Below are 70273 nucleotides of genomic sequence, written 5' to 3'. Positions count from 1 at the left end.
CAGTGCAGCCAAATAAATTAATATTTTAAAAAATAGCTCCTTCATAGGGTTTGTTATAAGGCTGAATACCACTTGAAATAATGCTGAGCCATAGTATGCACTCAATAAATGCTAGTTTTGTTATTGTTCTCAACCCATACCAGGCAAGTAAAGGCCATTGGAAAGTGCTTTTCCAGAGGAAAGTGATTTTGTCCGGCAGCTGTTGTGTCCAGCTTGGTGAAGCAGGTACTATCATGCCCATTTTATAGATGAGGAAATTAAAGCTCAGCAAAATGAAGTAACTTGCACCAGGTCACACACCGAATGAGCAAAAAATAAATAAACACCAGATTTCTAAAGTTGGTCTCACTCCAGTTCCAGGGGTCTTCTTATCACCCCACAGCTGCCTCCTTGTTTGGCCTCGAAGCTTCTGGGTTGTGACACCTTGTCCTGTAAAGCCTGTTCAACACAGATATTTTGCTGCCTACATGTTTTTCTCTCATGTTGCCTCCTCACGAGAGAATGCGCAGGGATTCGCAGGTGGTCAGACTTTATGGGGAAAAAAGTAGACATTTTTCTTTGTGCAGAAAGAAATACAAGTGAGACAGTTGAGACAGTCAAGGGGAGCTCTTAGAGGAAAATGGGAGGTTCAAAAGGCAATTAATGCTGCTGCCTGAAACTGTAAACAGAGAGTTAGCGGCTCTGACACCACCAGCACACAGACAAGAGGCAGACAGAAACAGCGCACCGCAAGGAAGCTGGCATAGACCACGCCCAGGGTGGAGATTAAATGTTTTCCTGAAAGCAGAAAGGAAAGCCATGGTTAAAGACAAGCCATGACTCTAAGTCTGTGACTCCATGACGGGATAAGTTTAGGGAGTTAAAGGCCCATAATTTGTACGTAGGTGTTGTGAATCTTAAAGTCTTACTCGGCATTACCTCTTGACCTAAGTTTGTAAAACAAAAGTAATAATTAGAAGTGAGTCTTCAATGTACACTGTCATTTTAATTAAAGATATATATGCACAAATATATGTGTGTGCATATGTATATGTGTGTGTGTATATATATATATATATGTGTGTATATATATATATATATATATATATGTTTATTGTTGTTGTTTAGTTGCTAAATCCTGTCCAATTCTTTGCAACCCCATGGTCTATAGCCTGCCAGGCTTCTCTGTCCATGGGATTTCCCAGGCAAGAATACTGAAGTAGATTGCCATTTCCTGACCCAGGGATCAAACCCGAGTCTCTTGCATTGGCAGGAGAATTCTTTACTGCTGAGCCACCATATATATGTGTATAATATACAAACATAAGTATACATATGCATATATGTATATGCTTCCCAGGTGGCACTAGTGGTAAAGAACCTGCCTGCCAATGCAAGAGACATAAGAGATGTGGGTTCTGTCCCTGGGTGGGGAAGATCTCCTGGAGGAGGGCGTGGCAACCTACTCCAGTATTCTTGCCTGGAGAACCCCATGGACAGAGGAGCCTGGCAGGCTACAGTCCATAGGGTCTCAAAGACTCAGACATGACTGAAGCAGCTTAGCACATATATATGTACATATAGGTATACATATACGTAGAGAGAGAGAGGACATAATTGGTATATTTAGCCAGAATGCTTGGTTGTAAGCAATAGAAACTCAACTTAAACTGATGCAAACAAAAAAAGTAATAATTAATAATAATTATTATTTTGTGGCTCACAACTGGATCCAGGCATCCAAAGATTTCAATTTTCATGCCATGTCTTGGCTCTGGTTTCCTCAGCAGCTTGTTCTCTGGCAGATATGCTCATCCCCAGGGTGACAAGAAGGCCCTCAGAAGCCCCATGCTTGCTTTCTCCTCCTAGTGGAAAGGAAATTGCCTCTTCCTAGCCAAAATCTCAGGGCTGTCTCTGATCAGCTCTCGCTGGGCCACAGGTCCATCTTCCAACCAATCCTATGGCCAGGCTGGATCACAGGGCTGAAGTAAACCCCATCCAAGGTACACAGACTAATGTTGGCAGAGGGAGAGTTCCCCAGGGAAACTGGGGTGCTATTCCCTGAAGAAGACATATGTGTATCTGGTAGTTACCACTCCTCTGTTAACCAAGCTTAAGGAGAGGCTGTTATCAAGAATAATAATAATAAATAATTCTTACTGAGCACTCACCGTGTGCCAGGCATAATGTTAAATGCTTTTTAGGCATTATCATATTTACTCTTCATATTTTTTTCCTTGGCATCCTCTAACTTCACCAATGGGCAAACTGATGTATAGAGTGTTTAAGGCACTGGGCCAAGTTGGTACGGATAGTAAGGAGTGGAACTAGGTGGTCCTTTCTCAAATCCTGTGATCTTAGCTCCTCTGGGAACTACGTTTAGAGCTGGTCTGTCTCAGAATTGCCAACTCCATGCCACAGAGGAAGCCCTGAGTCTTCTAAAGGGTTACCTTGCAAAGGCTAACCACTGTGGGATGGCAGATAGCATCCTGAGGCTCATTTATGATTCTCAAAGGATTTCTCCTGCAGCAGAGCCATGGATCTGGTGCCTTGGATACTGAGAGGTGTGACAACAGGGAAGTCGGATCCAAGGATCATTGCAGGTTTAAGAGACAGGATTTCCTCAGCCATGCCTTCCCACCCAACCCTCCAGGAGTGGTGGAAAAGAGAGTGCCACAGAAGGATGTGCTGGGTTTGAGCCCATTCTGCCACTAGCCAGCTCTATGTGTCCTTGAATAAACTCCCTTAGTCTGCCCTCAGTTTCTGCATCCATAAAATGGGCATAATAACACATTCCTCAGAAAGTTGTGAAAATTGCATTGTGTGCAAAACAATGCCTGCTTGTCACCTAGCTGGTGCTAGTCTTCTCACATTATCTCCCTTCCCAACACCCCCAGAGATTTAGCAAGGGTGGCAAAGGACAAAAAGGGAATCACCTCCCTTTTCTTTCCAGCCTTCCCCCCACAGCCCCTGCCCCCTGGCCCTCTATTCAGCATCATTCTTGGGTTTGAATCCCAGCTCAGTGGTCCACTTCTTAGCATTGTGTCCTTGGGTAAGTCCTTGTCACCCTGCTCAGCTGGAGGACACACCTCCCTCATGGGATCCGATGAATATCTCCTTTGTAAATGAGCCTGGGATATAGCTTATTTAGTCTCTGGGTCTGAATCGAGAAAGGGGCAGAGATGGTGGGTTAGCTTGCTTTGGGAAGGGCCTGAGGTGTCTGGTCAGCAAAGCAGCCCTCTCAACACCACTTCTCATCTCCTGAATAATTCATGACAAGCAAAATGGCTGGCCCAGACTCGGCCCTCCTCCTCCCGGCTGGGGAAGGGAGAAAAGTTTCTAATTACAGGTCAGCAGCCCGACTCCCTGGGGCCCCTGGGTGCTGCACACAGGGGGTATTTATGGGAAGAGACGGGAGGGTGGGGAGGGCTCAGACCCAGCCCCTTTCCTGAAGGAACTCAACTCCTTTTGAAATTGTAGCCTGGACTTGCCAAGGCCCAGGGAGTGACTGGGGAAAGAAATTTAGAATCGACAGGAAGAGAAAACCTTGCCGAGGTTAGAAAGAAGGCAGGCCAGGGAGGGGCGCTCAGGAAGCCGTGGCAGGGGGAACACACAGGCTGGGGAGGGAAGAGACTTGCCCATCACACAGAGCGTGGCCACGCCAGGCTTGTCCTGACTCCAAAATTGCAGCCTCTCAGCCAACTCACCTGTAAAATTGGAAGAAACACTGAACTGACCTTACAGTGTGGTTGGGAAATTACACGAATTATTATACATGAAGGGCTCAGAATATTCCCTGGCATATAAACTCAAAAAATATATTAGTGGTAGTAAAGTTGTTCTTTTTTACATTATGTTGCCCCCATGTGTGTGTATGTGCTAAGCTGCTTCACTCATGTCCGACTCTTTGTGACCCAGTGGACGGTAGCCCACCAGGCTTCTCTGTCCATGGGATTTCCCAGGCAAGAATACTGCCATTTTGTTGGTAAAGATGAGGGTGACAAAATGGTTCAGGGAGATGGTGGGAGACGAGGAAAGTATCTGTGAGGCGGTTTTGTATACTGATTAACAGGAAAACCTCATAGCTTTCACTGCCGTGGCCTAGGTTGAATGGTTGGAGAACTGAGATCCCACAGGCCATGTGGCATAGCCCAAAATGAAAGAAAGAGAAAGAGTGAAGATCCCATATATTTCACAGCAGTTATAACAGCAATAGTAAACGATAAGAACCCCAAGACTAGACTGACTGAGTTCAGTCTCACTTCTGCCTCTTACTAGCTGTGTGATTTAACAGCAAGTTGCTATACCTCTCTGAATGTCTGGATTCACCATGTCTGGTAAGGTCCCTGCCCTCATGGAGCTTGCAGTCAAGCAGAAAGTTTATGCTAATCAGGAGCATTTACTGAATGCCTACTGTGTGCCGGTCCTGTGCCTACTGTGTCATGGAACTTGCCATCTATCAGAAATGCTATACAAATCTAGAACATTTATTATGTGCCTGCTATGTGTAGGTCCTGGACACTCTGCAGACAGTCTTTAAACAAGCCCTCCTAGCATCCCCTCCCATCTTACAGATGAAGAGACTGAAGCTCAAAGAGGTCAGGAGAGAGGAGATTTGAAACTAAGGGTCATTCAACAGCATGGTTGAATCTCCAAACTAGCATTTGAGCGAAAAAAGCCAGACACAAAAAAGTACACATTGGATGATTTCATTTATATGAAATTCTAGAAAATGCAAACTAACCTATAGTGACAGAAAGCAGATCAGTGGTTGCCTAGGAACCAGGGGTGGGGAGGGGAGGGTAGGCATTGACTGCAAAAGGGCACAGGGGAACTTTTGGGGAGATGGAAATGTTTTACATCTGACAGAGATGCTCGTTACATGGGTGTATGCATTTGCCAATGCTCACTGAACTGGACACTTAAGACGGGTGCATTTTATTGCCTGTAAATTGTATCTCAATAAAGTTGATTTTGTTTAAAGGGGGAAAAAATTGTTCACTAGACTCCCAAGTTCTGCAACCCTTCTTATATTCTTTGAGTGTCTGATTTCAAGGCCATCTGTGGGCAGAAACTGGATCAGATTCATCTTTAGGTTTTTCTCCCCCTTCTAACCCCTGGAGTCTAGCAAAATATTGTCAAACTCAATAGAGCAGACCAACAAACATACCTGGGTAATTCCCTGGTGGTCCAGTTTTTAGAACTCAGTGCTTCCATTGCAGGAGGTGTGGGTTCGATCCCTGGTTGGGAAACTATGATCCTGCAAGCTGCACGGTACAGCCAGATAAAACACACATACACACACACACAAATAAATATACTTTGAGCATCTTTATTTGTGCTGGGTGCTGAGGCAACAGACCTATCCATCTAGTCGGGAAAACAGAAGAAAATGAACAAATAGACACAACAAGACAGTGCGGTCAGTATTCTGATGGGGTAAGTGAGACATCAAGGGTGTGCCAGCTGGGTCACAGTAATGAATCATGTATAGAACCTGGAGCCTGCACTGTGTGGGGGATGTTCTGACTCTGGAATCTACTCTCTGGGTTCAAATCCTCACTCTGCTCCTTGCTAGGTGTGTGACCTTGTGTGACCGACCACCTTAACATACCAAGCTTCAGTTCCTACCTCCCAGAAGGGATCAAAGCTGCTTCAACCTAGAGGGCTGTTGTGAGGATGAAACAAGAGGGCAACCTTGCATGCTTAGCCCAGCAAGCATAATAAGAGTTCATGAGCGCGTGCTAAGTCACTTCAGTCACATCCAACTCTGCGATCCCATGGACTGTAGCCTGCCGGTTCCTCTGTCCATGAGGATTCTCCAGGCAAGAATACTGAAGTGCGTTGTCATGCCCTGCTCTAATCTTCCTGACCCAGGGATCAAACCCAAGTCTCTGACGTCTCCTGCATTGGCAGGCGGGTTCTTTACCACTAGGTCCATCTAGGAAGCCACAGAAAGTGTTCAATAATTGCTAACTGTTCCTACCATGCTAGAAGGTGGCACACTCAGAGAGAGGGGGAATCCTTGCCCAATCTGGGGGGCGGGGGGCGGTGGGAGAGGGGCCAGGGGTGCTTTCCCAGAGAGGTGAGACTTGGATGAGGAGTTAGCCTGTGTAAGTGGTCATGGGGGCAGGAGAGTCGGAACAGCTTGGAGCAAATGTTCAATAAATATTTGTTCAATTAAAAAAAAAAAAAAAAAGACTGCAAGGCCGGCCTGTAACCAGGGGGACAGAGAAACCTGACAGGGCAGACTGGAGGGTCCTCGGGAGGCCAGATCTCGGTGGCAGACTCCACTGGCAGGCTCTAGACCTTTCTGGGCTACAGGGTCCTCCTTGGCCTGGTCCGGCCCCACCCTGTGCCCCTGAAGGGAGCTGGACTCCCCCAGACTTGAATCCTGAAGCCCAAGGGAGGGGAACGGTGGGGCGGGCTGGCAGGGCGGAGGTCCTCCCAGGCCTTCTCCCCCTAATGAGAATGGGCCGAGTCCCCGCGAGGCGCCTCCCCGTGCCCGCGTTGTCCGAGCCACAAAGGGCCGGGATCAATGGAAGGCGGGAGCGGCTGAGGGGCCTCCTCTTTGTGCGGCTGTCTCAGGCCTGTTTGCGCCGCCGTCTCCGCGCCCCCATTGATCAGGCATGTGGAAAGATTCCGCCTCCCGGGCTCCCTTTGTGGCTGCGTTGCCAGGCTGCGCCCGGCGTGACTGCCCCGCGCGGGGCTCACCCGCCTGCGGTGGGCACCGGTCTGCGAGACCGGGTGGGGTCCTGAGAGGGTCCGGTTGCCAGATTTTAGCAAATAAAAATACAGGACGCCCAATTAAATGTGTGTTTCTGGTAAACAACACAGAAAAAGCGAAGCAAAAGGAAATTAGTGTTAAGTATGTCCCAACTATTGCATGGGACATACTCATACTTTAAAAGTATTTGTTTTTTTTAATCTGAAATTCAAATTTAACCAGGCTTCCTGTATGTTCATCTGGCACTCTGGGAGAAGAGGAAGCCGAATACAGTTTAGGCTTATACTTCTCCTAACTTTAGTCGCTGGAGTTGTTTTTTGTTTGTTTTGTTTTGCTTTTTTGTGTTTTTTTATTTTTTTCTCTTCTCTTGGTTTGGTTTGGTCATATCTGCATGTGCCCTGAACAACTACTATTTATTCACTATTTTTTAAAAAATGAACTCATTATTTAACTTAAATTATTAACAGTGGTTTACTGGTGCATACATTACACACATCAATTTGAATAAACATCAAATGTACCTCCAGATGCATTTTTACCTACGCAGACACCCATGTGATCGCACCCAATCAAGATACACTGTATTTCCATCACCCCAGAAGGTTCCCTTGGATCGCTTCCCTTTTGAGACCCTCCCCAGTCGGCAGCCACTAATCTGACTTCCGTCTGTTCTTGAACTTCATATACGTGGAATTGTATAGTATGTACTCTCTTGAGTCTGGCTTCTTTCATCCAATATTCTGTCTGTGAGATTTGTGCACGTTGCAGCTTGGATCAGTAAGTTTATTCCATTGTATAGCTGTACCACGGTTTGTTCATCCATTCTCTCCTTGATGGATGTCTCAGCTGTTCCTGGTTTTTGGCTACTATGAATAACACTGCTATGCTCAGACTTGTGTTAGTCTTTGTACGGACTTAAACACACTTAACCTAAGCAAGATTACTTGTGAATTCACAGGCTTGACATGCCAGTTTTATAAATATATAACTATTCTACATGTTTATGTGAGCATCCTATACTTTAAAAGTGTTTTTCTTGTTTTTGTACCAATCAAGCTCCCCTTTTGCAGGGTCGACGGCTACCTGCCAAGCTACAGGATAGAGGTTAAGAGAATAGGCTGGCTCAGGGTGGATCCTCGGTAAGTGAATTAGCTCCTTTGAGCCTCAGTTTCTTCACCTGTAAAATGGAAGTGGTAATGAAAATTGCCTCTCAGGACAGTTGAAAGGCAAAATCGGAGAATGCCATAAAAAAGGACTCAGCACCGGGTGCTATACTGTCAAGCATGGGATTAACAGTAGCGACTGATGAATTGGGCCTGTTAGATGCCAGCTCTCATTCTATTTGCATTTCAGTCTTCTGTAATAGGTACCATTATTATCAACCTGTTTTACTGATGAGGAAACAGGCTCTGGGAGGCAGTCACTTGCTCATGTTGGCGTAGTTAGTAAGTGCCCGAGCCCCAGTTACAAAAGATGGGGCAGGAAGGACCCAGGAAGGATGAGGCTCTACGGAGGATCTGGGTACCTTTTCCTCCTGCCTCTGTGTCCTTCACCAGCACCCACTCCAAAGGCAGGCAGGGGACAGTGGGACCCGTTTCTCTTTGGAGAGTGGAAGGAACAGGGCCGGACATTTCTAGGAGAGGCCAAGTATCGCAGCCACCAGGCAGGTTGGAGGACAGACAGGGCGGGTCTGATGGGGGAGGCAGAGGAAGCAGGAAGCAGGAGGAAAAAGCCGGCTCCTTGCAGCGCTGCAGCCACAGCCGCTGGGCATCGCTACCTGCCATCTGAAGGACACGGGGAACTGCTGATCTCAGGCGATTAGCATAACAATCCCTGATCCCACGTCCTCGGGGCCCAAAGCTGGGTCTGCACAATCCCATTTTGAGCCTGCTCTTTCTTTAGCTGGCTAATTATGGGGGGGGGGGGGGCGGGTGCAGAGAGGGAGGGGAACAGGATCTTCTTAAAGGGCCCCTGCACCCAGGGCCCACGCTGGGGCTGGGAGTGGGGAAAGGACCCCAACAATACCTTCAGCTCTAGCAAAGTGTGGGTGCCATCACCCCAGGCCATAGGGAAAAGGTTCATCCTCACTAGGGATTTCAAAGTGCTTCTTGTTTCAATCTTCTTTGGCTCCATTAATGCATAACTGGAGGGTATGAACTGTTCACAGCTGTATCCTGGGGCGAGGCACAGAGTTGGTGCTCTGATAAGTAGCTGAAGCATAGAGCCCATGGCTTCAGAATGTGGACTTGACCTACCTGTATATAATGAGGCCCCCGGACGTTGCTGATAGAGGACACTGAGGCAGCCTCATCTTTGCAGGTCCCTCAGGGTCTTCTTCCATCTGTCCATCCCCACCCTCAGCATCCTGAATCTCTCCTGGTCCCTCCAGCCTCCTGGCACTGGAAGGCAGAGAGAGACTTTGAGTGAGAATGGGCGGAGCACAGGGTTAGAGCAGGGTTCCAGTCCTAACTCTGCTGCTTATCACCTGTGTGATCTCGGATAAGTCTCCTAACCGCTCTGAGACTCAGTTTTCTCAGCTGTAAAATGGGGACAATCAAAACCTATTTCAGGGGACTTCCCTGGTGACTCAGTGGTAAAGAATCTTGCCTGCCAATGCAGGGGTGACTGGTACAATCCCTGACCCGGGAATATCCTACATGCCGTGGAGTAACTAAGCCCAAGCCCATGAGCCACAACTCCTGAGCCCACCTGCTGCAACTACAGAAGCCCACGAGCCCTACAGCCTACGCTCCGCAACAAGGGAAGCCACCACAATGAGAAGTCAATGCACCTCAACTAGAGAGTAGCCCCGGCTCTCTGCAACTGGAGAAAAGCCCATACACGGCAAAGGGGACCCACCACAGCCACAGATAAATACATAATAAATAAATTAAAAACAAAACAAAACTGTTTCAGTGGAATTCCCTATTGGTCCAGTGGTTACGACTCTGTGCTTTCACTGCCAGGAACTCAGGTTCAATCCTTGGTTGGGAAACTAAGATCCTACAAGCCGCAAGGTGTAGCCAGAAAATATATGTATTTCAAATATTATTTATATGCATTCACTAAAATGCCATATGGGAGTGCCTGTCACATGGTTGGGGACAAGCGAATAGGAATCCTCTCTTCACCTTCCATAGAAACATCTACTGTGTCATTGCCAACACGGCTATGGTTTATCAAGAAAGCAAAAGTGAAAGTTGCTCATTCGTGTCTGACTCTTTGTGACCCCATGGACAGTCCATGGAATTCTCCAGGCCAGAATACTGGAGTTGGTACCCTTTCCCTTCTCCAAGGGATCTTCCTGATCCAGGAATTGAACCAGGGTCTCCTGTGTTGCAGGCAGATTCTTTACCAGCTGAGCCACAAAGGAAACCCAAGAACACTAGAGTGGGTAGCCTGTTCCTTCTCCAGCAGATCTTCCTGACTCAGGAATCGAACTGGGGTCTCCTGCATTGCAGGAGGATTCTTTACCAACTGAGCTATAAAGGAAGCCCTGTGGTTTATCAGGTGCCCTTTATATGCCAATCTTTGCTCAGCACTTTAGATTCTCTCTTCAACTCTGAAAACACACCCTGCAAAGTGGGTTTTGTACTGTTTGAAGAAGAAAACAAAGGCAGAGAGTGACTTGCCCATGGCCACCCAACTAGAAGTTTCAAAGGGAGGCAGGAGGCCAGCTGACCCCTAAAAACAATGGCTCTGGGGTCCGGGAAGCGACAGCAGACAGTCCCCCTTCTCAACTGACAGCCAGCCAGCCTCAGGTGTCTTGATCATCCGTGTGTGTTAAGCTCTGTGCTGAGTGCCAGAGGGGGACAGAGATGGGCACAAGAAAGACATAGCCTGGAGTTGGAATCTGACCATAGGCAAGTAATTTCTGTGAGTGATAAGGACCTCGCAGACTAGAGTCGTGGTGGTGCTGGTGGGGCGGGCGGGCATCTGGGAAGTTGTCTCTTGATGAAGTGATACTTGAACTTCAGGATAGCTGTGGGAAGACTGGAGAGGGAGGCAGGTTGTGGAGAGAGCAAGTGCAAAGATCCTGGGGCAGGGGTGGAGCAGCCCTGGGCTTGCAGCACTGGGAGAGAGGATGGAGGGGGGCCGTCATGGGCAGAGGTTGGGGAGGGAGGAAGGACCTTAACCAGGTGGGCTTGTGGGATTTGGTAAGAAGTGAGCTCTTCTTTCCTTTCCTCCTCTCTCACTTCCTTCCTCCTTCCCGCCCTCTTTTCCTCCCTCCCTCCCTTCCTTCTTTCCCTTTCTTCCCCTCCTGCCTATTTCCCCGGGCACTGGGCCAGGGGCTGGGCCCTGTGAGTTTCTTCAGGCTTCTCAGCCCATCTCCCCTCCTGTCCCCTCCCCCTCCTCGTCCGAACTGCTGCCCCGCCCCCACTGGTCCAGTTCTCCCCCCCCAACCCCACCCCTCGGCCCTCGCCCAACGCCTCCCTTCCCCCTGACAATGAGAACGCGCGCCCTGAGCCCAGCTCTCCCTAGGCTTGTCCCTTTAAGGAATCCCGAAATCCGGACACCCCTCTCCTCCCCCACCTGAGAACCAATTAGGGTTCCCGAATTCAAGTAGAGGCTTTTGTGCGTCACGTGTTTGGGGAACAAAGCCCTCTCCGGCAGGAATAAAAGCGTCTATTCAGGAGCCAGTTTGTTCTCATTCTAATCGTCTCCACTTCAGCCTCGCCTCCTTCCCGGGTTCCCAGGGCCGCCCAGCCGGGCCTCACCTTCCCGCCTCAGCACCCCGTATTAGAGCCCTACCCAAAGGCAGGTGGCCACAGACCCAGGGCTCAGCCCATCTTCTCTTCCTGAAAGCTAGCCTCTGAGCTGGGCTCAGGACTTGACGTGCGTCCGCCCGGAGAGCTGTGACAATCCTCTGCGATCGAGGAAACTGAGGCTCAGAAGGGTTAGGGAACTTGCCTGAGGTCCCAGCTAGTAAGAGGAGTCTAGACTCTAGAGCCCAAGCATTACGCTTCAGTACCCTCGGCTGGTCCGGGAGTAGGGCAGGGTGAGGGAGAAGGGAGCTGTCATTTTCGCAAAGCCCACGGGCCAGGCACCTGCTGGGTATTAGGGACTCCTCACAATGCCTTCGAAGAAGCAACAACCGAGGTCAAAGTCACGGGTAAGCTGGAACTCTGGACTCGCAGGATGGAGAGACAGGAGAGTACTTTCATATGATGGAACCATTAAGAAGGATGTATTGAAATGGAACGATCACTGATACATTGCCAAGAGAAAAAAGGCAATACTGAGCATAATTCCATTTGTGTAAGAGAAAAGGTAAATATAGATACACACAGAAACTCACATGCACCCACTTCACAGTGCTATATGGGCAGAAAACATTTAAGACAAATACATAATAAATTGTATACGTGTTTATTCCCCCCTTTTGGGCTTCCCTGGTGGCTCAGTCGGTAAAAATCTGCCTGCAATGCAGGAGACCTGGGTTTGATCCCTGGGTCAGGGAGAGCCCTTGAAGAAGGGAATGGCAACCCACTCCAGTATTCTTGCCTGAAGAATCCCATGGACAGAGAAACCTGGTGTGCTACAGTCCATGGGGTTGCAAAGAGTTGGACACAACTGAGCGACTAACACTTTCTTTATTCCCTTTGGGGAGTGGAAATGGAGAGTAGGAAGAGACCTCAAGACCGTTCTGTCTGTTGGAAAAAATATTTTCTTACCACAAACATGTATTTCTTTTATAACATTTAATTTTGTTTTTTGAGGTTGACTTAACCATGTAAAGTGTAGAATTCTGCTGCCTTTGGTACGTTCACAGTGTTGCGTGACCATCACTTCTATCTAGTTCCAAAATATTTTCATCCCTCCAAAGGCAAACCCTATACTTGTTAAGCAGTTATTTCCATTCTGCCCTCCCTTGGCTGCTAGCAACTACAGCCTCCTTTCTGTCTCTATGGATTTGCCTTCTCTGGCTTTTTCATAGAAATGGAATCATAAAATATGTGACCCTTGTGGTCTGGCTTCTTTCACTTAGCATCAGGTTTTTGAAGTTCATTAGTTGAAGCAGGTATCAGTGCGTCATTCCTTTTCATGGCTGAATTATATTCCCTGGCATGGACACACCACTATTTGTTTATCCATCCATTCCTTGATGAACATTTGAGTTGTTTCCATCTTATGGCATTTGTAAGTAGTGCTTCTATAGTCTGTCTTCAAGTTTCATTTGAATACCTGTTTTCAATTCTTTGGGGTATATACATAGAAGCTGGGTCATATGGTAATTCTATACTTTTTGAAGAAATGCCAAAGTGTTTTTCACAACATTGCACTATTTAACATACTTACCACAGTGGAGAGTTTATGATTTCTCTGAATTCTTATCAATACTTGCAATTTCCTTCTTAAATTTTTTTTTTTTTTTTTACTGTAGCCATCCTAGTGGGTGTGAAGTGACATCTCATTGTGGCTTTTGCTTGCATTTGTGTTTGTGATGGTTAATGACGTTGATCATCTTTTAATGTGATTATTGGCCATTTGTGTATCTTCTCTACAGAAATGTCTATTCTAGTTCTTTGTGCATTTTTAATTGAGTTGTTTATCCTTTTATTATTGGGTTGTAAGAGTCCTGTGGGCTTCCCTGGTGGCTCAGTGGTAAAGAATCTACCTGCCGATGCAGGAGACTCAGATTCCATCTCTGGGTGGGGAAGATCCCCTGGAGAAGGAAATGTCAACCCACTCCAGTATTCTTGCCTGGGAGATCCCATGGACATGTAAGCCTGGCGAGCGACAGTCCATGGGATTGCAAAGAGTCGGACACAACTTAGCAACTAAATATCAACAACAGAGTTCTTGTGGTATATTCTGGAGACTGCTACGTGCTAAGGCGCTTCGGTCGTGTCCAACTCTTTGCAAATCCATGGGCTGCAGCCCACCAGGCTCCTCTGTCCATGGCATTCTCCAGGCAAGAATACTGGAGTGGGTTGCCATTTCCTTCTCCAGGGATCTTCCTGACCCAGGGATTGAACCTGAATCTCCTGAAGCTCCCATATTGCAGGCAGATTCTTTACTGCTAAGCCACCAGGGAAGCCCCCTCTGGAGACTAGACCCTTATATATAATTTGCAAGTATTTTCTCCCATATTGTCAGTTGTCTTTTCACCTTGATAGTGTCCTTTGCTGTACAAAAATTTTCAATTTTCATGAAGTCTATCCCTTTCTTTTATGTTTGTGCTTTTGGTGATATAACTGAGAATCCATTGCCAAATCCATGGTCATGAAGAGTCACTCCTAAGTTTCCTTCTGAGAGTTTTATAGTGTTAGGTCTTTGATCTATTTTGAGTAAGTTTTTAAATGTAGTGTGAGGTAGGGACCTACCTAACTTCATTCTTTTCCTTGTAGAGATTCTATCATAATTGTTTTCAATCCTTGTTCTTGCTATCTTAACCAATGATCTCCAAATTTTTATGATCAGACATCCCTAGAGGAAATCATCTTTGAGCCCATATCTCTACTATATGTAGATGTACTTATTTTATTTATTTTTTGGCCACACCTAGAGGCTTGCGGGATCTTAGCTCCTCAACCAGGGGTTGAACCCTTGGCCCCTGCAGTGGAGTCTTAACCACTGGACCACCAAGTAAGTTCTTATAGATGTACTTATTTATAAAGTATGTAAGTGTACAATTATAATATCTATGTTATGAAATGTATACAAAGGATCATTTTAAGAGACGAAATGGGAAATTCCCTGGCTGGACAGTGGTTATGACTCTGCAGTTTCACTGCCAAGGGCCCAGGGGTTTAATGCCTATTCAGGGAACTAAGATCCCACAATCAGCATCTCAGTGCTTAAAAAAAAAAAAAAAGGATTAGGACAAAATGTAGAAGGCCTGATCTTTTCTTGGTGGATCACATCTTGAGAGTTCCCAGGGCTCTCACCCTTCTCTGGAGCCTGCTGGTCCTGAGAACAGAGCAAAGTCAGCTGTCCTTCTCAAGGGACAGCTGGGGCTGCTGGTGGGAGGGTGAGCACTCCAGGTTGGATCTGATGTCCCTCTTCCGGGTTATAAAGTCTGGTGTCAAAGGGGCAGGTGTTTGAACCCTTGCTCTGTCTCCTAGTTGTGTAAACTCAGGTAAATGGCTTTGCTTTTCGAGCCTCGAAGAACATGAGTGAGTCAGTGAGTGAGTGAAAGTCGCTCAGTCATGTCTGACTCTTTTGTGACCTCATGGACTATACAATCAATGGAATTCTCCAGGCCGGAATACTGGAATGGGTAGCCGTTCCCTTCTCCAGGGGATCTTCCCAACCCAGGGATCAAACCCAGGTCTTCTGCATTGCAGGCAGATTCTTTACCAGCTGAGCCACAAGGGAAGCCCTCAGATAACATAGTCCTCACTTACTTCATGGGCTTCCCAGATGGCTCAAGTGGTGAAGAACCCACCAGCCAGTGCAGGAGATGTGGGTTCCATCCCTGAGTCAGGAAGATCCCCTGGGGGAGGAAATGGCAAGCCACTTCAGTATTCTTGGTTTTAAAATCCCATGGACAGAGGAGCCCAGGGGTTACAGAATCGGACACGACTTAGTGACTGAACACACACACACACACACACTACTTATAAACTTATAAACCACTTCATGGGGTGGTTTGTGATACAAATGAGTACAGGGCCTGGCACCTGATAATGTCTCAGTAAACCATAATGGCACTTCCCTGGTAGTCCAGGGGCAAAGACTCCATGCCCACAAGGCAGGGGGCCTGGGTTCAATCCCTGTCAGGGAACTGGATCCCACATGCTGCAACTAAGACTTGGCACAGCCAAATAATGAAAAAAAAAAAAAAACACAATGATCATTATTACTATACTTAAGGAGCCAAGTTCTGACAGACCTTCTGATCCTCTTCTTCTAGCAAAAAAATTCAAGGCAGGTACCCCTGGTTGGAGGAGCTGAAGGAAGGGATAGGGAAGGGAAGCAGGGAGAGGCCATCCTGGAATGAGCCAGCCCACACTCTGAGGAGCAGTGTGGTGTGATGGGTGAGACAGCGGTGTCTTGAGCGGAGAGGCCTGGGTGGCCTGTTCTTCCTCTTACCAGCCACGTGACCTTGGCCAGATGGTGACACTTCTCTGAACCTCAGCGTCCTCATCAGTCCGAGGGAGAGAATAATAATTGCACTTGTACCGTAGCATTATCTAATGAGCAAATGAAACAGCACGTGAAAGTGCTTGCCCTGCCAGAAGAGCTTGAAACACAGCAGTGATCATTATTACTACTTGACACCTAAAGAGGATACTGTATCTACCACCCGATTTACCCGTTTGTTCATTTTATCGAGACTTATACAGTGCCAACTACGTGCCAGCCATATGATGGGGAACAGGAGAAGACAGTCCCTACTTTCAAGAAGCTTACAACCTAGGGATACACAGGCATTAACCAAGCGTGTGAATCTTGTGAATCTTGCCTCATGTGAATCTTCACTGTGGCAGACGCAATGAGGGAAAAGGAGTGGGGAAAAGGCAAAGGAATAAAAGATCAGAGAAGTGATGTGGGGAAGTCCTGTGGAGAAGTGACATTTATCAGGAAACTCGAAAGATGGAAAGAAAGGAAGCAGGCACAGAAGGAAGGGATGTTCCCGGCTGGAGGCAGCATGGTCAGACCGGGGAAGGGTGTCCAGGCTCAGGCAAAGGTGCTGCAGGTTGAGTAAAGGGGGCTGCAGGCTGAGAGAAGAGGGAGAAGGGCAGGCATTCCAGGATGAAACACATGCTCCTGGCTGGAGGACGGTGGTTCCAAGGCCCTCTGTGGAGAAAGAGTTTGGTGATTCCAGGTTCTGAAAGGCCAGCTGATCAGAGAAAAGAGAGGAGGAGAAAAGATGTGGGGGAGATGAGGCTGGAGAGGCAGACAGATGCCAGTTTATCTAGAGTTTTCTGGGCCACTGTGTTTGGATTTTATTCTATCACTTCAGGAAGCTATTAGAGGGTTTTCAGCCGGGGCAGAGAGCCAGAGCAACCGCTGGAAACCAGGTGTGTTTTACAGATATCTTACTGACGACATGGTACCTGGACCTGGTGGTGGACGAGACAATGCATAGAAGTGATTGGATTCTAAAGTGGCTTAGAACCAGCCTGGGGACTTCCCTGGTGGTTCAGTGGCTAAGACTCCACTCCCAATGCAGGGAGCCAGGGTTCAGTCCCTAAGCAGGGAACCAGATTCTACATGCTGCAAGTAAAGATCCTGCATGTCGCAATGAAGATTGAACATCCTCCCTTGCCACAATTAGGACCCGGCACGGCCAAATAAATAAATATTTTAAAAAAAGAACCAACTTGTGTGAAAATCCCAGCTCCCTATTTCTTTGCCATGTGACCTTGGGATGTTATATATCGCTCTCAGTGTCTGGGTCTCCTCTTCTGCCAAGTGAAGTTGATAAATGCACCTACCTCAGTTGGGGAGGGAATATGATATGAGTCAATTAATATGTACTGCTTAGCCAAGCACCTGGCATATTGTAAGCTGTGACTGATGGTAATTATTGCACCTATTCTTCTTCTTATTGTTTTTCTGTTATGTCCAATAAAGCGAAGTGGGCCTGGTGATGGAATATTTGACTTAAATCCCAGGTAAACATTTAGCTCTATGGTTGGAACGTAACAGACATGTAGTAAGTATTTGCTGAATGAATGGATGGATGAATGAATGAGTACATCTTTCTCTGTTTCTGGTGAGAGAGTTCCATCCTGCATCCAGTCTAGCAACACTGCTTGAGCCTTAATGTAGACCCAGAACCATGTTGTGCAGTGGATGTAGGAAATGCATACACAGTTCAGTCAACACGGTTGCCCACGGCCTCTCATTCAGGGAGTGCCCACCCCTCTATTTCTGCTTTCTGATCCAGCTCAAATGCCAGTCTTCCTTTCTTCTCCAACCTGCTGTACCTTCCCTCTGCTGAGCCTGCAAAACTCTCTTAAGGTCTTATGATCATCCTACTTTACTTAATATACTGTAATTTGTCCCTTTACTGGAGTGTATAAGAAAAGGAGTACGTCAAAACTGTATATTGTCACCCTGCTTATTTAACTTACATGCAGAGTACATCATGAGAAACACTGGGCTGGAAGAAGCACGTGCTGGAATCAAGATTGCCAGGAGAAATATCAATAACCTCAGATATGCAGATGACACCACCCTTATGGCAGAAAGTGAAGAGGAACTAAAGAGCCTCTTGATGAAAGTGAAAGAGGAGAGTGAAAAAGTTGGCTTAAAGCTCAACATTCAGAAAACGAAGATCATGGCATCTGGTCCCATCACTTCATGGGAAATAGATGGGGAAACAGTGGAAACAGCGTCAGATTTTATTTTTTTGGGCTCCAAAGTCACTGCAGATGTTGATTGCAGCCATGAAATTAAAAGACGCTTACTCCTTGGAAGAAAAGTTATGACCAATCTAGATAGCATATTACCTTGCCAACAAAATTCCGTCTAGTCAAGGCTATGGTTTTTCCAGTGGTCATGTATGGATGTGAGAGTTGGACTGTGAAGAAAGCTGAGTGCCGAAGAATTGATGCTTTTGAACTGTGGTGTTGGAGAAGACTCTTGAGTGTCCCTTGAACTGCAAGGAGATCCAACCAGTCCATCCTGAAGGAGATCAGTCCTGGGTGGTCATAGGAAGGACTGATGCTGAAGCTGAAACTCCAATATTTTGCCCACCTCATGCGAAGAGTTGACTCATTGGAAAAGACCCTGATGCTGGGAGGGACTGAGGGCAGGAGGAGAAGGGGATGAAAGAGGATGAGATGGCTGGATGGCATCACTGACTCGATGGACATGAGTTTGAGTGAACTCTGGGAGTTGGTGATGGAAAGGGAGGCCTGGCGTGCTGCGATACATGGGGTCACAAAGAGTTGGACACGACTGAGCGACTGAACTGAACTGAACTGAACTTAAACTCCTTAAGCTATGGTTTTTCCAGTAGTCATGTATGGATGTGACAGCTGGACCATAAGAAGGTTAAGTGCTGAAGGATTGATGCTTTTGAATTGTGGTGCTGGAGAAGGCTCTTGAGAGTCCCTTGGACTGCAAGGCGATCAAAGCAGTCAATCCTAAAGGAAATCAACCCTGAATATTCACTGGAAGGACTGATGCTGAAGCTGAAGCTCCAATACTTTGGCCACCTGATACAATGAGCTGACTCATTGGAAAAGACCCTGCTGCTGGGAAAGACTGAAGGCAAAAGAGGGTGACAGAGGATGAAATGGTTGGATGGCATCATTGACTCACAGGACATGAGTTTGAGCAAACTCTGTGAGATAGTGAAGGACAAGGAAACCTGGCATGCTACAGTCTATGGGGTTACAAAGAGTCATACACAACTTATCAACTCAACAAAACAGCAATAAACTCCTCAAGAACTGGCAGCAAGTCTCATTCAGCTGTAGTCTTCTCCAAGGGAGCTGACTTGGTAGAAAATACATATTGGATTTATTCGGTAGGAAGAGAAGAGACAAAGATGGAACCACTGAGTACTTGGGCAAGAGTCTGCAATTTTTTGTTTTAATTTGGCTGTGCTGAGTCTTAGTTGTGGCACCCAGAATCTTCACTGTGGCATGCAGGATCCAGTTCCCTGATCAGGGATGGAATCCAAGTGTGCTGCATTGGGAGCTTAGAGTCTTAACCACTGGACCACAAGGGATGTCCCAACCCTTCTCTCTTTGGATCTCTGAGTTTTTCCATCTGTAAAGCAAGAAGGCTTCAGAGGTTCTTCATGGCAGCTATTCTCAACCTTTCTGAAATTGGGACACTCCTGATGGAATGACAATCCCATATGATGCATAATTCCATGGGCATTCAGATAAGATAGTCAGAAGCCCTGTATAACCCCAACTCTTCCTGGAAAGCACATCGGAGAGCACGTCTGAAGGGCAGGGAACAAGCGTGATGTTATTTATAGACATAACCTTGAGTCCACCATTCCTCATTTGTTATTTCTTTCTCTTCTTTTCTTTCTTTCATTTTTTTTGAAAGTAAGTAACGCATTTTCAAGCTTCAATAGAGGGAGCATTTAAGAATACCTGATCAGAGGCTTCCCTAGTGGTCCAGTGGTTAAGAATCTGCCTTGCAGTGTAAGGGATGCATGTTCGATCCTTGGTCAGGGAAGTAAGATCCCACATGGTTCGAAGCAACTAAGGCCGAGTGCTGTGGAACCCATGTGCCACAGTAAGAAAGCCCTTGAGCTGCAACAACAGATCCCACATGACGCAACAAAGATCCCGTTTGCCAAAATTAAATTAAAAAAAAAAAAAAAAGAACACCAGGTCAGAAGCCAGGAGGCCTGCATAGAAATCCCCTTTTCACCACTTCTGAGTTGAGTAACTTTGGACAACTTACTGAGACTGGGTTTTCTTTTTCTTTATAATTGTTATGATTATTAGTTTACTCTGAGCCTGGGTTTTCTGGTTTGCAAAATTGAAGGATCAGAGCAGAACCAACCTCAGAGGACTGTGGAGAGGATTCAGAAAGATCGTGCAGGAAAGTTCTTAGCATCATCCGGACCAGGTGTCAAGGGTTCAGAAAAACTGTCTATATCTACATGTACTGTGATTAGTTACATGCCCAGTGGCTTAGCGGTAAAGAATCCGCCTGCCAATGCAGGAGACTCGGGTTCAGTTCCTGGGCGGGGAAGATCCCCTGGAGAAGGGAATGGCAAGATACTCCAGTATTCTTGTCAGGATAATCCCATGGACCGAGCAGCCTAGCAGGCTACAGCCCATGGGGTCGCAACAGCCCGACACAACTGAGCACACACGAACACATAACACACCAGAAGAGTACGACACAAAGCTGAAGGCTGCAAACTACGCTTTTGCTTAGCTTCTCCAAAGTTAATCTTTTGTGGTTTTCTGACCCATTCTTGGGGATCCTGAGTACAGGTAGATTTCTCTGCTAAGATGCTAAGCAGATTTATGGATGTAGCTCATTCTTTCTTTTTTTTCTAATATGATTTTTAAATTTTAAAATATTTATTTGGCTGTGCCAAGTCTTAGTTGCAATACTCATGATCTTTAGTTGTGCACACAGAGTTTTTTTTTTAGCTGCAGCACGTGCAGTCTTAGTTGAGGTATGTAGGATCTTGTTCCCCAACCAGGGATCAAGGATGGGGATCTGTATTGGGAGTCTTAGCCAATGAACCAGGGAAGTCCCAGTAGCACATTCTTTCTTTGCCTAGTTACTCTTTTCCCCACTGTCTCTTCCTATCTTCCTTTTATTTATTTATTTTTAAAATTTTGCCTTTTTAGTAAAGCATGATGTTCTTTTTTATTGAGCTATAATTTAAAAAAAGTGAAATGTACATATTTTAAGTGCATAGCTTGATGAATTTTTATATATAACTACAACCCACAGAAAATAAGATGCAGACCTATGTGCATCTCACCACATGTGACTATGGGGCACTTGAAATGTGGCTGGTCCAACCTAGGAAGTGCTGTAAAGTATACATTGGATATCAACTAATGTAGAAGATATCTTTCAACAATTGTATTTGGTTGACAGCTCTGGTTTGCATCTTAGTTTTATTGGACAGTGCTGGTATAGAAGAACATTTTCATCCTCCAGAAAATTATTCCTTGCTTTCCAGGCAATATCTGCTCCCTTCTCCCCTCCCCTCAAACAAACACTATACCAATTCCTCTCCCCATGGATTCAGAAGTTTTGTTCCAGAACTTCACATAAATGGAATCACATGATATATATTTTTAAGGGTTCAACTTCTTTTGCTCAACATAATGTTTTTCAAATTCATCCATGTATCAGTCATTCATCCCTTCTTGTTTTTGTGTAGTATCCCATTGTGTGAATAGATCATACAGTAGTTTATTCATTCTCTTATTAATGGACATTTGAGTTGCTTCCAATTTCTGACTATTATGAATAACGTTCCTATGACCATTCTTGAAAAAGTCTTTCAATAGTCTCATCAATTATTTTTACTGTGTTTTTTCTAATTGTTAAGATGAATCCATACCCACAAACTTCCCAGGTGGTGGTGGTGGTAAAAAAAACCTGCCTGCCAACACAGGAGGCACGGGAGATATGGATTCAATCCCTGGGTCAAGAAGATCCCCTGGAGAAGGAAATAGCAACTCACTCCAGTATTTTAGCCTGGAGAATCCCATGGACAGAGGAGCCTGGAGGGCTATGATCCACAGGGTTGCAAAGAGTTAGACACGATTGAAGCAACTCAGCACACACTGACAGGAAAAATCTATTTGCATACTAACGCACAATGTGGGCCCTCACCCCTGTTTGATGTTAATGGTTTATGTTTGGAGTAAATCTTTTGAAACCTTTTCCTCTACATATGGAACCAAGTATTATTATTCCTGGCAATGGGAATAGCTACCCACTCCAGTACTCTTGCCTGGAGAATTCTATGGACAGGGGAGCCTGGAGGCCTACAGTCCATGGGGTCGAAAAGAGTCAGACTAACACACACACTCATTATCATTATTAATAAAATTCTCACTTTGCTTCTTCCTCTCTTGACTTCCTAACCTCTGGAGATGTCTGAGTGGCTCTTGATTCTTGCCCTGCTTGTTCTAAAGTCCCTAGAAGACCAAAACTGGAAAAGACATAGGGATGGTCCTGGGAAGGCAAATACATGGCACTTCTTCTATATTCCTTCATTACCTGTATCCATGTCAGACATCGCTAATCAATCACAGCTTTCTATCCTTGCCCTGCCCCAGCCACTACTAATCAATAGAAAAACTGAAACCAATTTCCCATGTCTGAAATAATCTGGCCACCTTCCATTTTGCTGATGAATAAACTAGGGCTCAGACAAGGGAAGAGCCTGCTTCAAGGTCAGAGATGGAGCCCCAAGCTCCTGACTTCCTGTCTAATGCTTTTTTCTACTATATTCACTGACTCCAGAAATGATTTCCCTGGGATACCTGAAAACCTGGTCTCTAGGGAAAGAGCAATTTATTCCCCAAACAGCACTCACAGATGGGACCCTCTCTTCTAGGCAGCCCCTCATCTTTATGCCTTGCCTGACGGTAACCGGAAGCCCCTGCCAACAGACTGGCATCCCTTCCCCCACAGACCGCAGGTTTCTGTGCTTCAGGTCTGCAGTTTCAGTTTCCCAAAATAAACGTTTAAAAAAATAAAAAATAAATAAAGGAGGCAGGCTCTTAGCATCTTTGTTTTCAGCCCCAGACTTGTGGAATTATTAACTGACCATGCTAAATCAAATTGTTAATTACAACAGAGAGGCGACTTCAGATGCTGAAACCGTGAAACTCCCCAAAGCATCTGCCTTTCACCAACACATCAAACTGACTCTGGCTGTCATTGGAAGCGACAGTGAGAAAGTGGGAGAGTCAGCAGGTCTGGACAGACTGTGGGTGTTCTCAGCTGGGCAAGCAGAATAGTTTATTTAATTCTCTCTCTGCCAGGGCAAGGGGGAAAAGTCAGAGAGAAAAAAATGGAGACAGAATGTAGCCTAATGTTTGAGTTGGGTTGAGTTGGGTTTAGACTGGCCCCACAACCTTGCTAGTCGTGTGACGCTGGGCATGTCATTTCTGGTATCTGAGTTCCAGTTTCTTCATCTGTAAAACAGGGATGTTAACAGAACCTACTTATTGGATTATTGATTGCAGTGATTTAAACGACTTGCTTAAAAAGTTGCAGTTTTATACTAGTAGTTTTATCTCTTGTAGTTAACTCTAGATTGTAAGCTCTGCAAGGGCAAGGAGAGCTGCCTGTCTCACTCATTGTCGCACCCTCCAGCGCTAGCACAGTGACGAGTTCTAGGCAGGGATTTACTGAACACCTAGTCTAAGCTATGGTCCTGAGGATGGAGATGATGGTGCACAAGATTGCGAAGCAGCTTAGCACAAATACCCTGCCCTTAAGTAGCTCTCCTACCAGCCTAAGAGTCCAGAACTTCTGTAATAATAAACGCTTTGTTATGCATGAAATAGGTAGATTATATAATATAGTAGTTCATGGTGGAGATTCTGGCATCAAACTTGCTACCATTCTGATCTTTATTAGCAAGTTTGCCTCTCGATGCTTCTGTTTCCAGATGGGTGAAATAGGAGCCTACCTAACAAAACTGTTGTGGGGACTGAATGAGTTTTGTGAAGCAAAGTGTCTGTGTGTATGTTCAGTCATTCAGCCTTGAACATACTAATTGCTCAATAAATCTTCGGGACCCCCATGGACTGTAGCCCATCAGGCTCCTCTGTCCATGGATTTTCCCAGGCAAGAATACTGGAGTGGTTGCCATTCCCTTCTCCAGGGGATCTTCCCAACCCAGAAGTCAACCCGAGTCTCCCGCACTGCAGGCAGATTCTGTACCCATCTGAGCCACTGGGGCAGCTCAATAAATCTTAGCTATTACTTTTCCCATTTACTATGTGACTTTGGACAAATTACTAAACTTCTCTAAGACTTTTTCCTGGTCAGTAAAATAAAAATACAAGCATTCCTACCTTGAAGAATTGCTGAAAGAATGAAATGGGAAGATCCCTGAAAAGTGCTTAGCACAGTGCTGGTGCGTGGAAAGTACTTAATAATTTCTAAATGATAGTAATAGTAATAATGATTAAAAAGAAAAGGTGCTACAGGAGAAAAGAGTAAATTTCATTTTGATGGATAGACACAGATCTAAGAAAAAAGGTTTATATCAGGTAAGTGATTTTTTTTCTAACAACTTTATTGAGATATAATTCACAGACTCAGTGGCTCAGTGGGTAAAGAATCTGCCGGCAGTGCAGGAGGTGTAGGAGACATGGGTTGAATCCCTAGGTCAGGAGGATACCCTGCAAGAGGAAATGGCAACCCACTTCAGTATGCTTGCCTGGGAAATCCCATGGACAGAGCAGCATGGTTGGGCTACAGTCCATGGGGTCACAAAGAGTCGGACACGGCTGAGCGTATAGATACACAATTCACATACAGTACAATTTACCCATTGAAAATTTATAATTCGATAGTTTTTAGTGTGTTCACAGAATTGTGCAACTATCACCATAATCAATTTTAGAATATGTCATCACTCCAAATAGAGACCTATATCCACTAGCAATCACTTTGCTTTCCCTAAATCTCCAGTTTTCCCACCGCCGAAACCCTAGACAACCACCAGTGCACTTCCTGTTTCTGTGGATTTCCTGATTCTGTGGACATCTCAGGTAAATGGAATCACACAGTTATGTGGCCTTTTGTTTCCAGCTCCTTTCACTTAGCATCACATCTTCAAGGTTCATCCACTTTGTAGCAGGTCTCAGTATTGAATCCTTTGTATGGCCAAATAATATTCCATTGTATAGATTTGATAGATATTTCAGTTGTTTCCACTTTTTAGCTATTATGAATAATGCTGCTATGAACTGACATGTATAAGTTTTTGTGCAGATTATGTTTCCTTTTTTCTCTGGGGGTGTATACCTAGGAGTGGAATTTCTGGATTATATGGTAACTCAAGTTTAACCTTTTGAGGACCTGCTTTTCTAGACTGTTTTCCACAGTGCTGTACTATTTTACATTCCCAACAGCAACACACAAAGGATCCAGTTTCTCCACATCCTTACCAACAGTTGGTATTATCTGTCTTTCTGATTATAGCCATCTTGGTGGGTGTGAAGTGGTATCTCATTGTGGCTTTGATTTGTACTTTCCTGATGGCTAATGACATTGGGGCATCTCTTCACGTGCTTATCAGCCACTTACATATCTTCTCTGAAGAAATGTCTATTCAGATCCTTTGCTGTTATTTATCTTTTCATTGTGGCTTCCCTGGTGGCTCATTGGTAAAGAATCTGCCTGTAATGAAGGATATGTGAGTTTGATCCCTGGGTTTGGAAGATCCCCTGCAGGAGGAAACAGCAACCCACTCCAGTATTCTTGCCTGGGAAGTCCCATGGACAGAAGAGCCTGGCAGGCTATTACTGAGCTGCACGACTTCTTTATGTATTCTATATAATACAAGTCCCTTAGCAAATACATGACTTGCAAAATTTTTCTCCTCTTCTTTGGGTTGTTTTTTTTCACTTTCTTTCTCATTTTTTTGGTTTTGCTGCAACATGTGGGATCTTAGTTCTCGGATCAGGGATCAGACCCCTGCATTGGAAGCTTGAAGTCTTAACCGTTGGACTGCCAGGGAAGTCCCATTGTTCTATTCACTTTCTTGATGGTGTCCTTTGAAGTGCAAAGGTTTCGATGTTAATGATGTCCAACTGGTCTATCTTTCTTTTTATAGTTTTAGGTCTTTGAACCATTTTGAGTTGATTTTTGTATATGGTGTGAAGAGATGACACTTAACTCTTTGGCATGTGGACATCCAGTTGAAGAGATTGTTCTTTTCCCACTGAATTGTGTTCATGCCCTTATCAGCAAATCAGTTGATCATAATGTGAGGTGTTATTTCTGAACTCTCAGTTTTGTTCTGTTGATCTCTATGTATACCCTTATGCCAGTTCCACACAGTCCTGAAGGGAACTGAATTTGAACTGGACGAAGTTAACTGGACCTGGGGATACACAGTCACAGAGGTTCCTCCGAAACGCTTCAGAGTATTTAAGGTGTTTTTGTATACATGATCTCACTTAAGTCTTGTAGCAATTCTGGGAGTAAATGCAAGTCCAGCAGTTCAATTCAGTTCAGTTCAGTTCAGTCGCTCAGTCGTGTCTGCCTCTTTGCGACCCCATGAACCGCAGCACGCCAGGCCTCCCTGTCCATCACCAGCTCCCGGAGTCCACCCAAACCCATGTCCATTGAGTTGGTGATGCCATCCAACCATCTCATCCTCTGTCATCCCCTCCTCCTCCTGCCCTCAATCTTTCCCAGTCCAGCAGGCTGAGTGGCAAATCCCTAGACCCATACAATCAGAAATAGTAGTAGTTCCAGGACCAACCTGTGGACCCCAGGACTCTTGATCAAGTGCTCTCATTACCCACAGCCGATTGCTTGCTGTCCAGAAATTTGGGGAAAGTAAAAAGTATAGAGAGAAATTAGGGTACAATTGTGGGCGGAGGGGAAGGATGTAAGACAGACTGATTATAAATGTTTGGCTCCTAATCAGCTTGTGATAAAATTTCCCTTCTCCTCCTGCATGGACAAGAAATGGGATGTTCTGGGTAATCCAGGGTTTTGCATTTTCAAAGAATGAGAACACAGTGAAATTCTCTCAACACTAAAACCGCACAGGCTGTAATTTAATCTTTAATTTTGTTGTTATTGTCATTCTAGAAGACTCTTTAGTATATTTTAAAGCAGTGTTTCTTGAAGAGTGGTCCAAGGAAAATCTCAGCTATCAGCATCACTGGATACTTGTCTAAAAATGCCATTTTCAGAGCCCCCGTCCACCCTGTGTCTACTGAAAATCACTGGGTGATTTTTTTTTTTTAATGCACGTTAAAGTTTGGGAACCACTGCTTTGGAGCAGTGAAAATCAAATTATGAATATCAGTTATCATTGCACTTTGGAGATGCGGGCATTCTGCTTAAATAAGAGTTTTGGATAACAGATTAATGGACCTCATTTCCTTCAAGTCTTGACTAAAGCATCACCCTCCCTGTGAGGACGTTCCTGATGTAAAATTGCTTATCACCTTCTCCCCCATGCCCCCTACTCTCATCATCCTCCTTCCTTCTCCCTGCCACTTACCATTAAGTAACTGACAAATCACCAATTTTATTTATCTATTTATTTATTGTCTGATTCCTGTCTCTATAAGCAAGTTTCGCCAAGGTAGCTGCTAGGAATATAGCAACTAAGACAGTGTCTGGTAGGTAGCAGGTGTTCAATAAGTATTTGTGGAATGAATGAATGTGCCAAGTTGCATCTTGGTACTTGGGTGGAATGTCATTGGCCCACTGTATTTCTCAAGAGGATTTTTTTTAAAAGTATAAACCAATTTATGCTTTAATTTTCTGAGTGGTTTTTCAGGGTGTGTCATACTAGAGAGAAAGAACTGAAACCGAATCCTCTAATCTCCTAATTCTGGGGCCTGGGCCAGTTGCTCTAAAGATCATTTTTTCCTTAATGCTGCTGAGATCTTCATTTTACTATGAGGACCACCCAATTTACAGCTGCATTGTCCTATGAAGGCTACCCCTCGAAGGACTCCTTGCCCCTACAGTGAAAGTGGAAGGAAGCAATGAGACTGAGACGAACCTGCAGTGGGAGGGGACTTTTGTAAATTCACCCCACACGTGACAGGTAGTGACAACAAGTAGACGCTTCCTCCTCTGAGGTCCTGCACAAGGACGATAATAAATGGATCTTCTCTCACCGGGCTTGGCCAGCTCTGCACAAATGATCCTTATCCATCTCCCACCCTCCAACAGCTAGTACCCAACAGCACTAGCACCAAAATCAATGCACATGGGCACTTGGGGCTCCCTCCTTCTATCTCCCAATTGGCCCCATTTTACACACGGGGAAACCTGAAATTTAGACCTAGGAATGGTCAGTTCCCTAACAGCGGAGATGTACCCTGCTGATCCCCTAGTCTGGGGGTGTCTGAGAAATTGTGGAACCAGTCAGATGATAAAAACAGGAAAAAGCAAGTTTGTTTCTAGTGTTATGCACACAGGGTGGCAGGATATACCTGCTGAGTGTTTCCAGAAAGTCCCCAAGGAAACCATTAACTTGAGTCTCTCACGTACTTCTACCAGAGGTGGCTGGGGTGGGGGGCGGGGAAAGTATACTGAGAGGAGGGGGATGGGCATCCTTCCAGAGGTCAGGTTTACGTTGCCCAGAGCTCCTGCACACATTAATAAAAGGTGGTTGACTTGAGGGTGGAGGTCAAGGTGAGCAAGGGGCTTGTCAGCGAGGATTGTCACCGGGTTAGGGAGAGTGGACTGAAGGGGGGTGGTGAGGGAAGGAGTGGAGGTGAGTTTGGTGGGGGGGCTTGTGTGGCGCTAAGACCGCCACCCCCCACCTCATCAGGGTTGGGGATTTGGGGAGGAGTGGCTGCTTAGCCTCCTGCTTTGACCCTTTCTTGACTGGTTTCTGCCAGGGAATTGACGACAGCCTGTGGATTTGGAGAGATGGGGTAGGGAGAGTGGCCTGAACCTGCCGGCGATCCAGGGTGGACTACCGGGGCTAGAGGGAGGGCGTTTAAGGGGTGGGCGAGATGGCTCCCAAGAGCCTAGGGCAAAGGCACTAGAGGGTCTCGGAGACCCAGAAGATGGGGATGTGGGGAGAAGGCGTTTGCCTCCATGGGGAGCCCTTTTAAGTTGAGACGGACCGAGAGAAGTTATCTTCAAACACACTGGGCAGGCATCTTAGGCTCTTCCAATCCGATGGGGTGGGGTTTAGAACTCTGCAAAAAAAAAGGGGGGGGGCAGTCATTCAAAGAGGAAGGTACACAGCTGAGCCAACGGGCTTCTAAACTGGAAGCGGGGTGTGGGGGGCCCTCTGGAGGCGCTGACCTTTCCCCCAGCCTCCATAGGGACTGGGCGGTGAGCCTCTGGGACCTGCTTTCCCGAATCCAGACGGAAGTTCGAGCAAGGCTGACCAGAGTTACCCGGGGAGTGAGGCAAACGGTGGCGATTCCTCACGTTGGGGAGGTGGGGGCAGTGGGTAACCGGCAAACCAAGAACGCGAGTTCGGAGCAGTAGGGTTTCCTCAAAATGACTATAGAGTCCACGGCTGTGGATGGAAGGGGTTGGGGGTGGGGGAACCCGAGAGGGAGTCTCAGAAAGGGTCGAGGGAAACTAACACGGTTTCTACCGGGGTGCTGATGGAGGCTCCCCGCTCGGGACGCGATGCACCGAGAGGGTTCCCCGAACTGGACTTGGGGGAGGGGGGCGGTATGGGACACTGGGAGTGGACCGAGGGCAGCCGAGGGGGGGAACTCTAAATTAGGTTTAGCGGGAACTGGGGGCTCGGAGGACGATTCTCGCTCCGACTGGGGGAATGGAGGGATCCTCACCAGTTGGAACGTGAGGGCACTGGGGGGCTATCTCCCACCCGACCCAGGGAGATTGGGGATTTCTTAGATTCTAGATACCGGGGAGCTGAGAGGGAGGACTAGGGATGGGGGGGTCCCCGATCCGGAACCAAGCTACCTTGAAGGAACCGGGAAGCGCTTCATTCCGGGAGGGCGTTCCCGCGGCCCGGCCCCCGTGCCGGGGTGGGTGGGGGGTGCGGCCGCGCCCAGGTCCCGGCCCGCCTCTGGTTTCGAGGGGGTCTCTCTCGCCCTCGGGGACCCGGGAGCCCGGCGGGAGCGGGGTCCGGGCGCCGCCGCCTCCGCGAGCGCCCGGGCGGGCGGGCTGGCGAGCGCTGGGCTTTATGCTCGCAGGGCGGCGGGGGGAGGAGCCGGCAGGTCGGCCCCCGGCGGGCCCTCCCCTCGGCCGTCCCCGCCCGCCCGCCCGAGCGGGGTCGGGGGAGGGGGCAGCATGGCCTGTCCGTCCGGCCCCCTTCGCCGCGCTCCTCATCTGCCCCGCGCCGAGCGCTGCCGCCGCCGCCGCCGCCGCCGCTCCGCTGCCCGCGCCGCCCGCGGCTCCCGATGGAGACTGACGCGCCCCAGCCCGGCCTCGCCTCCCCGGACTCGCCGCACGACCCCTGGTACGTCCCGGCCCGGCCCGGCCCGGCCTCGCTGGCCCGCGCCCGCCCCGGCCCCGCCAACATGGCCGATCCGGGTCGGGCCGGGCCTCCCCGGGGCCCGGGCCCGCGCCCCCTGCGCCCGGGCGCCCGGCGCTCACGCGGGCCCTTTGTGTCTCTCCTCCTCCGCAGCAAGATGTTCATCGGGGGACTCAGTTGGCAGACTACGCAGGGTGAGCGAGCCCGGGAGCGCCCGCCGGCCCGGCGGGGCACCCGGGACCCCCCGGCGCCCCGGAACCGGACACCCCAGCCCGGCCCTGCGCCCCGCTGACCCCGGGCGCCCCTGCGCCGTTTCGCGCCCCGCCCGGGGACCCCGAGAGCGCAGGGCGATCGACAAGCGCGCACGGCCCAGCGGGTGGAGGGAAGGAGATGAGGGGTTCAGGGGGCATCGGGGGTGGGGGGTGGGCTGGGCCCCGGGGACCCGCCGGCGGCAGCGCCAACTCCGCTCGCACCTGCGGCTCAAACTTTTGTGAGGCGGCTCCCGGAGCGGCGGGAACCCGGCCGGAGCCGTCCCCCCTCCAGCCCTGCTCGGCCCTCGGTTTCCTGGGGCCCCCGTGGGCGCCAGGAGGCTCCAGGGGAGCCGGGTGAAGACCGGGGGTGGGGGGGTAGCGCCGGAGAGCGTGCAGGCTGCTGGGCGCGGGGGCGGCCGGACCGCGCCGGGGTCACTGGGGGCAAAGGACGGGGGAAGGGGGGAAGGGCGCAGGGGCGCGGGCCGGTCCGAAGGCTGGTGTGTGGTTACAGAAGGGCTGCGCGAATACTTCGGCCAGTTCGGGGAGGTGAAGGAGTGTCTGGTGATGCGGGACCCCCTGACCAAGAGATCCAGGTGAGCCCCTCACCCCCTCCTCCGGCTCCCGGCTCGCCCCGCTCCGCCGCTCTCTGCCTTGTAACCATCTGCCTCTCCCTCACTACGGCGCGCAGGGGTTTCGGCTTCGTCACTTTCATGGACCAGGCGGGGGTGGATAAAGTCCTGGCGCAGTCGCGGCACGAGCTCGACTCCAAAACAGTGAGTGGCCCTCGGGGCTTCGGGGGTCTTTTGGGAGAAGGAGGTCGCTGGAGGAGAGGGGCAGGACTCTGTCCGGGGTTGCGGCGGGGGGGGGTGGGGGGGCAGTTGGATGGGATCCCGGGAGAAAGGAGGGAGTTTGCCGAGTAGAAGGGCTGCCACGCTCTGAAACTTTGTCAGTCGAGTTGAGGGGAGACGGAGCTGCAAAATCCCAAGCCTGCTAAGCGATGTTACATCCCCACCCCACCCCAGTCCCTCCAGGACTGGGGAGGGACGGTGAGGCTGCCTCCCCCTCCCTTCACATACTAATCTTGATGCCTCAGAGAGGAGCTTGGGGTGGGGCTAGGTCCCTCCCCTAGCCCAAGTGGGGTGAGTCAGGGCTGCAGTGACCCACCCGTGGCTTCTCTGAACTCCAACTAGTACTTGGCTCCCCCCCTCACCACTACCCCCTTGCAGACCAATGGCAAAGCATCATTGAATCCCCCCTCCTTCTCGCCCTCCCTCCCCTGACTTTTGGTCAATGAGCTCCTGGCTTTGTGTGGAAGATGTGAACCTGCTTTGCCCGTGGAGGAATTTATGAGGAGGGCCCTAGCTTGCCTGGAAACAACTCTTGCCGACTGGGTCTGGGGAGAAGCCGCTGGCTGGGCATTCAGACTCTGGGAATATTTTGCTGCTGTCCCGCAGCTCCCCAGTGTCTTGGGCCCTGCAGGGGGCGCTGGCCCAGGCCCCGGCTCCAGGGGAGAGGGGAGAGGAGAAACCCGAGGAAGGGCTCCTCTGTGATGGGGTGACTGTCTGCCAGGGACAGTGCGACCTCTCTCCACACTCCCCCACTCTCCTCCAGCGCTGGGCCTCCCTGCTTGGGTCAGTCACTGGCTCCTGCTTACCTGCAACAATAGCTGGTTGTGCCCAAGAATTTGTTAAACTACCGCCTGTCCCCAGCTCCTGTTATCTCTGCCCAGTGGCTCCCACTCTTGCCCGCGGTAATGAGCCAATGAGGCCAGGCCTCAACTTTGCCGGCTCTGAAAGGATCTTCTTGGCGCAGACGAGTGACCCAAGCTAGGAATGGAGAGACAGTGGCCTATTGTTTTTGGTGATTATCTGCCATCAAGCTGCCTGTTCTCCTACCATCCCCTGTCCTCAGAATGCACTGATGGCTTCTGCGGCACTCAGGAAGCCGAGATGTTGGGACTGGGGTTGGAGCTGGGGGGCAGGGGCATGGACGATGGACAAGAGGAAGAGAGAGGGGAGGAAGGAGCAAGAGATAGGCATCCTTCTGAGATGCAGGACTTTGAAAAGGGCAGAGGCTTTGTGTTTGGCGTTCTCCAGCCTGGGAAAGGGGTGGGGGTGGAAGGGAGGCTTATTGTGGGAAGACTATTTTGGGTTCTGACTTTCACCTTTTATTTACTTGTTGGGTTTTATGTTTCCAGCTGTGAGTCAGAGTGGAGGTAGGGTGTGTCAGCGACTGGTTGTGCGTGGGTCTGTGGGCCCTGGCTTAGGTGCCATCTCCCCTTCAGTGTCTGCACAGGAAGACTGTCAGAGGTGTGTTCTGGTGGCTTCCAGGAGAAATAGAAGGATGAACATGTCCATTGAGATACAAAATCAGTGGGCAGCTATAATTATCCCTGGAGCCCCATGGGATTTGGGGAGAGAGGAAGCATTGCCCAGTGTGGAGTTTGGAGGTTCCTTCTCTGTGGGTAGATTCCAGTGGGGGAAACAGGAGGGCTGTTCCCTGGTTCGTGCCATTCAGGCAGTGAGGAGACAGAGTCTGTTGCCTAGAACTAGGCTGAGTTTTGAACAGAAGGAACTGTGGGGAAAGACAGATGTTGCCTGCAATTGGCTGGTGAACTTCTGAGTGGTGTCCACCCACGTGAGTGGCAAGATACTCTGAAATGACTGGGCCTCAGAGGTCCTGTGTTGATCACAGTATCTCGAGCTCTGCCTTTTGATGTTTGTTAGTACGAATATAGTACCTGGGAGTACCCAGGTTCATCTTGCTTTTTCCCCTTTGGTTGTTCACGGCCAAGGGCAAAGGTGGCCCACTGGTAATAGCACCTTTGTTTGTGCAAAGAAGGGCAGTTCACAAAGGAACGCTTTCACCTGCGTTATCTCATTTGATTCCATGCAGCTGCCTCTGGGAAAAGTGGGTGCTAATTGTCCCCACTTTGCAGATGAGGGAACTGAGGCTCAGAGGGGTCAGGCAAGTTCCTAAGATCACAGACTTGGCCAGGGGCCCAAAGTTTCTGAGTCCAAATCCCATGCTCTTGCATGTCACCAAAGCCTGTGCTCTGTTTCACCCTAAGCCGACCTGTACTGTCAGGGAACTGTTTGCTTGCACCATCAGGAAGGACTGTTAGATGGCGGTGGTATTGGGAAAACAGAATGGAGTCTACCCTTGTGGTTTACGAACTCTTATCTCAAAGCCTTTTGCAGGCAAAGATTGTTTCCATTCCCAAGGCTCCTGCAATCTGGATTGCCTGCCTCACCTGGACAGGTATCTCTCAGGCAGGAAGGGCTTCAATATACCTGGTGCCGGAAGGAATAAGTCTATGCCTACTTTTTTTCTGGTTCTCGCTGAGGGCTAGACAATAAGTGCTTTGTAAGCATTACTTCAAATAATCTGCAGAGGATCCTTTGAGGTGGATGTCAGTATTGGCCCATTTTGCGGGTGAGCTCAAGCCTAAGGCTCAGAGAGGTTAAGTCATTTGTGCACAATCTCACAGCTGGGAAGCTGTGTTAAGTGGGATTTGAACCCAGCAGCCCAGCTCTAACCATTACATCTTCCTGCCAGAGGCCATGGTGGTTTCTGTCACTTCTGTGTCACCTCTGTGTCCTGGGATGAGAGTGGTCCTCAGATCTTCAGGCTGTGTTTAATAACCAAGGCTCCTCTACCTCTGTCTTCTCTTTCAGATTGATCCCAAGGTGGCCTTTCCTCGCCGAGCACAGCCTAAGGTAGGTATGTCTGTGTCTGGGAGCTCTGTACCACCAGTAGAGATTTTCCCATCATTCTCTTCTATGGAAGAGGCTTCTGGGTGGAGTGCTAATGGCATGCCATGGGGTGGGAGGAGGGAGGATTCCTGATGTCCTTGCTTTCTGGATTGCAGACACGATGCAATTTTCCATCTGTGCTCTGGGGTGGACTAGGGAGAGGGGCCTGTGTGTGTTGAGAGAAAGAGGAACCCCTTGGGGGATTCATTGCCCTGTATTTGAAGTCAGTACACTTTGGATTCTGGGCTTCCTTAGTGGCTCAGAGGGCAAAGAATCCGCCTGCAATGTGTGGGACACAGAGATGTGGGTTCAGTCCCTGGGTCGGGAAGATCCCCTGGAGGGGGTATGGCAACCACTCCAATATTCTTGCCTGGAGAATCCCCATGGACAGAGGAGCCTGGCGGGCCATGGTCCATAGGGTCACACAGAGTTGGACACAGCTGAAGTGCCAGCATGCACGCATGCAAATTTTGGACTCTAATTCTGTGACTTTGGAGATCACAACTTCTGTGCCTGCACCTCTGGGGTGGGAGGCACTCAAATACATCCCAGACTTACCAGCTGAAGCTGAACTAGAGACAGGTCAGGGAGCTACCTCTGACCCCCAGTGCCCCACCCACCCCAGCTCCCCTCACCTCTGGGATGAGGTACGTTGGGCTTGCAGAGAGGGAAGGGATCCTAGCATCTGTTACCTGTTATCTTTCAACTTGGGTGACTGTGGCTGCCTTCCTAAGTGTTCTTTGTCCCTGGTGCTGTGGCAGATTTTTCTAGGTGCCCACAAAACAGCTCTCTGAGCAGTGGAGCCATACAGAACTCAAAATTTTTGGTGCAGCACAGGGGCCTAACAGTGGTATTCCAGTTCCCAGGGCAACTAGCTACATCTTAATTTTTAAGCAGTTGAAAACAGGAGACAAGTGGTGGCCTGACTACAGTCCTGGGAGCAGGACCCCTGAGTCGGCTGATATATCATGTGTCCAGGGACTAGGTCCCTCTCCAGATCTCAGTTTCCCCCTTTGCAAGGGGTTGGTGGGAACTGGTAGCTTTGCGATTCTGAGTCATGGCGCCTAGCTCCGGCCACAGTGAAAGGAGAGGGGCAGGTCTGGGGAGACAGGAAAAGGGCATCCCTGCCAGGGTCCAGCAGAGGGCCTGAAAGCAATTATGGACCAGGTATTGGAAGGAAGCCGCACCAGGGAGCACATGGTCGGAATTGGGTTAATTCCATTAAGCAGTTTGGTGACAGAAGGTGCTTTAGTGCTAGGATGGGGCTGGGAATTGCCGTGGATTAGCCATGCGCTCCTGGGGTAATTAGGACCATGTGTTCTTCCTAAAACAGGGCTGGGGCCACGGGGCTGCCAGAGGTTGGGTTGGGAAGAGGTTGATGAGGAAAATGTCGGTGTTAAGTTCAGGGGGACCCTGGGATGGGTCTTGGCCTCTTCTAGGAGTGGCTGGTGGGGTCTTCGAGGTACGGCTGTAGGTCTGGGTCACTGAGCCAGCCACCCACTTCCTGACACAGACCCCAGGGAGTGAGCCAGGGTGTGGGGTGTACAGCTGCCTGTGACAGGCCCAGAGGTGAGAGTCCAAGGGGGGAGTTTGGGGTGGTAGGGGGGGAGTCTTCTGAGTAGCTGGGGCCACAGAGAGCTGTCAGCTGGCACCCCGGCAGGAGGGCTGGAGCCCCCGCTGGTGGCAGTAGGCCACAGGACTCAGATGCCCACTTTCTCATTCCCTCCCCGAACAGATGGTGACTCGAACGAAGAAGATCTTTGTTGGGGGCCTATCAGTAAACACCACGGTGGAGGATGTGAAGCAGTATTTTGAGCAGTTCGGGAAGGTGGGTCTGAATTAGGGAGCGCTGGCTGGGGGTCAGGGCGGGGGGAGGGGGGCCGGGCACGGGGTATGAAAGCCCTGTGGAATTTTGGTCAGTAGCAAGTGCGGAGTCCAGCCAGGTCATTCCAATTCCTGCAAGAGTCGCAAAGGGGGCTGGGTCCTTTTGTGGGTGAGGCTGGGCCAAACCCAGCGTTCAGGCTCCTGGCCTATCTGTGGGCTTCAGACTCTGTGTACACGTCCCCAGGGAGGGAAGCCATACAGTAGCTATCCCTGTTGTCGCCCTTCTCCTGCTTATCTTTCTTCTCTTGAGGGAGGCTGTGCTCCCGAAGCCAGTTCAATCCAGTCACCCCCTTGGCCTCCTGGGAGTCTGCACCTGTCCAGTCCACAGGGTGGTTGTACCTTCCCCCACTCCTTCCTGCTAAGGATGATAACGAGGCAATAAATATGACTCCCAGTTGTACTCAGAACCCTGCTTGTGCAGGTGGGAGCTGGGGTGGGGGGGCGTTGCAGATCTCTTAGCTTATCGGGGAGGGGCTGCAGAGACCACCCCAAATTCCTGATCAGTCCCAGAGAACTGGTTCTCAGCTCTGCAGTGCCTGGAACTTAAATTTCTGGGCCATTTAGTCCATGCAGAAGCAATGTAGTGACTGACATCAGACAATAGCATGTCCCCCCTTCCCCAGAAAGGGGAGCGTGTGAACATCAAGGTGCCATGGAGAGATGGCTAGGAGGGGACCAAGTTTTACTTAAGCCTCAGGGTGAAGTAGAGATTTCTGTGCTGAGTCCTGGGGTCCCTGGGCTTTTCAGACGTGAAACAGGCTGCCAGCTGGGTCTCACCTTCTCATCAAGGCCCTTTCGGTTCCCTATATAAGGTGCAAGGCACAGGAGAACCGTGGCTTGGGAATGGGACATGAGCTGGTGACTGGGTGGGTTTCCAGCCCCCTGCCTCTAGGGTAGAAGGCGAGCCGGTGGGAGGTCCCTGGCCAGCGTATGCTGGCGATGCCCGAGCCAGAGGCCTAGGCTCAAGGCACCTCCGCAGGGACCCGGGTACCGGATCCAGGGCAGGTCTGGCGGCCTGGGCCCCAGAGGGAAGGGCGCTCCTGGGAAGCAGCAGGCCCCGGTCGGGCTCCGGTGGGGTGTCTTTGTGTCTGAGCGCCGAGCATTAGAGCTCGCACTAATCTGATCCAGCAGCTGTGATTGGAGGCCGCCTGCCCCCGGGGCCGGCGTTGCCATGGCAACCGGGCCCCAGGAGAAGCCGTCAGCGGCCGCGTCTTTTGTTCGGGCCTAAATCGGCGTTGGCATGTGAAACCGGCCCGGGGAGGCCAGGGGGAGCCGGAGAATAGGCTGCCAGGGAGCGAGGGGGACAGCCGGGAATGCCAAGGGCCCCGCGGCGGGGGGCCCCCCGCCCGGATCGAGGGGCCGCCGCCGAGGGGGGAACAATGGTCAGCCGCCATGGCTGCCACTCAGGCTTAGCGGCCGCCGAACTTGGCGGCTCCCACTGGTCAGCAGGCCTCGGCCGCCTCCCCTACCCCCCACCGCCCAAGCCCCCCTGCCCCCGGGTTCCCATGGAGACCAAAGCCTATTAAGGACACTGGGCTGGGAGCCTCCCTCCCCTCTGCTGGCCCCAGGAGGGGACGCCAGTGGGGGGTCCAGCCCTGGACCCCCAACCACTTTTCCTTGCTCTATGCCCTGGCCTCAACCCCTCTTGCCTACTCCGGGTCTGTCCAGCCAAGGCCCAGGTTGAAAGGTCGGGGGTGGCCAGGGCTGGTGGAGCGACAGGGGTTGGTTGGAGGAAGGGCGGTGGATTTGGGCTGAATCAGGAACTCGGCGGCGGGATAGGGAAGGAGGGTGTGGCTGGGTTCATCTATTCATTTGTTCAAAAAGTAATCACGGAGCACAAGTCCCGTGATGGATGGGGTGGTCATGACTGACCTGGCGCTGCCTTCATAGCCAGTGGTGTGCAGTCGTTTACTCTCTAGCTTCGCCAGCCTGCCCCATGTGACTGTGGGCAAGCCCCTCTCTAGTAAAGGTACTAATAATAATAACAGCTGCTGTTTATTAAGCGCTTACTCTATCCCGGGTGCTGTGAGTTAGGAGTGTTGCATGCAGATCTCCTTTAACGCCTCCCTATAAGACACAGCTAACGCCCCATTTGACAGATAACGAACTTGAATCATAGAGACCTAAAGCTGCTGGCCAAGGTTACTTTCCAGCTCCAGCCGGTCCTACTCAAAGCCTATGCTTTTATCACAAGCTCCCCCTTTCCGGGTTTCTCTTTTCTCTGTGCCAAACATGAAGTGTCCATCCAGTTTGGACGGCTGAGCTGATTTGGGACTCAGAATGGGTCCATAAGGATGGGAGCAAGGGTGACACCGAGCTGTGCAGCCCTAGGTCAGGCGCCTCTTTGGGCAGAGAGATGTCATTTTCTCCTGAGATTCTCCAGGGACCCAGCTGCCTCCTGACTTACTGGTGTGGGGGGATCCTGGTTCTCCTTGGGGAAAGTCCGGGGCCTGATTGCTGCTTGGTGCCTAAGAGTTGGAGGACCACCCAGCTCAGAGGCCACCCTTTCCACTTTAACAAGGCGGATGACAGCCTGGAAAGAGAGCAAAGGCGAGTGGGGAAGAGGCTGTGCCCCAAGGCCTCAGGAAGTTTTGCTTGATCCCTTGGGTGTCTGACCATTTGGGGGAGGGTCAGCAGCTGGAGTGGGAGGTGGAATGGGGAGAGGCAGTGTCAGAGGCAGCCCTTGATTCCACCCAGGATGAATCCGACCTTAGCTTAACCCCGTGAGACAGCTGACATTGGCTGAAGAATTAAGAGGGCAAGGAGGAAGCAGCAGATGTAGGCAGAGGGAAGCTGGGACTGCGGAAGGGAAGAGAAGGCCTGTGGCTGTCCGTGCATCCAAGAGGATGCCTTGAGGGAGCAGCAAGAAGAGAAGACTTGGGGTCCAAGGGATGGGGGATAATGCAGAACCTCCCCCTTCCTCCACCCTTCTCCCCTCCCCCAGTCAGTGGGAGGCCAGCAGCCCAAGCACTGAACTCTACTTGCTTTAATTACAGCCTCTAGCAAAAGGAAACCTCAATTAGAGGAAAAGATCTGTACAAGGAGAGGGGAGTTGGGTCTGACTGGAGTGGCTGCTGGCCTCCTGGCCTTTTGCAAGTAGGAAAGAGGCTTTCACTTCCCCATCTCCTATCTTACTCCTCTATTTTCTCCTCTAGCACCCACTGTCTGCCTCCTCCTACTCCTCCCAGGCTTGATCTGGGATGTGCTGTGTGACCCTGGACAGGTGACTTTACCTCTCTGAGCCCATTTCCTCATCAACAGAATGAGGCTCTTACCATGCCAGGAGAAGACGGTGGGGCAAAGTGCCAGGCATATAGTGGGTGCTTAATATTTGTAGGAGAATCTGGTGGTTGAACAGGGGTGCTATGGCAGCCAATGGGGTTGCAGATGGAATGCTGTTCCCACCCAGGAAGCAGGTTGAAGATAAAGCCTGGACTGGGCAGGAGGGGAGTGGGTGTCGGAGCCCTCGCTCCTGGGTTGCGGTGGAGACCCCTGGGTCTGGTGGGTCCTCCACGGGAGCTCTCTTTTAGGTGGATGATGCCATGCTGATGTTTGACAAAACCACCAACCGGCACCGAGGTAAGTGTAGCCCCTCCCCCTTCCTAGGCTGGGCTGGGGGGCCTGTGGTCAGCCAGGGGGCTACAGGTCACAGCTGCCCTTTCATCTCGCCTCCTGACATCCTATCCCCGAGGATCTGCATCCTCTCCCGGGCCTGGCCTTACAGAAGGCTTTTGTCCCGCCGTTTCCTGTGCTAGAAACTTGCCGAATTGCAGACACCCGAGAGGAGAGGAACGGAGGAGTGGACCTCTCCTCCCCCTGCAACTGAGCCCTCCGCCCCCGCCCCAGCCGGTGTCTGCTGGGCTTACCTTGTCCCTGGTAACCAGAGCTGGGGCCCGGCCACCCCAGGGTCAGGCTGACTCTACAGTCTGCTCCTGCCACTGGCCCCCTTGCTCCACCCCTGGGCCGAGCCCAGCCCCCTTGCCCCTGGATCTGTGAGCATCTGGGCCACCGGGTGTGCACTGCCTGCTTGTTTTTTTCCCAAGGGCCTTGCCTTCTGAGAAATACCATTCCAGCCCCTGGGGCACACCCAGGAGGAGGCAGGGTTGTTTCTCCAGTGCCTTCAGAGCTTTGGGCCTTTTAGCCTGTTTGGGGAATGGGGTATGTGCTGGTGTGTGTGTGTATGTGTTTGTATCTATGCATGTGAGGGTATTTGATACTGAACAGTTGTGTAGACCTAGCATGTCAGGGTAACTCATATGCACACAGGGGCCTTTATGCCTTTGTGAGCACTAGTTAGAATGTTTCTGTGATGTATGGGTATCTAGGGGTGTGTATGTGTGTGTATATCTGTATACAGAAATATACTTGTCCATGTTCATGTACGTTTTTAGAAGTATTTGTGTGTGTATTTTTAAAGTATTTCTATTTCCCTCTCTGGAAAGCATCTGAAGAAGAGAAAAGGCATGTTGAATGTGATTTGCGTCACAGCCCTGCCTCTTTCTAATTTGCTATGTGATCTTGGGCCAGTCACTTCACTGAGCCTTGGTTTTCACCTCTATGATTTAGGAACTGAAATCTTATCTCATCACGTAATTGAGAGGTTGCCAGGGTGCAGGCAAAGCCTCTCATTTATTCTTAGACACTTGCCTGTAAGAAGGGAGTGAATGCTGTTGGTATGACCTGGGGCTGGGTTTTGACCAGGAGCCCGGTTCTGACCTTGCCTTTGCCCTGCAGGGTTCGGCTTTGTCACATTCGAGAGTGAGGACATCGTGGAGAAAGTGTGTGAAATCCACTTCCACGAAATCAACAACAAAATGGTGAGCAAGTGGACTTCCCTAGCGGTGCAGTAGTTCAGACTCTGCGCTCCCACTGCAAGGGGGACGGGTTCAATCCCTGATGGGGAACGTTATGCATGATGTGCAGGGGGAGACTGGGGCTCTAGCCTGAGTCAGCCAGGGAATGCTTGGAGGTTCTGGAGGCAGGCAGAGAGGCCTCACAGTCGGTGGGCCAGAGCCAGTTTTTTCATCCCCCTGAAAGTGTGGACAGGAATATGGCGGTTAGAAAGCACAGCTGGTGGGCTCAGAGGGACTTGGGCGGAAATCCTTATTCCACTGCTTCCTAGTCTAGTCATTGGACAGATGACTTCCCCTCTCTGAGCCTCAGTTCCCTCGTCTGTAAAACAAGAGTGTCAGTAGTACCTCCATCCGTCTCAGGGCCGGTGTAAGCATTTGATGAACCACCGCATGCTCAACCCATCTCTAGCACATTGCGATCACGCCAAAAATAGTAACTACAAAATGAACAAGAGGCCTGCCAGGGAATAGGAGGGTCCCTGACCCTGGGTCTATAGGAGGGACTGACTGCCGGATCTCATTGCAGGTGGAATGTAAGAAAGCTCAGCCAAAAGAGGTGATGTCACCAACGGGCTCGGCCCGGGGGAGGTCTCGAGTCATGCCCTACGGGATGGATGCCTTCATGCTGGGCATCGGCATGCTGGGTATGTGCTAGGCCTGCACCTGTGGCTTCTTCCTGCCCAGAACTGCACCTGGGGCTGCCAGGAGCTGTGTGGGTGTTGCCTTTCCTCTGTGGTCTGCCCTCCTGTCTGGGAAGACAGTGCCCAGGGTGTGTGGACCAAGGATCTCAGGTCTGGCAATCCTAACGAAGGTGGGCCATTTGGTTGTGGGGTGCTGCCCTCTGGTGGTGACTGAAAGAATGGCCCAGTTGCTCCTTATTAATTGGTCCTTCTGTCCATCCCACCGTTCAATTTGTTTGTCCACTCATCCATCCAGTAAGTAGTTATTGAGCAGCTATAAATGCCAGGCCCTATGCCAAGAATTACAGCAGTGACTTTCCTTGGAGCTTTATGGTCTGGCAGGAAAAACAAATAAGTCCCTGGTGGCTCAGTGGTAAAGAATCTACCTGCCAATGCAGGAGACGCGGGTTCCATCCTTGAGTCAGGAGGATTCCCTGGAGAAGGAAATGGCAACCCACTCTAGTATACTTGCTTGGAAAATCCCTGGACAGAGGAGCCATGGGGTCACAAAAGAGTCGGACAAAACTTAGTGACTAACAACAAAAACATAATAGGTTTGGGATGGAGAAGTATAGGGGCCAAGGGAGCATGGTCATAGAGAAGCTGACCAAGACTTGGAGACGCTAGGATATTTAAGCTGAGTCTGAGGGTTGAGTAGGAGCTAAGTCATGGGAGGGCAGGGAGCAGGGGAGGGTAAAAATGATCAGGTAGATGGAACAGCATTTACAGACGCACAGGCCTTTGGGAAGGTAGAGAGAAGCCTGTTTCTTCTTGTTTGTTCGACTAATATTTATTGAGCAGCTTCTGAGAAATAGGACCTGCCTTCATTGTAATTCCCATCAAGTGAGAGACAAGATTAAACAGACCGTGTCACCACAGACTGACTGGAGGCTGTGGGAGGCCCGAGGAGGCACCTAAATTGACTTGGGGGTTGGGGAAGCTCCCTGGGGAGGGGGGGTCAAGGTCACCATGAGCCTTGGAAGATGAACAGGAGTCAGCAGTGCTTGGGGCCCTTGACCAAGGGTGAGAAATCTGAGCTGGGACCCCAAGAAGGTCACAGTCTTCCTGGAGAGACAAGCTGTATATACACAGAAAGAGAACACTAACAAGGGGGTCTTTATGCTGGAGATGGGGGAGGGGTGCCCTGAGGACTCAGAGAAGGGGGTATAGCATGGGCTAGAGGGTCAGGAATGGGCTCACAGATAAAGGGGGTGAGGCGCATACCCACCAAGTGGAACACTGTCTGCTCCTGAAGTTTTGTTTTTGTTTTTTGACTTTTAATTTGAAAGTAACTTTACATTTTCAGAAGAATTGGAAACGTAAAGTAGTAGTACCAGAAAATCCATATACCCTTTACCAGATTCACCTGTTGGTTTTTTTTTGAAGATTTTTTTCTAATGTGGATCATTTTAAAATCTTTATTGAGTTTGTTACAATATTGCTTCTTTTTTAATGTTTTGGTTTTTTGCCTGAGAGGCATGCGAGATATTAGACTTGGTTGGGGGACAACCAAGGATTGAACTCTTAATTCCTTTGGAAGGTGATGTCTTAACCAGTGGACCACCAGAGAAGTCCCCAGATTCACTTATTGTTAACATCATACCCTATTTGCTTTTCTCATTCCTCCATAAGTATATGTGTATATATATATATATATACACACATATGCATACACACACATATATGATATGCTTATGATTTTTCTCTAAATCATTTGAGGGTAAATTACTTCAGTGTGTATTTCCCAAGATTAGGGGTGTGCTTTCATGAAACATGGTAATTATCAACTTCATATATTTATATTGATACAATATTTTAATCTAATCTACTATTTTCTGATTTTATCAGTTGAGCCAGTACTGTCCTTTATAGCTATTTCTGTCCTCCAGAACAAGATCCACCAGAATCAGTTTTTGAATTTAGTTGTTCTGTTTCTTTAGTGTCCTTTGGAACTCTGAGAAAATTTTCTTTTCAAAACAATTTATTAGCTGGTTTTACCCCTTTTAAAAAATGGGGGAGGGGACTTCCCTGGCAGTGCAGTGGTTAAAACTCAGTGCTTCCGCTGCAGTGGGTATGGGTTTGATCTCTGATTGGGGAACTAAGATCCCACATGTGCTTGTCGAAGCCCCCCACCGCCAAAAAACGTGAGGGTGGGAGAGAGAAAAGAACAACTCTAACCAATAAAGAATCATGGTTAAGAGACTTGGAGCCAGTCAGATCTGATTTTGAATCCCAATTATACCGTTATTACTCACTATGTGATCTTTCTTTCAAAGCTGCAAATATCTATTATATGCATACTAAGTAGTAGGCACTGTGCTGGTGATGGAGAGACAGAAATAAAAGGTGGGGAAGACAGAAAATCAGCTCTTGAAGAAATCCTGGGTTAAGTTCAGATACTGGTCATCAGTGCTATGAAAGGAAAAAACCAGGGTGACATGATAAATACTGAAAGGAAAAACCAGGGAGAATCACATGATAAATACTGTTGTAACTGATGAGAGAGAGGTCTTTTGTGGGATCACTTCTCTGAGGAGGTGACATTTGAGCTGCCTCTTGCACAGTGAGAAGGGCATAGTCATGTGAAAACCTGAGGAAGAGTGTTCCAGGCAGAGGAATTATCATGTGCAAAGGCCCTGGGGTGGGAAGGAGCTTGTGAGTTTGAAAGGCAGCGTGGAGGCCAGGGTGGCCACAGCAGAGTGAGAGGGGCAGGGTGTAGACGAGGAGAGGATAGAGGCAGGAGCCAGAGCATGAAGAACCTCGATAAGGGTTAGGGTTATTCTCAGCTAGTGTCACCTCACTGAGCCTCAGTTTCTCTGCCTATAAAATGAGGCTCCTAACTGTGCCACTTGGGGTTCTTAAGGAGAGAGCAAAGTGTGCAGGGGGCTTCGTATAGGGCTTGGCATGCAGATGGTATGTATGTGGTAAATGTGATTATTATTCGTGATACATCCTCCCCCACAGTGCTGTAGATAAAGCATCTGACACTGGTCCCCTTGCCTTATCAGGTTACCCTGGTTTCCAAGCCACGACCTATGCCAGCCGGAGTTATACAGGCCTCGCCCCCGGCTACACCTACCAGTTCCCTGGTAAGTCCTGCCCAGTGTCCATCTGCTGCCAGCATGTCCCTGGTTCCTGGGCAGTCTGACTCCTCAGGGCAGTGTTCAGGGGGTGGTGCATGGCTGGGGGGAGGTCTGCCTGCTGGAGGTTAGGAAGGAAGGGCATGTCTGAGGAAGGAGCGCCTCTCCCCACCCAGCACCCCCTCCCCTCCCGAGAAGCTGGGGGTGGGGCTCCCTGTGTGGCCCTGCATGACACCCCTCCCTCCCAGGATGACCTTTGCCTGCCTCTTGCCTTTCCTCCCTACCTACCTCCAGGGTTGCCGCTTCCACCAAAAGGGCATCAGGCTTGTGGTGGGGAGTCCCCCCGAGGGGCCAGCATTGGCTGTGTCCTTATGGACTCACCTATAATGACCATGTGCTACAGTGAGCTCCTTCCAAGGCAGATGAGACCTTTTGAGACCCTGAATGCTGAAAAGCAATTTAAAACCACAATGATCACCACCCTCATTTGCAATGCAAAATAAGAACAACACTAGCCCTTCCCATACTGGCAAGAAGCCCAACAAACTTCTGAGCCTTTCCCATGATGACTATTCATTGTTTTTTTTTAATATCAAATATCGTATTTTTGCAAGGCTCTTGTTTGTTTTTCAGTCTTATTTCTCTGGAGGGTTCCCTAAGCCCTTGCACCTTGGGCTGTCCAGCTGTGACTCCTCTGTGCACATGACCCTGACTAGTCCTGATAGTGATCTCTGGGGGGAGGCGGGATGAGCCTGATTTTCTAGGTGAGGAAATGGGCTCAGAGGGGAAAAGTGACTGCAAAGATGACTCATCTAGAAGGTGGCAGAGCTGCTCTAGGGTCATTGCTTGCCTGCCCCCAAAATAGAACAAAAAGATGGATTCTGGGAGATGTTTTAGTGCCTTCAGACCTTTTAAGAAAAACACCAAGGACAGAAGCTCCACCATCTCCCAGTGCCCGGGGTGTAGGTGGCAACTCTGCCCACTTGTCCCTTCCCTGTTGGTCTCGCCTCTGCCTTTGTCTCCTTCCCCACCCTGGCCTGCTGGCCTGCGTGCTCTCCCCATCCGCAGCTCTCGGGTCCTGTGCATGGCCTGTCCCGCGGGTGCCTTCGTCCTCCCTGGGCCACGCCCGAGGGGCCTCTCTGCATCTTCCTAAGCTGTTTTACGTTTCATTTTAGAATTCCGTGTAGAGCGGACCCCTCTCCCGAGCGCCCCAGTCCTCCCCGAGCTTACAGGTCAGTCGCTCGGATTTCGTACACCTCACAGGCCACATGGGGGAGAAAGAGAATGACCCAGGGACCGACCCCGGGAAAGCTCGGGGGACCCTCTTCTCCTGCCCTCCAGCCCTCTGGCGGTGCAGCAGCCTCGGGCACTGGCCAGTCTGCGTAGCTACATGGTCCTTAAGGGTAGGGCACAGGGCCAAGCCCAGCAGATGGAGGCGAAATCACTCATTCATCCATTTGACAAATATTTATCTAGCGCCTCCGGTATGCCAGGCACCGTGTAGGCGCTGGGATCCAGCGGTGAACCAGCCAGGGTCTCAAACTTAGAGTGGAGTGGGCGGGGTGGGGACGTCAGGACATGGTGGTGGGTGTGGCTCCGCTCTGCCCCTGCCAGGAGGCAATGTCGAAACCAGGTTATGTTCAGATCCCATTTTTCCAAGAGAAGCCAGAAACCCGGCTTTCACTTTCAAATGAATTTTCAGTTATTTTCAAATATTAGCAACGAATTTCAAATTTTTAAGTTCCCTGGGGACCAAATGAAACCTATTTGAGGGCCGAACCCAGCCTATTTGCAACTCGTGGGCAAGTAGGGCGATGTGTGCGGCCATCCTGGGCCATTTCTCCAGCTGGAGTTTTCACCTGGGCCTGTCAGCTCAGCTCTGGAGCTGGGGCCGGGGCGGAGGCCCACGGCAAGGGGCAAGGGGCAAGGGGTGGATGCATATGACGTGGGCTGCAACGGGTTTCTCTGTTCAACCTGCTTCTCCCCTCACCCCACCCCCAGACTCCTTCCCTGAACCTAGCCACATGTGGAAGACACAAGCGTGGACGCTGCTTTAGATGGGAACTTCCTTCCAAGGGGTGCCTAGGGGGCCCCCAAAATGGGGGAGGGGAAAGAGGCACCTGGGGTGAAGGAGGGGGAGGGAGTCCTGGCGGTGGGGGTGATAGAAGATCTTCCCTGGGCAGAGTGAGGCAGATGGGGGTCTTTCCTACTCATCTCGGAACTTGTGTTGAGGGCCTACTGTGTAAGACAGACAGCCAAGCCCTGGAAGCAAAGAAAGAACCAGACAGCCAGGCTCTCATCTGCAGAACTTGTGCTCTAGAGAGAGAGATAAATACTTATTATACAAATGAGTAATGCTTTACTGTTGTGATGAGAGCATGCTGGTTATGCTTTCAGGAAATGCCTAACTGGGCCGTAAACCAGACCTCAGGGCCCAGCCCTGCCCTTAAAGAACTGAGGGAAGAAATAGCCCCTCTGCAGACATTTTGGCCTGGGGAGGCAGTGGGTTTGAGGCTGAGCAGTTCTTGGAGGTCTGGGGTCTGAGCTTTTCCCTCACTTTCAAGGGACGACAGTATTTCCTCGTGCGTTTAATCAATATTTGTTGTGCCAAACGCTGTACCAGGCGGTGGGGATTCAGTAGGGAGTGAGACAGACAAACTCCCTGCCCTCCTGGAGTTGACAGTCTGGTGGAGGGAGACAGGAATAAACAAGTAAATCAAGATACTTGCACCGGGTGAGAGGTTCCACAAGGGAAATAAAACAAGATGTGCTAAGGTGCTTGGGTCGGGGCGAGGGGCTGCCTTAGTAGGGGTAGTCAGAGAAGGCTTCTCAAAGGAGGTGATGTTTTGAGTGAGAAGGTGCCAGCACTCTAAAGATCTTAGGCAAAGTGTCTCCCAACTGTGCAGGCATCCTGTCCTAGACTTTCATCTCCTGGTCCAACAACCTACCTAAGAATTTTCACAAGGATTTTTTTTTTTTCCAGAGTCCCTTACCCCGCTTCCAGTTCCAGTTCAGGGCTAGGGTACTAAAACAGCCCTCAGGCATGCATCTTTGAACGGGAGATGCTGGCTCTGGATGGGAGTGTGGCCTCTCAGGGTTGCAGTGGCAGGGTCAAGCAGTAGGGGGTGCTCACCCCCAGCCAGAGGCAGCTCCAGGCTCACGACAGCCCATCATTAAAGCACGAATCCCTCCTAGTTATATTCCTCCTGGTTCAGTTCAGTTCAGTCATTCAGTCGTATCCAGCTCTTTGGGACCCCATGGACTGCAGCACACCAGGCTTCCCTGTCCATCACCAACTCTAGGAACTTACTCAAACTCATGTCCATTGAGTCAGAGATACCATCCAACCATCTCATCCTCTGTTGTCCCCTTCTTCTCCCGCCTTCAATCTTTCCCAGCATCAGGGTCTTTTCAGATGAGTCAGTTCTTCCCATCAGGTGGCCAAAGTATTGGAGTTTCAGTTTCAGCATCAGTTCTTCCAGTGAATATTCAGGACTGATTTCCTTTAGGATTGACTGGTTTGATCTTGCAGTCCAAGGGACTCTCAAGAGCCTTCTCCAACAACACAGTTCAAAAGCATCAATTCTTTGGTGCTCAGCTTTCCTTATAGCCTAACTCTCACATCCATACATCACTACTGGAAAAACCATAGCTTTGACTAGATGGGCCTTTGTTGGCAAAGTAATGTCTCTGCTTTTTAATATGCTGTCTAGGTTGGTCATAGTTTTTCTTCCAAAGAACAAGCGTCTTTTGATTTCATGGCTGCAGTCACCATCTGCAGTGACTTTGGAGCCTCCCCCAAATTCTCTCACTGTTTTCCCATCTATTTGCCATGAAGTGATGGGACCAGATGCCATGATCTAAGTTTTCTGAATGTTAAGTTTTAAGCCATCTTTTTCACTTTCCTCTTTCACTTTCATCAAGAGGCTTTTCAGTTCTTCGCTTTCTTTCCTAAGGGTGGTGTCATCTGTGTATCTGATGTTATTGATATTTCTCCAGGCAGTCTTGATTCCAGCTTGTGCTTCCATCCAGCCTGGCATTCACATGATGTGCTTTGCATATAAGTTAAATAAGCAGGGTGACAATATACAGCCTTGACGTACTCCTTTCCTGATTTGGAACCAGTCTGTTGCTCCATGTCCAGTTCTAACTGTTGCTTCTTGGCCTGCATACAGATTTCTCAGGAGGCAGGTCAGGTGGTCTGGTATTCCCATATCTTGAAGAATTTTTCACAGTTTGTTGTGATCCACACAGTCAAAAGCTTTGATGTAGTCAATAAAGCAGAAGTAGATGTTTTTCTGGAACTCTCTAGCTTTTTCGATGATCCAGTGGATGTTGGCAATTTGACCTCTGGTTCCTCTGCCTTTTCTAAATCCAGCTTGAACATCTGGAAGTTCATGGTTCATGTACTGTTGAAGCCTGGCTTGGAGAATTTTGAGCATTATTTTGCTAGCGTGTGAGATGAGTGCAATTGTGTGGTAGTGTGAACATTCTTTGGCATTGCCTTTCTTTGGGATTGGCATGAAAACTGACCTTTTCCAGTCCTGTGGCCGCTGCTGAGTTTCCAAATTTGCTGGCATATTGAGTGCAGCACTTTGACAGCATCATCTTTTAGGATTTGAAATAGCTCCACTGGAATTTCATCACCTCCACTAGCTTTGTTCATAGTGATGCTTCCTAAGACCTTCACTTCGCATTCCAGGATGTCTGGTTCTGGGTGAGTGATCACACCATCGTGGTTATCTGCATCGTGAAGATGTTTTTTGTATAGTTGTCCTGTGTATTCTTGCCACCTCTTCTTAATATCTTCTGCTTCTGTTAGGTCCATACTGTTTCTGTCCTTTATTGAGCCCATTTTTGCATGGAATATTCCCTTGGTATCTCTAATTTTCTTGAAGAGATCTCTAGTCTTTCTCATTCTATTATTTTCCTCTATTTTTTTGCACTGATCACTGAGGAAGGTTTTCTTATCTCTCCTAGCTATTCTCTGGAACTCTGCATTCAAGTGGGTGTATCTTTCCTTTTCTCCTTTGCTTTTTGCTTTGTCTTCTTTTCTCAGCTATTTATTTATAAGGCCTCCTCAGACAACTGTTTTGCCTTTTTGCATTTCTTTTTCTTGCGGATGGTCTTGATCACTGGTATTCCTTAAACACCTGCTGTGTACAAGGCACTGTAGAGGTTGGGGGGAGTGGGGTAGACAGCAAACTAGGGAATAGCCAGATCCCTGTGTCTGAAGAGAGGGTCAGAGACAAGGGGATGAGGAGACCTGGGGAAGGGAGTGGTCGTTTCTTCCTGGGTGATGGTCAGGGGTGCTGAACCAGGAGGAGGGGCGCGAGGGGAGCCGGCCAGGCAGCAGAAAGAGCGAAATGGGGTTGTTGAAGCTTCAGCGGCTCTTTTGGCAGGGGAGTGGGGGCGGGGGGAAGGCGAGAATGCACCTTGGTCCATTGGTCCTGGGGCGACAGGCCCGGCTTTTGGTGCCTCTGTCAGTCAGTCGTCGGCTCCAGTTGACTTGGACTGGAAGGAGGGACGAATCTCTCGATAGCCCTGGGCTGAGTAGCCCCACAGTTCAGCCAAGGGCCCTCCTTGGTGATGGCAGCAGCGGGTAATATTCAGGGCAGCTCAGGGGGTGCTCTACCCCCATCCCACCCCCCCATGAGATGTGACTTGTGCATCCCCCCCCCCCAATGACATTTGGGTTGTGCACACGTGTCCCTCAAGTCCAAGTTGAAGCTGAGGCCCAGCCGATCCCTGGGAGGCCATCCTCTCTCCTCCCTTTCTCCAAGGGAGCTCTTTTCTGCCTGACCCCGGGGCTGTGCTTGACCCCTCTGAGGTGGGGTATGGCCAGAGAGGCTCTGCCCGCACCCCTGCTGCCCCTCAGCCACCACGCTGAAGTGCCCACACCTTTCCTTCCAGCCATTCCCCTCACCGCTTATGGACCCATGGCGGCGGCGGCAGCAGCAGCAGCTGTGGTTCGAGGGACAGGTGAGGCCGTCTGGGATGCAGGGGGTAAGGGGGATGGGGGACAGAGAAGTCTAGAGGGGAGGGGAGGTGGCCACGGCCACCCCTTTTCAGAGGGACTCACTTATTCTTTCACTCAAGGACTATGAACTGAGCACCTGGCAGGCCCGCCAGGAAGGAGACAGGTGTGGTCTCTGCCCTCCAGAGCTTGCAGGCTGGTGGGGCGGCAGGTGTTAAAAAGGCGATCCCATGTTACAGCTCCACCGGGGGAAGTCAGTTGTCAGAGAGGGGCCTCTCAGGAAGGGCTGCCAGGAGTTTGCCCCTCTTAACTTCCTATCTGAAGGCAAAGAGGAGGAAAGGTATTCCCAGCAGAGGCACACACAGGTGCCAAGGCTTGGAGGCCAGTTAGCATGGGTGGAGTGGAGGAGTGAAGAGTGGAGACAAGGAACCAGATTCTAGCGGAACACCAAGCATTTTAAATAGCAGTGTGATGATCATTTTAGACAGCGCAGGCAGCTGCAGGGTGGGGACAGGTGGGAAGGGCTCTACAAGGGAGGGGCAGTCAGTAAGGAGGCCGCTAAGCCGTGGCACCGGAGATAAAGGGGGCCCTGGGCTGAGGCTGGTGGGGGTGGATGGACTCTGGGCAATCTCCAGGCAGTGGTCCCACAACACTCTGCTGGATGTGGGGGTGAGGCTGAGGGGGAGGGGTCAAGGTCGAGGGAGGGCGTGGGATGGGTTGGGGGGGTTGCTGCGGGGTCACCATGGGCGCCGGGGCTATCACCGTCTTCTTTCTGGGTTGCCAGGCTCTCACCCCTGGACGATGGCTCCCCCTCCAGGTTCGACTCCCAGCCGCACAGGGGGCTTCCTGGGGACCACCAGCCCTGGCCCCATGGCCGAGCTCTACGGAGCAGCCAATCAGGACTCAGGGGTCAGCAGTTACATCAGCGCTGCCAGCCCCGCCCCCAGCACTGGCTTCGGCCACAGTCTTGGGGTGAGTGGCCCCCAGACCTGGAGGCCCCAGAAGTTGAAGGAGGGAGAGGCCTTGTCTGTCTTTCGGGGGAGGGGGAGAAGAGAGGCAAGAGATAATGGATGGGAGACCCGGGATCAGTGAGAGTTATCATTCACTTGTTCAGTGGGCATTTATTGATTGCCCTCTGTATGCCAAGCATTGGGTGGGCTCTGGGAATACTGTGCAAATGAAGCTCAGCATCTCTGCCTGCTTGGAGGCTAGATTCTATCTCAGGGGTGCCCTGCTTTTAACCAGGGTGCTGGTTATCTGCAGATTCTCAGGCCCTACCCTGGATGATCTACCCTAGGAGAAAGTAGGGTGATACGGGCAGGGCTAGAGAAGGTCTGTGCCTTACCTGAGGCTCCGGCGGAAGAAAGGAGGAGCCCCTGGGCTTTCTCTGCTATGCCCCGGAATCTAGGAGTCAAATCCTTTTCTTTCCAGGGCCCCTTGATTGCCACAGCTTTCACCAATGGGTACCACTGAAGCAGGAAACAGGTGGCAGGAGGTGAGGAGGTGGGCTGGGGCTTTGGGGTGTGGGTGGCACCTGGGAGGCTAGCATTGAGCAGTGCAGTCTGGGACATAGACTTTCATGGAACCCACACCCCCAGTGGGGAGACAGACCTTTATCCCAGCAATGGTCAAAGACCCGGAGAATCTACTCAAACTGCTCCATAAAGGATGTAAATGATAGCCACCATAAGGCAGCATGTGCCGCTGCTCAGGCAAAGATTTTTTTTTAAGACTGTTGGGGCTCCGCAGTGATGAGGGAGGAGAGGAACCTGTGCAAATCGGCTCAGGTTTTTCAAAGGGCAGGGTTTATCTGGACTAAACATTTCATGCCCATAACACAGCGATTCTACTTCTAGGCATTTATTTTTATAACTGAAATGCCCATCAACAGGAGAGCGGTTAAATAGACTGCATGCATGCACTGGAATATCCAACAGGTGAAACAGGATACTGTCCACATATCTACATATACAGAGAGCGAGGGGGAGGGGAAGACACTGCACACACAGCCATCATGCTGTGTGCAGTGGGGCGCTCTGGGTCCCAGCGACACTTCCTTTGTTTGTCCATTTGTGCATTCCAACAACTATTTATTGAGCATTTGTTTCAGGAAGGGGGTGGTAGAAGACCAAAAAGGCTCCCCTCTCTCTACAGACAAAAAGAAACAAGTGAGCAGTTGAGATCATTCTAAATTGCACGTGAGAGGTCTACCTGCTTCAGGGCTTCAGAGCGCAGTCCCTGAGAAGGTGACATTGGAACGAATCCAGCCATCCAGAAATCTAGGGAAAGAGGGTTCCAGACAGGGAGCAGGAGATGCGAAATATATGCACAAAGCTTGCCTAGGAAGGGATTAGGGAAAGAGGCCTTAGGCACGAGGAGACGTGGGTTCTGCGGGCCGCAGAGAGGCGCGGGGAGGGGGTGAGGGGCAGGACCCGCTCACCCGCTGCTGTATTCCAGCGCCCTGGCCTGCAGCTGACTGAGGACCACGAGTGAGCCAGCGAGGGGGCGGGGACACCTCAGCCGCAGCCGCCGCCCCCTCCCCCGCAGCGACTCGGACCGCTACTGCCTGCCCCCTACTCCCTGGGCCCCCTGGCCCCTGCCCTGCTGCCCCTCCACCTCACCCCCGGACATCCATGTCTGGCTCCCCTACTAACCTCCCCCTCTTCCGCCCCTGGCCCTTTCCCCCACCTCCCCTGTCCTACCTGCTTTTATTTATTTTGGATTAGCCGGTTGCCCCCGCCCGCCCGCCGCCTCCCCCGCCCCCCATTCTCCTCTCCGCGCCGCCCCCCCCCCACGTCGGGTCTGCGCCCCTCTCCCCCCCGCGCCCCCATAGGACCCCCCCACCCAGAAGGCTTTTGTATTTGTGCATAGCTAGAGTGAGGGCGGAGGGGGCCTGCTACAGGCGACAGCCACAACCCTGGTTTTTTTATTCTGATTTTTCCTTCCTTTTCTCTTTCCTTTTTGTTTTGTTTTGTTCTGTTTTTTAAAGAAACGGTTTTTTAAACTATTTCTAGGTTTGTGAATGTGAAGCCCCAGGCCGCAGGGGGCAAGGGGCCAGGTGCCCCCCCACCAGCTGAGAACAAAATGTCTATGTGGGTGTGGGGCCCTGGCCAGCTCCCTCCAGCCCTGGAGAGGAGGACAGGCTGAGGAGGCCAGGCCGAGCCCCTGGAACCATCCCGTCCTGTATCATATATGTAAATACTGTGAGGTGAAGCCCCTACCCGTCTCTAAGACCCCTTGGGGGCGAGGGCATCGCCTCACCCCACCCGCGTTTCTGTACCTCCCTCTCAGACACCGTTACTGTAAGCTTGCAGGCCTCAACTGTGGCCAAGGCAGGCCCCGCTCTCTCAGGCCCTATGGGGTCAAAGGCCTTGGGCCCGTTCACCCCAAAAAAAAACCCAGTGTGGGGGCGAGGGAAGAGAAGGGCTCGCCCGGAGCCACTGGTGGAAAGGAATTAACTCTCCAAAGGTCACCCCCACCCGCCCCCTACCTGGTCAGGCCTTCATGGTCTCTGCCCTGAGCCCCCCATGAGTGGGCATCGGGGGTGGGCACTTTGGGAAGGGGCGGACCCCAGGGGAAAGCAAAGGGCTTCTCAGGGAACCCCCACATTCTCTCACTGAAGTTCCCCACCAGGATGGTCCCGTGGCCAGAGCCCCGAGTCCCTGGGCCCTCTTTGAAGGAAAAAGAGGCTCAGGTCATGACTTCATGAACAGCGAGTGACCAGGCTGGTGTGGTGGGGTGGAACCTCCCACCCACCCACTGCCTGCCCGTGTCCTCTCCCCCAGGTCTGGGGCTGGGAACCTAAGCTCCCTTCCTCATCATAGCCCCCTCCCCTGAAAATCCCCTTTGGAGAGTTAATTGTCTGTGTGAGGTGCTTAACCTATTAGCCCTGAGAACACAAAGCAATAATCTTTGTTACTGAGATGCGCGGCTATTCGTGGTTTTTTTTTTTTTTTAATGTTTCCTAATAAAAGAGAAGCTGCATTTTATTGGTTTTTATTTTTAATTTTCTACACACTTGAGCTGAGTCATGAGAGACTTAGCTTTCCTCTCCTCCCCTTCCTGTGATCCCCCACCCCACTGGGCCCACCCATGGGCTCAGGGCCTTGGAATTCCGTTTTCTGATTTGTTTGGGAAATTTTTTTAAAAAGATGTTACACGGTGTTTTGAAGCCAGCAAGTTACCACCCTCCGGTGTCTCTTCTCTCCACATCTGTAACTTCTTTTTCCAGGTTTTATTTTCAGTTTTGAATTCCTAATAAATTATTTGAAAACGGGCCTGAGCTTGTATCTTGTATCTCTCTGTGTGTTCAGAACTTGGTACCCCAATGATACCCTGTTTTCCCTTAATTTCTGTTTTCCTCCTGGAATAATCTTTACTTTCTTGTCAGTCCAGCTCCCATCTCCAGTTTCTTGACCAGCCTCAAAACTTGGTGTTGATGATGAGATACCATTTTATACCCAGTAGGATGGGCCATCAGAAAACCAGAAAATAACAAATGTTGGTGAGGATGTGGAGAAATGGGAACCCCTGTTGCATTGCTAGTAAGAATGTAGGATGGGCAGTTACTGTGGAAAACAGTGTGGCAGTTCTTCAAGAAGCTAAACATCGAAATACCATATGATCCAGCAATTCCACTCCTCAGTATACACCCAAAGGAATTGAACATGGGGGCTCAAAAAGATGCGGTGCACCAGTGTTTACAGTAGCATTATCCACAATAGCCAAAAATGGAAGCCACCCAATGCATCTGTCAACAGATGAATGGATAAATAAGGCCTTTCCATACAGTGGAATATTATTCAGCCATAAGAAGGACTGAAGTATTGCTGTGTGCTACAACATGGATGAACCTTGAAGAATGAGGCTAAAAATGAAAGAAGTCAGACACAAAAGGACAAGTATTCTCTACACATTTGAGGTACCTATTAATAGAGTCAGCAAATTCATAGGGACAGAAAGTAGATTAGAGGCTGGGGAGGAGGAAGGAGGGAGTTATTGCCTAGTGGTTACAGAGTTTCTGTTTGGGATAGTGAAAACATTTAAGAAATGGATTGTGCATAACATTGTGGATATAATTAATGCCACTGAACTATACACTGAAAAATGATAAATTGGGAAGGGGCTGTAAAAAACAGTAAATTTTGTTATGTATTTTTTGCCACTTTTTTTAAAAAAAAGCTTGGCGTCGAACCCCTTACTCTCATGTGCTCAGTTGTGTCTGGCTCTTTGCAGCCCCATGGACTGTAACCTGCCAGGCTCCTCTGTCCAAAGAATTTTCCAGGCAAGAACACTGGATTGGGTTGCCATTTCCTACTCCAAGGGATCTCTTAAGTCTCCTGCATTGGCAAGCAGATTTTTTTTACCACTAGCACCACCCTTACCCTGGTTTGCCTTAAACTCAGAATCCTAAGAGGGTGAGGCAGGAAAACCACTTCAGGTGGGCGTGGGTAATCCCCAAAAGTTAGATGTGGTGGTTCCAACACCTGGCTCCTCCCTTTCCTAGCTGAGGGTCCTCAACCTCTCTGAGCCTCAATTTCCTCGTCTATTAACGGGAATGATATAAAAAGTCACATGGTAAGATTCTGTTTATGTGAAATAGCCAGAAAAGATAAATCCATAAGAGACAGAAAACAGATTGGTTGGGGCTGGAGGGTGAGGGGCAAAGGGAATAAACTCAATGGTTAAGGGATTTCCTGTGGGGTGATGAAAATGTCATCAAAGGTGGATGCATGATATTGTGGATCTAATAAAAGCCACTGGATTGGTCACTTTGAAATGGTTATTTTCTAATGTATAGAGGAATTTCACCTCAACAAATTTAAAAAGAGAATGGCAGCAGTAACTAGGGTAGTTGTTAATTAAACAGGGAGGGCAGACAGAGGATTCAACACCAGGCAAGGCACAAAGTAAGTGTTTAGTGAGTAGTAGCTGCTATGAATCCCAAGGTTCCTCCAGGTGATTGGGGCTCAGCAGTGGCTGCCCCCTCCTGGGTGGTCCCCACTGGCTCCCACGCTCATTCAACAAATACTCCCTTAGCATCTACTGTGCGCGCATCACTGTTAAGAACTGAGAGGGTGACCAATCTGTCCTGCTTTGCCAGGGACTTTTCTGGTTTGAATACAGGAAACTATGTGTCCCAAGAACCCTTCACTCCTTGAGGGGGAAAGCAAAATCAGAACAATTAGTCATCTGAAAGGCAGTGATTTCAGTTGGGTGTGTAGGGGGTATCGAGTTCTGCTAAAATCTGCAAGAAGGGTAAGAATTAACTAGGCAAGGCTCACATAAGAAGAGCGTACCTGGAGGAGAGACCAGCAGTTGCAAAAGCCTTGAAATGGGAGAAAGCACAAGGACTTCAACCAGAGAGCTGAGAGAAGGCTTCCTGTGGCTGGAGAAGAGGGTATTCCACCCTACTCTTGACTGAGAAGTAGGTAGGGGCAGAGGAAACTGGGCCTCTAGGCTGATCTTGTTCCTTATATAAGAGCCATGGGAAGGCATGAAGGGTTTTAGGCAGTGGGGTGAAAGACTGATGTGATGTAATTGGGTTTGCGTTTGAACATGTCACCAGCCCACACCATAGGGAAAAGATTTGAGGAACGCCATTGTGGAGGGGAGCACAGGGTCACTAAGGAGGCTGCTGCAACCATCTGGGCAAGGGATGCTGGGGCAGGTAGCAGGTATTGGAGTTTGGTGTGGCTTGAGAGCTGGACTTGTAAGGGACTGGATGGGAAAGAGAGTAAGGAGAGGGAGTACGGGGAGAGTTTCTGAAGAAGGTCAGCTTCCTCGGTGGTTGTGCTCAGTTTGAGAAATATTTCCAGCTGAGCCCAGATGTACTGGAAACAGAGTGATGAGAGAGGGGGAAGGGAAACAGCCCCTTAAGGTGACCCCAGCCAAGTTAAACCCAGTCCAGTGTTACCTAAGGCTTTCTGGGAACTTCCCGACAGCCCACATTCTGCACTCAGTGCCGGATTAAGAGGCAAGAACATGCAGGTTCAAATCCTATTTCCATCACTTTCCAGCTGTGTTGACTTTGAGCCAGAACTTAAGTTCTCTGAACCTGTTTAATCATCTATAAAAACGAGATGACGACAAAAATAATAACTATGTCAGAAGATGGTTGTTAGGATGAAAAACAACATAACACTCTTCGCCCAGGGCTGAACAGACAGAAGCACTCAGTAAATGGTAGGTGTGCTTAAGCATTTCCTAGAAGCAGGAGCTGTGTCCTCCGGGAGCTGGCCAGGCGTGACCTTGCTAGAGTGTGGGTATGTCATCACCTGAAGGAGTCAAGAAGCTAAACTTAGCCATTCTTTCCACTGGAGAGTGTGTTTTTCCCAGGCTGGGAGAAGCTGTGCTGTACACACCTGTGAAGGGCAACAGCAGGTCACAGTGCAGATCCCAGGGGCCTGGTGGGCTATCAGTGACCTGCCAGGTCCATCCCGCTGCCACCTCCATGTCCCCTGCAGAGGTCTGGATTGTCACATCTATCTTGTCTCTTTCCAGGGGGAGAGGGTTCCAGTAGCAGTCTGACCCCTCTCCCACCAGCTGCTTTGCTTAAGCCCTGGCACAAATTGCACGTGGGAGTTTGTCCAGCCTGCCCTTGTGGAGACTTCCAGCTGGCTGGGCTCGCGGGGAGAGAAGCAGGCAGGACTAAACCTCCTTCTGGCCTCCAGGGGCCTTTGACATTCCCACCTGCTACTACAATTCCCTGTTGTGAGGTGACATTGCGTTATCATCAGTGCCAGATCCAACTCACGTCCTGCTGTGTGACATTGGGGCAGTTACTTAACCTCTCTGAGCCTTTGCCTCTCTGTAAAGTGGAGTTCGTCCTTGGACCTGCCTCAGAGGGCTGTGCCAGGTTCTTAGCATGCAGCTTGGACTATTAGTGGTCAGTAAATGGTAATTAATACTATTAGCCTTAGAGGATTTTTATAGCATCAGCTACTCCTCCTTCTTCAGATCACCCCCAAATAGGAGCAGTGCCTATTCTCTGCTCTGTTCTCAGCCCCAAAGAACCCTACACAAGAGGGACTTAGCATTTTGTTGGCCACTACTCCTCTTTTCCTGGGCAGCCTTTACTCATTCTGAAGAGGCAGAACCACTTGCCAGGCTGAAATTGGGTCCTGAGTTAACCCTGTTCTTCTTCCAGGAGATCCACAGGTCTCCTCCCTACACCTCTGGGCCGGCCCCGGGACAGGTGCTGTGACACCCTGAGGGGCACTATGCAATAGAACCTTCTGTGATGATGGAAATGTTCTAAGTTCACGCTGTTCAAACCACAGCACCTGGCCATTTGTAGCTATTGAACACTTGCAATGTGGCTGGTGGGACTGAAAAGCCAATTTTCAATATTATTTGATAGTGATGAACTTAAATAGCTACCTGTAGCTAATGGTTATGATAGCTATTGGCTATGGTACACTGGTATACACGCTGGCTAATGGACTGATGTAGAATAGCTACAGGCAAGTAGGAAGAGATGGGTGGTAAAAACCCTGGATCAAATAGGGGCAGAGTCAGGCCCAGGCAAATAAATCAATTCCCCTTTCTGGGCCTGTTTCCCCATCTGCTTACTAAATGCTGTTTCAGTGTTATCGCATTAGCTGAAGGACCTTTTTCTGGGGCTCTTGGACTTGGAATGAAACCAGGAAGCTCTTCCAGACTGATTTCTTCTTTCTTGCCCCCAGTACTTGTTCAAGGGCAAAGTACAGAGCTGGAATTCTGGGGTGCATGCTTGAGCAGAGGTCACAAGAGTCAGAATTATCAGTTCTGCTCTGATTCATGTGACATAACCTAACATAACCTTGCCAAGGGCAAATGGAGGTGTCTCAGTGGGAAGAGACAGGTGTGGGTTCAAGTCTTGGCATGGCCATTCCCAGCTTCATCCCAGGCTAAACCTCATCTAGAAGTTCTCATCTGGAAAGCGTTCTCATCTAGAAAGTGCCCAAGATCCATTCCAAGACAAGAGATGATCAAACCCAGCATGGCCATGGGATGAAAATGACACTTCACCTCCGTGAACTTCCTCCCCAAAACCCATTACTAACCCCCAGTCTTATCATAAGAAAAACATGAGACAAATTCCAGGAGAGGGGCATCTTATGATACACCTGACTAGTATTCCTCAAAATGCCCAGGTCCAGGGGGCTTCCCTGGCAGTCCAGTGGTAAAGGCTCCACACTGCCAATGAAGAGGACATGGGTTTGACCCCTGGTCAGAGCCGCCAAGCTCTTCAGTCCATGGGATTCTCCAGGCAAGAATACCAGCTGCTGCTGCTGCTGCTAAGTCGCCTCAGTCGTGTCCGACTCTGTGCAACCCCATAGACGGCAGCCCACCAGGCTCCCCCGTCCCTGGGATTTTCCAGGCAAGAACACTGGAGTGGGATGCAATTTCCTCCTCCAGGAGATCTTCCCAACCCAGGGACTGAACCCATGTCTCCTGGGTCTCCTGCATTGCAGCCAGATTCTTTACCACTAGCACCACCTAGAAAGCCCAAAATAATAACAAGTCATGTCTTACGAAGTGAATTTCACCTAAAAAATGTTATATAGACCTTTGATATGACAGTTGTAAAATTCTTTTTATTCTACAAGTCAGATCCAATTCCCAAGTCCAGGGTTTTTTTACAAATCCGCTGTGGGGGACTAGGAGAGGGAGTGGTATTGCTGGAGTGGGGAAAAAAATTCAAGGTGTGCCTTAGAATCAGATGTCCTAAGTTGGAGCCCCTGCTTTGCATTTGCTAGCTGTGTGATCTGGGGCAAGTCGCTTCACTTCTCTGAACCTGTTTCCTCACCAGCAAAGTGCATGATTGATGGGAACCTTTCAATGAGACCCACAGCCCAGACTCAGGCTAATGAGAGGACCTGGAGGCAATAGTCACTTCCTTCCCATCCCCCTTCTCCCAGTTGTTCAACAAGGTTGACAGCCACCCCTACACACACACACACACAGTGTTGAAGCTGGACTGAGTAAAAAGGGGTGGGTAAAAGAAAAAAAAAAGAAGAGAAAAGGAAACACACACACACAGAAAAGGGTTGGGTATGAGGGTCAAAATTCCAAGGTGTGCAACTCCACATATAATCCCTTTCATTCCAAAGGGTGGATGACAAATACTCACACTACTTCCAAGGACCCCCGGCTGGCAGGGCTTGCTTGTTGCTCAGGATTATTTCTGCAACAGACTCAAGGCCAACTCAGAGTCAGCAGGGAGCAAAGCAAACACGACAGTCTTATCTCAGGGCAGCAGGGCAGCTATAAGGAGGGAGCCCATAGTGACATCAGTTTTTGCTCACCAACCTGACAACAGGATGAGACTCCTGGTGTTGGCTGCTCTGCTCACAGGTAGGCAAGTGCCCTCAGCCCCGCCCCTTCCTGCCCTGGGACCTCTCTCCTCGGCAGTGGGGGCCGGAGGTCACAGGGATGGCCAGACCGAGGGTCTTTTTCAGGGCTCACCGTGGGGCTTAAGAGCTCCCATATTGGGGTCCCCTCAAATCCCCCTCGATGGGCTTTCCAAGTGGCACTAGCGGTAAAGAACCCAGCTGCCAATGCAGGAGACCTAAGATATGAGGGTTCAGTCCCTGGGTTGGGAAGATGCCCTGGAGGAGGGCATGGCAACCCACTCCAGTATTCTTGCCTGGAGAATCCCCATGGACAGAGGAGTGTGGCGGGCAACAGTCCACAGGGCCACAAAGAGCCAGACATGACTGAAGTGACTTAACACACACACACACACACAAATTCCCCCACATCTGGCATCTTCTCCACCTTTAGGTCTGAACTCAGATGACCCATCTCAGAAAGGCTTACCCTACTTGTCCATCCAAGCTAAGAGCACCCCTTCTCCCTCTCCTTGGAGTGGGCCGCTATTTCCTTCTCTGGGGGATCTTCATAGCCCAGAGATAGAACCTGCATCTCCTGCGTGGCAGGCAGATTCTTTACCACTAAGCCATGGGCTTGGTACAAGGGCTTCTCAGTGCCTGTCTTGGCCTGCAGCATGCCTCTTGTTGATTCATTTCATGTTTTATCTCACACTGACACCTAAGCACGGACTCCTTGAGAGCAGTGATACTGCTGTTTGCACCATTTAATGAATGGATTAATAGAATCAGAATTAACTAGAATTCAAATCACACCTCATTCAGCCATTATTCATTCACTCAACATTGATGGTATCAGAGTCTCTAAGGTATCAGGCTCAGGGTTGAGACTGAGGACTCAGCCATGCTCCCTGTCTGGGGTGCGCTCATGCACTCGAGCAGTACTTCCACGCAGGTCTGGCCTCTGCAAAGAGCAGAACTGGTGGGATCAGAGAGAAAGAAAGAGGAGGGAAGCAGGAGAGGGGTCCGGAGAGGGGCCAAGGCGGTCAGGCCACTCCTGTCTGAGCACAGCTCCACCACTCCTCCGGGGCCTGCTCCTGGATGTAGCCGCTGTCAGCTGCCACCGTGAAGGCTGGTCTTGAGAGAAAGTGACCAGCTGCCACCCTTCCTGAGTCCTGGAGCCTAAGCATTTGGAGCGACTCCAGTGTCCACAGCATATCAAGGACAGGAAGGGCCAGGCATGGGGCAAAGAGACGACACTAGGGGCTGAAATCATTTAGCACCATCTTTATAGCACCAAATCTCACAGGTAGGGCTCTACACCTGAAGTAAAGAGGTCCTAGGAACTTACACTGGTAGTCCAGTGGCTAAGACTCTGTGCTCCCAATTCAGGAGCCTGGGTTCAATCTCTGGTCTGGAAACTAGATCGAACATGCTGCAGCTTAAAATCCTGCATGCTACAATGAAGATTGGCTGCAACTAAGACCTATCATGGCCAAATAATTTTAAAAAAGAAAAGAGGTTGTCCTGTTGAGAATGGAGGCCACATGGGCCTCCTCACCATTCTTCACACTCCTGGCCCCCCTCAACCTCGTCATCCCCCAACCCAACCCCCCATTTAGATTCCCTTACTGTGCTTCAATTTTGCTGCCTTCTAACACAATATCTGATTCCCTTACTTATTACCTTTATTGCTTACTGTTTTTTCCTGTACTAGATCATGAGCTCAGTGAGGTTACAGATTTTTTTATGTGTTCACTGATGTGTCTCCAGGGCAGTGACTAGCATATAACAGGTGCTCAATAAATATTTACTGACTAAATAATGGAAATAGTTTTAAATTATCAAATATTCACACAAAAACTAGTACACAAATGTTCACAGCAGCACTATCCATAACAGCCAACAAGGAGAAACAACCCAAATGTCCGTCAAATGAGGAACAACCAGAAAAATGTGATCTGTCCATACAATGGAACATTAATCAGCCATAAAAAGGACTGAAATGCTGATACCTGTGATAACAAGGATAAAGCTCAAATCATATGTGAAGTGAAAGAAGCCATTCACAAAAGGCCATACATTGTATGATTCCATTTACACAAAGTGTTCAGAAGAGGCAATTCCATAGAAACAGAAAACAAATTAGTGGTTGCCAGAGGGAGGGGAGAAAGGGGAGTGATTGTTGATGGGCAGAGAGCATCATTTTGGGGTGATGAAAATGTGGAATTAGTATTGATGGTTGCACAATTCTGTGAATATACTAAAAACCACTGATTTGTGTGCTTTGGTTAAAATAGTGAGTTTCACGTTTTGTGAGTTGTTTAGAAAATGCCTACTCGCTTTACCAGGTTCCTGTATCCAGCTATTTTCAGAGGAGGCAGCCGATGCAGGGTCAGGGGGACAGCATGGGGCCTGAGAGAGCAAGCAGGCAGTAAGGTCCCTGGGGCGCCGGCAGCCAACCAGGACGTATCTGAACTCTGGCTGTGTCCTCCTGCAGTGGGCGCTGGCCAGGCCGGCCTCAACTCGAGGGCGTTATGGCAGTTCAACGGCATGATCAAGTGCAAGATCCCCAGCAGTGAGCCACTGCTGGATTTCAACAACTATGGCTGCTATTGTGGCCTGGGTGGATCAGGGACCCCTGTGGATGATCTGGACAGGTGAGTTGCTCTGCTGGGAAAGTATCTCTGAGATGGAGGGAGGGCCCAAGACAAAGGTCTTCAGGAGGCACACACAAAAAAAGGGTGGGGGGGGAGAAAAAAAAAACACAAAGATTTGCCTATTTGCTAAAGTAACACGTTCACCTCTTAATCAAGGGGAGCGAGGGGAAAGCTGAAGGTTGGCGGGGGAGGGTGTGTGTGTGTGTGAACTGAAGGTTGGTGGGTGAGGACGTGTGTGTGTGTGTGTGTGTGGCGGGGGAGGGTGTGTGTGTGTGTGTGTGTGTGTGTGTAGCGGGGGACGGTGTGTGTGTGTGTGGCAGGGGAGGGTGTGTGTGTGTGTGTATGTGTGTGTGTGTGTGTGAGCTGAAGGTTGGCAGGGGAGGGTGTGTGTGTGTGTGTGTGTGAACTGAAGGTTGGTGGGTGAGGGTGTGTGTGTGTGTGTGGCAGGGGAGGGTGTGTGTGTGTGTGTGTGTGCGCGCGGGCACGCGCGCTGCCCACTTTACCACACAAAACATCACTGCAAGGATTCAGTCTTCCAGCTGGAGTGAAACCATCAGGACCAGTAACAGCCCCACCTGTTCCAAAGGAGTAACTTCAGGCTGACTGCTGCCCTACCCATGCTCCTGCCTCAGCTCTGTTCCTCCCGTTCTCCAGGTGCTGCCAGACACATGACAACTGCTACAAACAAGCCAAGAAACTGGACAGCTGTAAAGTCCTCGTGGACAATCCCTACACCAACAGCTACTCATACTCATGTTCTAACAAACAGATCACCTGCAGCAGTAGGTTTACCATCTTGTTGGCTCTTGTTAGCGGGCATGGAGGGAAATAATAATAATGATAGCCACCACTGACTGATCATTTTCTTGGTGCCAGGCAGTATCTCCTTTAATCCTTGAAACAACCATATGGAATAGGTACTGTTATTATCCCCATTTTACAGATGAGGAAACTGAGGCTCAGAAGGCTGGACCAATTGTCCAAGGGCACACAGTCTCATAAATGGTGGTGTTTGGTTTTTGAACATAGGTCTATATCACTCCAAAACCTCTGCTTTTAACTGCCAAGCCATACTGCTTTGTTTATTTCATTAAAAGAGCTTAGAACTCCCACATATCAGGCTTTCTTTACATGCCAGGTACTAGGCAAGGTGTGCATTATGTGATAGGTCTTATTAAACCCATTTTACAGGTTAGGAAGCTGAGGGCCCAAAGTAGTCACTTGCTCCAAATCACACAACCTATGAGTGGTAGGGCCAGCATTTGAACTCAGTTGCTTCTGATTTTAAAGGCTCAGGTTTTAACCACTAAGTTATGCAACATTCATGATGAAACATGTCCCTCCATGAAGACAGTTCTGGAGAGCAAGACAATTCATAGAGGTGTAGGGTACTGTCTTGTGAGACCAGCATTCTAGATTTTCACTGCCCTTAATTTTGCAATCACAGATACATCCCAATTTTTGAAAATTGTACTAACACTGGAATCACCATAGTCCAACTCCCAAAATGCCAAGAAAAGACTGACCTGGCATCCCATCACCCTAAGAAATAAACAGTTTCATGTCTCTGTATTCCTTTTAACCAGGGATCCAACCCCTGCAGAGGAAGCGCAGAGTCTGCTGGACCACCAGGGAATTCCTTCAACCTGTTCCTTTAAATCGTATACACATTCTCTCCATCTTTCCAGCATTTTCTCTTTTCTCTCTGCTTTATTTTCTCCACAAAATTTCCTAACAGCTGACATATTAATGTTATTCCTTCATTTGCTGTCTCTCCAGTAGAAAGGATTCACAAGATCAGAGTTGTCTGTTCTCTTCATGGCTGTGTCCCCAGAGTCTAGATCAGAGCCTGGAATCATAGGTGCTCTCCATGTAAATGATGAATGCAGTCTAGATACAATCTTGCAATGTGTTTTTCTCACTTATCACGTTATGACCATGTTTCCATGGTCTCACACTCTTCCTTATTATTTCTTTCAAAGCTGCATAAAATAGCTTAATTTGCTTACACAGTCCCTGGTAACAGAGATTTCAGTTGTGCTCTACTTCAGAAAGCCAAATATACAGAAAATCATATTTTTGCCCTGAAACATGATCAGTAAGAATTTCTTTCTATGGATTCTGGACTCCGTTACCAATCTGCTGAAAGCTATAGACACTCTCCCCAGGGAAACACACACACCACACATACACGTTTGCAAATAATTTATTTTTAATGCAACTGTCTTCTTCCCCTACAAGCAAGTCAAGAAGCCTGCAGCAGAAGACACTGATTCAAATTATAAACAATAACTTGCTAGACACACACTACTATATATAAAATAGACAAATAACAAGGACCTATATAGTGCAGGGAACCATATTCAATATCTTATAATAACCTATAATGGAAAATAATCTGAAAAAGAAAATATAAATGTATAACTGAATCACTTTTGCTATACACCTGAAACTAACACAACACTGTAAACCAACTAAACTTCAATAAAACAAAATTTAAAAAAAAAACAACTCGCTAAATAATTATCTTATTATGCACACTTTATAATCTAATTAAGCACTAATTTATGCTTAATGAGTGGTTGAGGAAAACATTCATGATTTTTAAAAGAAAGGAGTAGAGAAACAAAACCTTAACATGATTATTGAAGGTAAGCAGATATACATAATTAAATTATGGATAATAAAGCTGAAATGCATTTTAAATGTTATGTGTTGTTCTTTGGGTTACAAATGTAAATGAGGTGAAAATAATATAATTTCAAATTCTCCAGTAATGTATGTCATAGAAAGCAGAAGGCATCTATAATTCTAATACCCAAGAAAACCAGTTATATATATTGCATTTCAGATTTTTTCAGCATATACTATGCACTTTTTACTGTTAATAAAACATCTTGGAAATATTTCCATATATAGACACAACTATTTTAAACATCTGTATAATATTCTATTGTAAGGACATTCTGTAATCTTAAGAATATGTGCTTTAAAGTAGAGAAATTGGCTTACAAAACTTCACTAAGTTGAAATGTAAAATATTTTGCTGCCTTGAGTATGTGTTTTAGTATTTCCCAGATGATTTGCAGTTGCTTATCTATGTTATCAGTGCTCTGTGGTTATATGGGTTTTAAAAGCAATGAGTTCATTTAGAAGTGTGAAACAGAGAACATCCCAAAAGCAGCTATCATACCTTAGGATCACCAGATAAAATAGGCTGCCCATTTAAAATTTGATTATCAGATAGACAAGAAATGATTTTTTTTAAGTCTGTGTCCCAAACAGTGCATTTATTGTTGATCTGAAATTCCAGTATTTTTATTTGCTTTATCTGTCAACCCTAAATTGTACCAGGGGAATTGCCAGCAGATCGTTTCATTTCATTCTTCCTGTCCCTGGATAGTACAAAGCAGGAGCAGCCTTGACTCAGTCCTCTGTTCTTGCTCTATTCCAGGCGAAAACAATGCCTGTGAGGCCTTCATCTGCAACTGTGACCGTAATGCCGCCATCTGCTTCTCAGAGGTGCCATACAACGACGAGCACAAAAACCTGGACAAGAAGTACTGCTAGGTCTGAGTATCTTCCCAGGAAATTAGGATTCCCTTTGGGCCCCGTGGCTTTGACCTTATACCATATCCTCCAATAAAGCACCTATTGAAAGGCCTCCCGCTTGGAGATTGTTTTATTCTCTGCCTACTGAACATGACTAAATTTCTTCCTGGTTCTTTGGGAGCATCATTTGTTCCAGACCTGGAAGCTGATTTAGAGGGATATGTCTAGGAAGTGAGTACCACGAGACCTGAATATTGATTAATAACACGGATGATTTACTCTGTGCCAGAACTGCGTGTCTCTAAATTCTCTGGGCAGCCCTATAAGATTTAGACACTATTAGCAAATTCTATTTTTCTAAGCTGAGCTTCAGTAAGAAAGGTCATTCACCCACCAAGAGCGATGCATCTGGTAAGGAGCAAGGAAGGGATCTGAAGCCAGACAGTCCAACAGAACACCGGCTCTTAACCACACCCTGCCCTGCCTGAGGCGCTGGGCTCTCGGTTTGAGTCAGACCTGCCCTCCTTGTTTCTCTGTCTTTTACTTCCGTGTTTAACCTTTTTTTCCCCTATAATTCCTTTCTAAACTCTACAAAGCCTTCACCACCGTCTACAAGCTGGTGTGTGTGTGTGTGTGTGCGAACATGCACGCACGGGAGAGAGAATTCGGGGAGAGCGAGAGGAATTCTGAGCAAGGGAGGCTGTGAGGGAATTCTGAGAGATGGAGGGTATGAGACAATTCTGAGACAAGGTGAGGGAATTCTGAGAGAAGGAAGGTGAGAAGGAATTCTGGGAGGAGAATGAGGGATTTCTGAGCAAGGGGATTCTGAGCAAAGGAGGGTGAGGGGGGGTTCGGAGAGAAGGCAGGTGTGAGAAAGTTTGAGTGAGGGAATTCTGAGAGAATGAAAGAGGAAAATCTGAGAGAATGAAAGTGAGAGGGAATTCTGAGAGCAGGAGAGTCAGAGGGAATACTGAGAGAAGGAAGGTGAGAAGGAATTCTGAGAGGAGAGTGAGAGAATGAGCAAATTCTGGGAGAAGGAGGCCGAGAGGGAATTATGAGAGAAGGAGGGTATGAGGAAATGTGAGTGAGGGAATTCTGAGTGAGGTCGGGTGAGAGGGAATTCTCAGAGGAGACTGAGCGGGAATTCTGAGTGAGGAAATTCTGAGAGAAGTAGAGTGAGAGAGGGTGTGAGGGATTCCTGAGAAAAGCTGGGTGAGAGGGAATTCTGAGGGAAGGCGGATGAGTGGGAATTCTAAGAGAAGGTGGGTGAGAGGAATTCTGAGGGAGGGAGAAAGACTGTGCTCAGTCACTTCAGTCGTGTCTGACTCTTCGTGACCTCCGTCAGGCTGTGCCCATGGGATTCTCCAGGCAAGAATAGTGGAATGGGTTGCCATGCCCTCCTCCGGGGGACTGTTCCCGACCCAGGCATGGAACCCGAGTCTCTTCTGTCTCCTGCACTGACAGGCAGGTTCTTTACCACTAGTGCCACCTGGGAAACCCGAGGGAGGGATGGAGAGAGGGAATTCTGAGAGAAGGAAGATGAGAAGGAATTTGTACACGCTGATTTTTTACATCGTAGTCTTAAAATATAATTAACAATAATAATTTCTACCTCTTGAGCACTTACTATGTATTACTGTGCTAAGTGTTTTCTGTGTCTCATCTCACTAAGTGTTCAAACCAGTTCTGTGAGATCCATACAACTGCCTCCAGTTTATGGGTGAGGAACTAAAAATTCAGGTAAGTCAAGTCACTTGCCTGAGATGACACAAATGGCAGAGTCAGGATTTGACCAGATGTGTCTCTTTGGTGGGTTTCCCTGGTGGTGCTAGTGGTAAAGAATCGGACACGACTGAGGCAACTTAGGAAGCACGTAAGTCTCCTTGATAATGCCTGAGCTGTTAACCACTAAGTCACTCAGCCAAGTTTCTCTACCAAAGTTTATTACTACACTGGCAATGAAATTCACCAGAGAGAGTGGAGAAGGGCACAGAAGAGCACTGAACTGGAAAAGCAAAGATGAGAAAGGACCGTGTGGACTATGGAAAGCCATGACTGAGCAGTTTTAAACCACTGGAGACTAACAGAATACACACTACCGGGTGTGTGGTAGGCAGCAAAGGAGTGCATGCCGATTCGTCTTTGGTCCCAACTTCTCCTTCATTTAATTCCTCCATTCAAAGAATACTTATTCAATACTCACTCTGGGCCAGACACTGCACAAAATGCTGAGGATACAATGTATCTGGGATTGGCCTGAAGACAATGATTTATTGTTAGTAGCTGCCTTCAGTTTAGTGTTTTCTGAGACTTTTTTCCCCCCGCCTTGCTTGTCAAACTGGCATATGCTGTGTAACATATGCTATGTTCTGCCTTCCAGACTGCGCCATGCATTTTGCACAATTACCTCCTCACCCTCACAACAGTTCTATAGTCGAAGGCATTATCACCTCCCCATTTCACAGATGAAGAAGCTGACTCAAAGAGGCAAGTCATCTGTCAGAGGTGGTATAGCTGACACTGGAACCCAAATCTGGCCATTTAGAGGAAAAATGCCATCACATCGCGAATTGCTGAAGGTAGAGTGAGGTGTCTTAATCACTTTCATATCTCTGTCTGCCTGGTACTGTACTTGATACATAGGGCACTCAATGAATAATCGCCGAATGCTAAATGATCATTAGTGCTCAGCACCTTTCCGCAGGCAAGAATGGGACTATTTTCAAAAGGAAATTCATCATTTAGGTTGAATGTGTATTTTATACATACTGTGCTACAGTATCATTGCAAGAGACAAATAATTAAATTAGACCTGGCCTCGGCCTTCAAAGAACTGTAAAGGTCATTTTTTTTTTTTAACTTTTTAGCTGCCTGTCTTGAGGGATCTTAGTTACCCAATTAGAGACTCAACCAAGTGCTCCCTGTGTTGGCAGGGAGGAGTCTTAACCATTGGACAGCTCCGGAAGTCCCTATGAATATCTTCTTTCAATGGAAGGACACTGCAAGTCCCTGTT

The 70273-nt window shown here is 49.1% G+C and overlaps 2 protein-coding genes across 6 annotated transcripts; both read left to right on the top strand.

The window, feature by feature from the left end:
• Positions 1 to 30177: 30177 nt before the first annotated feature.
• On the top strand, positions 30178 to 52204 carry MSI1 (musashi RNA binding protein 1). Of its 5 annotated transcripts, none has more exons than XM_068989886.1 (14): positions 30178 to 30236; positions 30405 to 30445; positions 31017 to 31095; positions 31191 to 31275; positions 34180 to 34221; positions 35993 to 36085; positions 39672 to 39720; positions 40876 to 40958; positions 41521 to 41638; positions 44683 to 44763; positions 45930 to 45986; positions 50668 to 50736; positions 51516 to 51703; positions 52163 to 52204. In XM_068989886.1, exons 1-14 carry the CDS (start codon positions 30178 to 30180, stop codon positions 52202 to 52204), a joined length of 1086 nt encoding a protein of 361 aa, XP_068845987.1. The 5 variants fall into 5 exon arrangements, with proteins under 5 accessions (XP_068845987.1, XP_068845988.1, XP_068845986.1 ...); XM_068989887.1 differs by having other exon boundaries at positions 31014 to 31095; positions 51549 to 51703; XM_068989885.1 differs by having other exon boundaries at positions 31014 to 31095.
• An 8834-nt stretch (positions 52205 to 61038) lies between these two features.
• PLA2G1B (phospholipase A2 group IB) lies at positions 61039 to 67277 on the top strand. Its single transcript, XM_068990329.1, has 4 exons — positions 61039 to 61072; positions 63548 to 63707; positions 64362 to 64489; positions 67162 to 67277. Exons 1-4 carry the CDS (start codon positions 61039 to 61041, stop codon positions 67275 to 67277), a joined length of 438 nt encoding a protein of 145 aa, XP_068846430.1.
• Positions 67278 to 70273: the final 2996 nt, after the last annotated feature.

This window comes from Capricornis sumatraensis, chromosome 17 (genome assembly GCF_032405125.1).
Source record: "Capricornis sumatraensis isolate serow.1 chromosome 17, serow.2, whole genome shotgun sequence".
In the NCBI taxonomy this organism is placed as follows: domain Eukaryota; kingdom Metazoa; phylum Chordata; class Mammalia; order Artiodactyla; family Bovidae; genus Capricornis; species Capricornis sumatraensis.
Note: the sequence above shows the minus strand (reverse complement) of the source record. Positions and strands in the feature narration are given on the sequence as shown.

What these genes read in the sequence shown, in the direction of transcription:
- MSI1 (XM_068989885.1), top strand. Translation starts at nt 30,178, where the DNA reads ATGGAGACTGACGCGCCCCAGCCCGGCCTCGCCTCCCCGGACTCGCCG. An exon ending in AACCACCAACCGGCACCGAG is followed by an intron (nt 39,721 to 40,875) that starts GTAAGTGTAGCC and finishes TTTGCCCTGCAG; the next exon opens with GGTTCGGCTTTGTCACATTC. An exon ending in GCTTCGGCCACAGTCTTGGG is followed by an intron (nt 51,704 to 52,162) that starts GTGAGTGGCCCC and finishes TTTTCTTTCCAG; the next exon opens with GGCCCCTTGATTGCCACAGC.
- PLA2G1B (XM_068990329.1), top strand. Translation starts at nt 61,039, where the DNA reads ATGAGACTCCTGGTGTTGGCTGCTCTGCTCACAG. An exon ending in CCTGTGGATGATCTGGACAG is followed by an intron (nt 63,708 to 64,361) that starts GTGAGTTGCTCT and finishes CCCGTTCTCCAG; the next exon opens with GTGCTGCCAGACACATGACA. An exon ending in CAAACAGATCACCTGCAGCA is followed by an intron (nt 64,490 to 67,161) that starts GTAGGTTTACCA and finishes GCTCTATTCCAG; the next exon opens with GCGAAAACAATGCCTGTGAG.